General features: G+C 35.4%; 5 protein-coding genes across 6 annotated transcripts; 1 reads left to right on the top strand and 4 right to left on the bottom strand.

The window, feature by feature from the left end:
- Window positions 1-12,406: 12,406 nt before the first annotated feature.
- Window positions 12,407-15,201, bottom strand: LOC121728740 (lipopolysaccharide-induced tumor necrosis factor-alpha factor homolog). Of its 2 annotated transcripts, XM_042116979.1 has the most exons (4): window positions 15,140-15,201; window positions 13,860-14,106; window positions 12,565-12,667; window positions 12,407-12,472 (listed from the first exon to the last, which is right to left on the bottom strand). In XM_042116979.1, exons 2-3 carry the CDS (start codon window positions 14,102-14,104, stop codon window positions 12,565-12,567), a joined length of 348 nt encoding a protein of 115 aa, XP_041972913.1. In that variant the 5' UTR covers window positions 14,105-14,106; window positions 15,140-15,201; the 3' UTR covers window positions 12,407-12,472. The 2 variants fall into 2 exon arrangements, with proteins under 2 accessions (XP_041972913.1, XP_041972912.1); XM_042116978.1 differs by lacking the exon at window positions 12,407-12,472 and having other exon boundaries at window positions 12,479-12,667.
- A 2,685-nt stretch (window positions 15,202-17,886) lies between these two features.
- LOC121728841 (lipopolysaccharide-induced tumor necrosis factor-alpha factor homolog) lies at window positions 17,887-19,338 on the bottom strand. Its single transcript, XM_042117148.1, has 2 exons — window positions 18,899-19,338; window positions 17,887-18,011 (listed from the first exon to the last, which is right to left on the bottom strand). The coding sequence occupies exons 1-2, from the start codon at window positions 19,249-19,251 to the stop codon at window positions 17,909-17,911; spliced, it is 456 nt and encodes a 151-aa protein (XP_041973082.1). The 5' UTR covers window positions 19,252-19,338; the 3' UTR covers window positions 17,887-17,908.
- Window positions 19,339-24,374: 5,036 nt separating this feature from the next.
- LOC121729087 (lipopolysaccharide-induced tumor necrosis factor-alpha factor homolog) lies at window positions 24,375-25,297 on the bottom strand. The gene is made up of 2 exons (XM_042117474.1): window positions 25,062-25,297; window positions 24,375-24,477 (listed from the first exon to the last, which is right to left on the bottom strand). Exons 1-2 carry the CDS (start codon window positions 25,295-25,297, stop codon window positions 24,375-24,377), a joined length of 339 nt encoding a protein of 112 aa, XP_041973408.1.
- Window positions 25,298-34,749: 9,452 nt separating this feature from the next.
- Window positions 34,750-53,899, bottom strand: LOC121728842 (lipopolysaccharide-induced tumor necrosis factor-alpha factor homolog). The gene is made up of 3 exons (XM_042117149.1): window positions 53,819-53,899; window positions 38,419-38,782; window positions 34,750-35,248 (listed from the first exon to the last, which is right to left on the bottom strand). Exons 2-3 carry the CDS (start codon window positions 38,760-38,762, stop codon window positions 35,146-35,148), a joined length of 447 nt encoding a protein of 148 aa, XP_041973083.1. The 5' UTR covers window positions 38,763-38,782; window positions 53,819-53,899; the 3' UTR covers window positions 34,750-35,145.
- Window positions 53,413-58,622, top strand: LOC121728843 (lipopolysaccharide-induced tumor necrosis factor-alpha factor-like). The gene is made up of 3 exons (XM_042117150.1): window positions 53,413-53,500; window positions 56,903-57,041; window positions 58,351-58,622. Exons 2-3 carry the CDS (start codon window positions 56,905-56,907, stop codon window positions 58,451-58,453), a joined length of 240 nt encoding a protein of 79 aa, XP_041973084.1. The 5' UTR covers window positions 53,413-53,500; window positions 56,903-56,904; the 3' UTR covers window positions 58,454-58,622.
- Window positions 58,623-72,089: the final 13,467 nt, after the last annotated feature.

Genomic DNA, 72,089 nt, shown 5'->3' with positions numbered 1-72,089 from the left:
GACGTATAACAAAACTCTATACTTACTTTGGTTTTTTTTTTATAACTAGATAATGCCTGCAACTCTGAACCGTACATTTTTGAGAGATAAAAAGTATACTTCCTTTCCCGGGACTTAAAGTATTTCCATACCAAATTTCAGCAAAATCGATTCAGTTATTAAACCTTGTAAGAGACAGACAGTATAAACATTTCGTGACTTACCTCGTATTTTCGACCATACTATCAATTTTTTTTATGTTTCAGTGACCATGAACTCTCTAGCAGTGGGCCCCAAAGCTGCCAACATTAATTGTCCCTCCTGTGGGCAAAACATTGTCACCAAAGTGGACCTCGTATCGACGCGCAAGACACACATAGTAGCGATACTGTTATGCGTATTCTTGTAAGTTTGTTTTGTTATTTACGTAAAGAAATAAAATATATTATACTCATATTATAAATCGCTGCCCCGGGCAACAAAGCGGTAAACGACGGTTATGTCCTTTTTGATGTTATTTGATTTTTGGCTTCTCTGAGTATTAATAGTCTATCACACCTATTTATTTCATATTTTTAAAATAACATTTTGGGTATAATAAATGAGAGCAGGTTTATTGAATGGGAAATTCTCTTGCATTACTCTATGTAACATAACTAAAATAAATTATAAACAAAAAACTTTTTGAAAAAAAGCTTTTATTAAAATAGCCTAAAAAGAAGAAAATAAACTCCTTAAAATTTTTAACTATTAAGTTATAATCCTCAATATATTATTATACAATTTGCATGATAACAAAAGCTTGTCGCGAGACTTAACAATCTATCAGTTCTTACTTGATAAATTTATTAAAATAAAAATATAATATCAATTTACTCAGTTATCTATATATATAAACTCAAAGGTAACTGACTGATTGACATAGTGATCTATCAACGCACAGCCCAAACCACTGGACGGATCGGGCTGAAATTTGGCATGCAGGTAGATGTTACGACGTAGACATCCGCTAAGAAAGGATTTAGATCAATCCCACCTCCAAGGGGTTAAAATAGGGGATGAAAGTTTGTATATAATAATACTTCTAAACGCGAGCGAAGCCGCGGGCAAAAGCTCGTATTATATAAGTACATAAATTGGTACTAGTTTATTTACAAATCGCGCGACAACCTTTTATTATCATGCAAATTGTATAATAATATTATATTGAGGATTATAACTTTAAGGAGTGAGCACACTGAGACGGGCCGTGCCGGGGCTCATCACAAAAATCCGCCTCCATACAATTTGTATGGAAGCGGATTTTTGCGATGAGAAAAAAGATGGAATAAAATGTGAAAGAGCAAGTTAAATAAAAGCTTTTAAAAACCAGTGAAGATACGATACAGCTCAGCTTTCGCTGTAAGATTCCTCTGAAGAAGGGAGTAATCGGCTGATACGCTCGAAATCTAAAGCGAAAAATATGTCGTACCCAAACCGCTTAACCGATTATGATGAAAGGAGGACGGCACAGAATAATATACATATATTAGAGGACGGGCAGAATGTACCTGTGACTAATTATAATGCTGAGAGTTGAGACGTTGAGACGTATGTGGTTAGAAAGCTCTTTTTGTGATTAGCATTTGTTATTATGGGGTCCAGCCTCTTAGAACTGTGGAATAAAGTTATAGTAAAACAAATCACATTCGCTGTTTCACAAATAATTTCGGTAGATGGCGCTGCAGACGGTATGGAGGACTGTTCGGTCCACTATTTTTAGTATACTTTTTTAGTATTTAGTATTATTTTTAGTATACTATTTTTAGTGTACTTTTTATACGTGGGAGAGCCATGCTTCGGCACAAATGGGCCGGCTCGACCGGATAAATACCACGTTCTCACAGAAAACCGGCGTGAAACAGCGCTTGCGTTGTGTTTCGCCGAGTGAGTGAGTTTACCGGAGGCCCAATCCCCTTCCCTATTCCCTTCCCTACCCTACCATATTCCCTTCCCATCCCTACCCTCCCCTATTACCCTATTCCCTATTAAAAGGCCGGCAACCCACCTGTAGCTCTTCTGATGCTGCGAGTGTCCATGGGCGACGGAAGTTGCGTTCCATCAGGGGATCCGTTTGCTCGTTTGCCCCCTTATCACATAAAAAAAAAATCTTATAATAAATGGTATCACTTCTATTATTTTAAGATTTTTTTTCAGATGCTGGCCCTGCGTTTGCGTGCCGTATTGTACCAAGTCCTGCCGTAACTCCGACCACTACTGCCCCTCGTGTAACGCTTACATCGGGACATATAGGAGATGATTTTTGTAATAAACCTAGTCTAAGATCTAATTAATGTTTTATTTAAAGAAACGACTCTTTCTTAAGCGGCTATTGGCATATTATAGCTCAGAAACATGTACTATCAGAGAAGTTGATTCCTAGGCAGAAGAACCTACGTAGTTTAGTCGCGTTACGTCAAACCCAGCGGCCAGCCACAATAGACATAACCAGAGTAGACAGAATGATAGAGTATGCCGACTTAGAACTGATGTTGAAAATTTTAAATTTGACGTATTATGACGAAAATCGTCGCTAGGGTTGTTGTTACCTACGAATTTTAAAATATGACATATTCGATGGACGACATATTTTGAAAACTTTATTTTTAATATTTAAAAATTTATTATATCAGCCAGCGCGAGGCACAATCCGTTCATAATCCTAGTGAAACCCGACGAATTTGACAGATATTGAAACCTGTCCGTCTCTTTGCAGTCGAACTACTGGTCGCTATGTCTATTGTGACATAACTACGGCCAGCCGACAGATCACAATTAACATTGAATTGACAGATCGGCCCCGTATCACGTATCTTGCGAGAGCAAAGCTATAGCAATTATTGCGCGATAATTGCTCCAAAATCGCAATTTCCTATCACGTATCGGCCAAAACAATACGATTGCAATCGATCACTATACATGACACCATTGTTTGTGACATTCATGACACCCAGCAATCACTCGCGCGATTATTGCTAGTGGATTGTTGATCGCTATTTTTACGTGATAAGGTAGCCGAGTTCCGACCTTCCGACCAAATAACTTGGTCTGTCAACTGCCTAGGAATCAATATCCTCGATGGTCCGTTTACTCAGCGTCATCGTGCCGTTGATTTTAAAAATAATATGTATAAATTCAAATTGCTATTTGAAGCGTGTAGCTCTTAATTTAAAAGGAATTTTAATATGTTGTGCCTACATATTTTTAACCGATTTCCAAAAAGGAGGAGGTTATATGTTCGGCTGTGGATATTTTTTTATTTGTGTATGTTCAACGATTACTCCACCGTTTGTGAACCTATTTTCAAAATTTTTGTTTTGTTATATTAAAAACGTTCTAATTTTTTACTTAATTTTATTGCAAACGTTTTGTTAATATAATATTATAAGCCAAATTGATGAATTGAAACCAAAATTGGTTTTCACCTGTGTGAAAAATATGTGTACGTATACGCTTACATAAGCATGATTGAACATGAATTCTATGAGATTAAATTGTCAAGGTGCGGCACGTGCCGACTGGACGTCAAAAAAAGAGTGCTGCTGTCATTTACCACACGTCTCTTTTTACACGCAGTGTTACCGATAGTGACATCTCTCTTGCTCAGGCCTTTGTTTCTCTATTCCGTTAGGTATATTAACTTTATGGCACAAATACTAAAGATAAACATTCACATAATAATATGATCATAATTCATAATAGGCTACTTAACCTACTTTTTTTTCATGCTAATCGCTTCTTAACCCTAGAGTACTATTATAAAATTTCCACCGCTTAATACTGCTGATCGCCTGAGAGGCTACTTTTCTAATAAAACTTGTTTATAGCTTTATTAATTTATTACATTTTTACAAATACACCATAAATGAAAAGGCCAACCTCTTACTTTTTAAAAACTGAAACCCAAATTCTTCTTTAAAAATAACATTAGTCTTATAATAAGACTTAAAACTTAAGCTTACCGTTACTTTTTCTTGTAACGGTAGGTCATTTACAAGTCTTGTAGATTAAAAAGTACTCTTAAATTTTTACTTTTTTGGTATCAATATTACTATTAAATATACATCTCTAAATAGTATAAAACAAAGTCGCTTTCCGTTGTCTGTATGTATGTGTGTATGTATGCTTAGATCTTTAAAACTACTCAACGGATTTTGATGCGGTTTTTTTTAATAGATTGAGTGTTTCAAGAGGAAGGTTTATATGTATAACATATGCATAATATGGTAGAGAAACACTGATAATTTTAGAGGTTTCTAATGTTATGTCGTAAATAAATTCATTTTTTTGCGTTTATATTGCAAACGCTGGCTAAACCCTACGAGATAGATCAAAATAATATACTACAGTATTGGACACCTTAATAAGGTAAACAAAAAAGTCCGCGATGGTATATGTCTATTTCTTAGGGATAACTCACAATAGCCACTTTTGTTCTTTACTTTTTACGAAAAATAATGGCTTATTTACGAAGCGATTTTAACAATTTACAACATTAACCCTTATCCAAATAAACATGTTTGGAAGCTAAGACATTAAATGTAGATTATAATTGTCTTTTACACTATACAATTTCGATCAATACTTTAGAAGTTTTCAAACGTATAAACTTACGCGGAATCAAAAAATATGTCGCGCGGCGGCGGCCGAGGGACATAGCGGTTACGGCGGAACCGGCCGGGTGCTCTTAAGCTTCGGCTTATGTTATTGTAGTAGATAGTATATTTCGTCATTGTGTGGTTGTGCAGACGGTAATGCAGAGGAGCAACCATAGCGCTTTCTTTCAGATATTCATTGTTTCTGGTTCTTTGGTTTCTGAATTGTCGATAAAAATATATTTGACTTGGTTAGAAAAACGGACTTTTGTTTTTGCTTTGCGATTGGGTTATTTGTTGCTTTGTGGGTATTACTATACGATCATGCCTGGAAGACGTCGTCGTTCGAACATAGGTCGTAGTACAGTGAATGCCAAAAGAGCACGTTCAGCAAGAGATGAAGAATCGTCAACGGAACGTGAGACTCGCCTCAGCCAGAATAGTGATAGAAATCGGATACAGAGAGAAAGAGAATCGTCTGTAGAGCGTGAGGCTCGCCTCAGTCGGAAAAATGATAGAATTCGGATACAGAGAGAAAGAGAATCGTCTGTAGAGCGTGAGGCTCGCCTCAGTCGGAAAAATGATAGAATTCGGATACAGAGAGAAAGAGAATCGTCTGTAGAGCGTGAGGCTCGCCTCAGCCAGAATAGTGATAGAAATCGAATACAGAGAGAAAGAGAATCGTCTGTAGAGCGTGAGGCTCGCCTCAGCCAGAATAGTGATAGAAATCGAATACAGAGAGAAAGAGAATCATCTGTAGAGCGTGAGGCTCGCCTCAGCCAGGATAGGGATAGGCATCGAATACAGAGAGCAAGAAAATCATCCGCACAGACACATAGCAACACCGAACAAAACGAACAACCAAACAGCCACAGACCCGAGAGAGTAACTAATTCATGGGTAAATAAAAAAAATTCTGCCATTTTTTGCGAAACTTTTATCGTTTACGCAGCACAATAGGAAAAATCACCCGATTTTGAAACATTCTTCATTGGTGCTCCGCTTCTATTGGTCTTAGCGTGATAATATATTATAGGCTACATCCTACTAATATTATAAAGGCGAAAGTTTGTTTGGATGTATGGATGTGTGGATGTTTGTTACTCTTTCACGCAAAAACTACTGAACGGATTTTAATGAAACTTTACAATAATATAGCTTATACATCAGAATAACACATAGGCTACAATTTTAACCGACTTTCAAAATGGGGGAGGTGTTATGTTCGTTTTCTTATATTCAACGATTACTCCGCCGTATGTTACCCGATTTTTATATTCACAAAAGTGGTGATCTGATGAAGGATCTATAAGTAATCGAGGGAACTCCTCAAAACTTTTAAGGAAACGTGTGGTGACTTCGGTTTCGTGAAAAGTATTCTAAGCATATGCTACCAACAAGTAAGATTTTGCACCGAGATATACCTGGTATACCGTAGTTCGGAAGGTGCTGAGAGAACTCCTGATTCTTTATAGATACAAGTTTGGGAGTTTCGGCGTTGTTTTAAGAACAGGAACCATATGCTACTATGCAAATTACATTCATCATCATCATCATCACCATACCATATTATACCATTTCATAGTCTTTTAGATCGAGACTCGAGTTTGTCGAGCGATAATTAAAAAAAAATCTTTATTTTATTTCTAAAAATAGTTTGACGACCTCTGTGGCTCAGTGGTGAGCGCGTTGGTAGCTCAAGCCGGAGGTTGCGGGTTCAAATCCCGCCGACGGAACAAAAAGTTTTCAAAGTTCCTGGGTCATGGATGTGTATTAAATATGTGTATCATATAATAAAAATCTTAAATATATGTATAGTTTAAAAGTATTAAATATATTTCCATTGTCTGGTACCTGTAACACAAGTCCATCAGGTACTTACCACGGGGCCAGACTGACGTGGTGTGAAGCGTCCATAGATAAAAAAAATCTATACCTACCTAATATAATAACATTGAAGAGTATGTTTGCTTGAACGCGTCAATCTCAGGAACTACAGGTCCGATTTAAAAACTTATCTCAGTGTTAGATTGATCATTTATCGAGTAAGACTATAGGCTATATTATATAATATATTATCACGCTAAGACTAATACGACCGAAGAAACTCAGGAAAATGCGGGAAAAACAGGGAAAATATTTTTTATGGGAAAATGTACGGTTTCTGTAAAATTCCTAATTTACGCGGGCGAAGCCGCGCGGGACATCTAGTTCTTTATAAAACACAATATTTTACTTTAAGTAACATCATACTGTTGTTTACACACTAATTTGAAGATAGCCTTTCTATTCATACTATTTGGAGATCGATCGATGTGAACTAGTGAACCTGACTAATTACTTGTGGTTTGATGTGGTACTGTAATATTCGAGAGTTCAAGGTTCTACTACTTTATTTTGTAAGTCTTCTATCAGCCAGAATAGAACAGAAGAAGGATCTGCCGCGCTGCGGTCATAGTCATACAGATCAGCTCGAGGTGGTCCTTAGTTTCGCTGTCCGAATTTCCATGTAGTAAATACCGGTGATTTGGTGTTCATTGACAATTATGTAAAAATAAAATAACCATTTGGTAGATTATAACATGCTAAAAGCTGTTGAAAATCGCAAAACAAAACATGTTACGAACGAAAAAAATTAACGGTCAATACTAATGATCGCCTCCCAGGCGATCTAGTAGATTATATTTCGATAACGGAGAGTCTGCGCCGGACCCGGTTTGGTCTCAGGTCTGCAGCAAGATGTATACGGAGTTGGCGCGAAAGCACAAATTGACTCGCGAATGTGTTTTTGAAATAATTGAAAAAAACTGACCGCACGCGGCCTATCAGGCGATGATTTTCACCTACGAATAATAAAAACTATTATTATTCGTAGATTTTCACCAATAAAACTAATATTTTAAACAGTAGAAACCCATAAAAATGTTGATTGCAAAATATGCCTTTTAAATGGCGCTTTAAAAAAATATACTTTCTATATTGAAAAAAAATTGTGCTAAACGTACGAGTCTAAAATTGACAAAAAATTAGAAAATAATTAAATAGAAAATGAGAAATCATTTGTAATGTTGAAAACTTTTGAAGAAAAGTTCCATACAAATCGAAAGTACCGCAAAAGTGTTTTCGTCAGTACCAATTAAAAAATATAAAATCATATTTTTAAATTGACTTTATTTGTCAATCATGTGCATTTATTTGATAATAAGGGTGAAGTATGGTTTTCTGGGCCAAGTTCTACTATGCATTTGTTCAATGAAATTAAAAATAGGTCAAGTTGCCTATATTATATTAGAACTAGCTATTTGGCCGAGCTTTGCTCGGTATCCGATGTAAATGACATTTTCTAGAAATGATTCCTAGCTAGATCGATTTATCGCCCCCGAAACCCCCTATATACTAAATTTCATGAAAATCGTTGGAGCCGATTCCGAGATTCCAATTATATATATATATATATATATATATATATATATATATATATATATATATATATATATATATATATATATATATATATATATATATGTGCTTTTGTCATCAATAAAAAATTCTAAACTATATTTTATACAGAGGAAATACTCATCTAATTAATACAACAAAGAATAGAATAAAAACAAAGCGTTCATAGAAATATATTATATTACGTGACTTTAATGAATAGAGTTTTTGGTGCGGGCCCCGTGACCTACCATATTCAAGAAGAATGGAAGCGACAGGACCGGATTCTGAGGTAATATTTTAGAAAGAATTTGCAGTAGCTAAACAACTAAACAGGTTAATAAAATAAGGACATAAAACATTTACTTGAAATTATAAAATTAACTTTAGCAAATATGAAACTCCAGAGCCCAATCATGAGTCTAAATTATATTTCCATATGAAATAATTGATTAATGTGAGTGCTAGTTAGATTTGTCTGCAAAATACAGGGTGTAACAAAAATAAGTGATAATACTTTAGGGTGTGTACGTGTTCCTTGTAGAGAGTTCACTGTGAAAGTAGCAGCGCTGAAAGACCAAAAAATTTTTTCACTTTTGTATGGCGAAACTCGTCACGCTCGGGCCCTTGCCCATACAAAAGTGAAAAAAAAAATGTCTTTCAGAGCTGCTACATTCACAGTGAACTCTCTACAAGGAACACGTACACGCCCTAAAGTATTATCACTTATTTTTGTTACACACTGTATATCTAAGGTAATAATAAAAAATTTCAATAGCGATGTAGGCGTGCATAAGTAACAGACAGAAAATTATAGATACCTACCATAAAAAATGTTTTATTTCTGAATAAATTTGAATCAAATACTTTCAGAACGTCGACGTTACTACTGGTGCCTACCATCGGTTCTGGAACTAACCTGGCGATAAGAACCGGCGCGTAAGAAACTCACACGGGGCCGCTTTTTAGCAAAAAATTGGGAAACATTCATTCAGACATTTGTCTTTTCTAATAAAAGTTTTAGGTTTTGTGGTACATCTTTTGTTTGAATACGGTCCTGAACACCCTGTTACAACGTCCTTAAAATGTTTAACGGATGATGTCATTTTAGCATGTGTTCCATAAATTAGTTAATACGAATTTTGGGAACTCGGCGCCAAGGACAATTTACGACTTAGGCGCCTATTAGCTTTTAATTGGATTTGTAAAGTGGTATCAGCTATGTTATTTTCTTTTTTTAGTTTTTATGGAACAAATTGTTATACTGTACCAAATAAGAATCGTTTCCCACCTCCATTCACCTCATTTCATCTCATCTCATTTTCATCACTAATTTCTTTGTCGCCATTACATGCTGTATTTCACCTGTCATTGGAAGTAATTTAACCTTTAAGTTACTATTGTTTGTATTTTATTCAATGTGTGAGATGATATTCTGTTGGTGAATCGAAAAAAAATAATTAAGTAAATAGTTCACACAAACCGATGCGATGGTCGGTACAGTGTCGGTGGGAGTTGAAACCAAGCCTTGCAAACCGTCTTTTGTATGACCAAATGTGTGAACAATACGCGAGATTCTTTATCGATCGGATAGGATCATTTTAAAAGCTTTTATTTAGCTAGCTCTGTATGTATCCTCGATGGTACGTTCGGGTGTGGAACTCAATTTTTTTCTAAGAATTTTCTGACAAGGCTGTTTTGTCCTTAAAATCTTAATTACTAAGCTGTAAATTGTAAAGGTACCTACTATCACCAAGTCGAGCGTGCTATGCTCAAAGACTTCTATTTAAACTGATGGCTATGCTAGGTACCTACGTGCATATTGTGGCACACGGCACACCTATTACAAAAACGGTTTTGATTATCATAATATTTAAATATTAAATAAAATAAAAAATCCACGGCCGAACAAACAACCTCCTCCTTTTTTATGAAGTCGGTTAAATATTAAATATTATGTATGGATCACAATTATCGAAATGGTGCTGCAAATTGTATATCACACAAAAAATGCATAATATTTTGCCAGGGAAAAATCTATCCTCAGTGTCAGAGCTCAAATCACCCTTATTATTTCGTCTTAGTCTCTACAGCGGCTTAGCATGAAGGAATGATATTATATAAAGACAATAAACCACAATTTTTTTCATTCATTAGTATGGATAAGCGACAGCGTTGCCAGATTTTTTTTGTACCAAGTCGGGACTTTGGAACTTTTTGAGAAAAAAAAAGCGGGATTCTTTAGTCAAAAGCGGGACAATGTAAAAAAGGGTATAAAATCAAAAGTTTTTTTGAATTTTTTATCTTTTTATTTGCATTAGAATAACGTTTACGTGGCAAAAGATAGCTAAAGTAGTCAAAGAAAATCCACCCCTCTACCTCCCGTACTTTTATCTTCATTACGCACCTTTCTTTCTCAGCACGCTGGACGTACGTTCGGGCTTTTCCCGAAAAGCGGGACTGAGCCTGTCCCGCGCGGGACATTTAATTTTGATGAAAAAATCGGGACGTCTGGCAACGCTGATAAGCGACCTCAACATACAATATTGTATCAATCAGAATAACAATGTTCGCACTACAATAAGTGACCTTCAGCAGAGTAGAGGTCATGCAAAAAAGACGAGTTTTTGTTAAACGTAAAATCTATGTAACTAGAAAATGTTTAATGGGTTCCAGATAACTTTGTATGATGTTTGTTAAATCCCATCAGCTCTGTACTGATAGTCGTAGATATAATCTTAATTCCATGTTTTATGTGTCTTTCAGTATCGTTCATCTTTTAGTCTATGTTTATAAATTATATCAATTTTGTGCCGTATCAAAATCAGTCCAGCCCCCTTACCATGAGCTCTTATAGCAGTATTACTATAATATTACTTTCAGATTTGGCACAAACAAAATACATACTTATGTTTATATAAATAGAGATCATGTTTGCTTATACGAAATCCAAAAGTAATATTAAAGTAATACTGCTATAAGAGCTCATGGTAGGGGGGCTGGAGACACTTCCATGAAGAATTTAAATTCTATAGTTTATATTCGAAGTGTCTATTATTTCCCCTAGTATATTATAATTATACTTAGTATTAAAAAATAGATTCTCTTTCTGACCTTCTTGTACAACGTTTTATTAGTAAGAATTTTAAGTATCTAATATTGAATTAAAATACAAGATTAAAGACGTGAGTGGATGAAGCCGGTAACAAAAATTTTAGAACATGAGAACAATTATTAATTTTTGTCCTCTTAATTTGAACAAACCTTGTAACTTACCTAATTCATTATCTAGTTTATATTTCTGGCTATACAATATAGAATCCACATTTTTATTTCAAATAATTTTCCAGGTCCTAAAGCCTCCATTTTTTGCAAAAAAAACGTCAGTTTTCAATTTGTTACCTACCGACTTCATCCGCTCATGTCTTCAATTATGAGATATGGAGAAAAATAAAACAGTTTTATTAAAGTACAGTAATTTATTTTATAAGCTCATAAATTCAATAAAAAAATATATTAAACGGTATAAATTATAAAATTTCTACCGTTTCCTATTAAAATTTGGTTAGCAATAAGAGGTAAGTAGTAAGTACTGCTGTACCCTAAACGTATAAAAAATTACGATTCCTTGTTTTTTACATCACAAGTGAGTGACGACTTGACGAGGCGTGTCTCAAAACTGTCTAGAGTCTAGACCATTAAGTTAATATACCTAGCGGAATAGAGCAACAATCTCGAGCTGTCAAACGAAACCAAAATTAGTTTTCATCTGTGTGAAAAATAATATTATGTGTATACACTTACACAAGCATGACTGAACATGAATTCTATGAGACTAAAATTGTCAACGTGCGGCACATGCCGACTGGACTGGTCAAAAAAGTGCTGCTGTCTTTTTTCGAGGAGTAATCTTCACAAGATCATCCTGAGCTTTTAGGGATAAGAGCTAGGAGTATGTGAAGATCACCTGCATCCTCGGTGACAATTTTATCGTTCTTGGTTGTTCCAGGATCTCAAATGAGCACCGATGCTCCTTTTGATTCGTTTTAGCTTAGTTTGGCTATAGCTTAGCTAGTATTTATAAAGCTTAGCATAGCATGAGTTTCTTGGAGGGCAATTCAGCTAAATATAGCTAAGGATTAAAGACTAGCTTTCGAGCTAAATATAATATTCCAGTACTGGACGAGCTTTGTATCAATACGCACAAAACATTTCAATACAGTCCAGCGTATAATATTATCTAATATATAAAAATAAGTCGGGTTTTCCTTCCTGACGCTATAACTCCAGAACGCACGAACCGATTTCCACGGTTTTGCATTCGTTGGAAAGGTCTAGGGCTGGATGGCTTATGAGCCAGGAAATAACTTAATTTTATATATTAGCATAATTCATAACATAGCTTAACTTTCTAGCTTAGCCTAGCCTAGCTTTTTTTTAATCTTTATTTGAATAAAGGGCTTTTGCCATACATGGCATGCCAGCCCCTTAATCCTAGCCTAGCTTGTATAGCTTAGTCTTGATAGCGGCCGATGTAACCGTTGCAGTTGGGGCAGTAGTGGTCGGCGCTCTTGCACGAGTCCACACAATACGGGATGCATACGCACGGCCAGCAACTGGAAATTGAAAACTTACTTATATTCCTAATAAAGACAAAATATTTTTAATTTTTATTCATATAAGGTATCATGAATAAGCTTTGTCCACACTGTGCTTTTTTCTATTCGTCAAGGGCATGCGTTATAGCGCAGTCAACAGCGAACGTGAGGCATGCCCGCGACGCATCCAAAACTTTCGCTTTGTTATTAAAAATGACAGTTGGCGTTGCGTTCGTTGCCGCATTCAATTAATGAATGCGCCAAAACGAAAGTTGAATGAAAGAAGATGATGAAAATTGACGATGGAAGCGCATAGTGTGGACATAGCTCACTTTTTGAATACTACTTTACTAATATTGAATGCTCTACATAGAGTGAGGAATCTTTTCTTCAAGGCGGTCGTTTTTATCCACGGAGGTAAAACATAGTTTTTGCTTCGTGTTTTTATCTGATAGCACCTGCAATTGTTTTATTTAATATTTTTTAAGACAATATAAAAGAAAACAATTACATCGTTGACACAATTCTGGGACTTATAAAAGCTTATAAATATGTAGTATTCTTTTAATTTTTAAGAGTATGTATGACTTCGTAAAACGTTTATCTATCTATACATATTATAAAACAAAGTCGCTTTTTTCCCTCATGTCCCTTTGTTCCCTTTAATCTTGAAAACTACACAACGGATTTTGATGATTCTTTCAGTGTTAGATAGCACATTTATCGAGGAAGGCTATAGGCTATATTTTATCATGCTAAGACTATTAGGAGCGACGAAATAGAGGAAAATGTGGAAAAAACCGGGAAAATTATTTGCAAGGGCTAACTTGAACGCGTTAATCTCAGGAACTGGTTGGTAACTACTGGTCCGATTTGAAAAATTATTTCAGTGTTAGATAGCCCATTTATTGAGGAAGGCGATAGGCTATATTTTATCACGCTAAGACTAATAGGAGGAAAACGGGTGAAATTATTTGAAATGGCTTATCTCGCGAACTACTGCAGCAATTTTTATGCTATTTGGCACAGATAAGAAGTAGATCACGTGAAGGATCATAGGCTATCGATTTAAATCATTTTTTCGGTGGCTATATATTTTATACCCGTGCAACGCCGGGGCGGGTCGCTAGTAATGTTATAATGCGCCTTCAACGCCCCTCATATTGCCCGTGTATTTAAAAAAAAACATCACAAAGTCCTCAAAACTTACCCGAAAACGCAAAGCAGGAGCGCGAAGAGATGCGTCTTCATCACGTTCTTTCTCTCGATTCTGGTGACAATCTGCTGGTTGCAGGATCTGCAGGTGTATGGTGTGGGGTGAGCGCCCATAGGGGTTTCCACGATGATGGTGGGGAAGCCGTAGTAGCCCGGCTGGGGGGGAACACCCCCGGGGGGTCCAGGTGGTCCAGGGGGTCCATCGTCATACGCAGGCGGTGGGGGTCCTTTCATTTCCATTGCTAAAATAAAATGTTAAGAAGATTGTCGAGGGTTAGTGATCATTATTGAAAGAACGTTCTGAATTGAATTAAAATATGTTTTATTTCCAAATTTGCTATGGGCCGTTTATGATTATTATTCATCCCTGTTTGGGAGGGAGGTGAGTGGAAAAGTGGGCAGCGCAAGAACGTTTAGCTATGTTCACACTATGCGCTTTCGTCTTCAATTTTCGTCATTTTCTTTCATTCATCTTTTGTTTTGGCGCATTCAATAATCGAATGCGTCAACGAACGCAACGCCAACTGTCATTTTTAATAACAAAGCGAAAGTTTTGGATACGGTCAGAGGGCATGCGTCGCGGGCATGCCTCACGTTCGCTATTGGCTGCGCTATAATGCATGCCTTTGACGAACAGAAAAAGGCACAGTGTTGAGTGTGGACCATGAAGCTAATATACAGGGTGTAACAAAAATAAGTGATAATACTTTAGGGTGTGTACGTGTTCCTTGTAGAGAGTTCACTGTGAAAGTAGCAGCGCTGAAAGACCAAAATTTTTTGGGGAAACTCGTGACGCTCGGGCTCTTGCCCATATAAAAGTGAAAAAAAAATTCTCTCTCAGCGCTGCCACTTTCACAGTGAACTCTCTACAAGGAACACATACACACCCTAAAGTATTATCACTTATTTTTGTTACACACTGTAGAGGTGTGGACAAAGTATAACTATTAGTATAACTATTAGTCACTCGCGCTGCCACTCGTCATGACGCTGCCCGACGCGGCAAGTGTGTAGACTGTAGAGGGCTGAGTGTAAACGCTCACTCGCGTCGTTATACTGCCGCAGAAGTAAGTATACGCAGGGGCCAGGGCAATATGACAATGTGCCATTGCACTTAGATAGGGGCCGTTGGCCGTTGCCTTTAAGAAACCCCGTTGGGTCACTGATTTGAACACATTTTTATTTCTACATAATATTATTTTCGTAATGGCCACCTGACGTATAATCAAGGCAGTATCGTATTAAGTGACAATAAAATTATAATAATAAACTTACTTAATTTGTTAATTGCTCAACTTTATTTTCCGAAGTTCACATGGACATGAATCACCGACTAGTACGGAGCGACTGTATTGGACAATTATATTTATCGGATCTGAAATCCTCTTGGCTCTTTATCAGGCTATGAATAAACTTATCTGTTGTAAAGAGATAAAAAATCCACATCGCATATTGCTAGGAACGTGTAGCCTATGTTATATCAATTGTGTGTTAACTAACAATGTGGGCAATTTTATAAATCCTTTCTAATCCATACTAATATTATAAATAAAGTGTCTGTCTGTCTGTTACCTCTTCACGCTCACGGCTGAACTTATTTTGCTGAAATTTGCTATGGAGATACTTTGAATCCCGGGAAAGAACATAGGATACTTTTCATCGGTGAAAAATGTACGGTTCCCGCGCGATAAACGAATTTTGGCGCAACGGAGTTGCGGGCGTCATCTAGTATATCATATAAATGCGAAAGTGTCTGTGGCTGTCTGTCTGTTTGTCTGTTACTTCTTTACGCTTTGCCTTCCACATCGGCTTCGGTGACTACTTGGACAGTTTCAATGAAAATAACTGTAATTTAAAAAGATAAAACCGATTTCAAAATTGTAGGTAATTGAGAATTAAAACTCCCTATCTCCAAAAACTTGCACTGTTCCCTAACTAGTTGAACAATGTTGTACTAGTACTAGTTGTACTAAAAAAAATTCTTAAATCATAAAATCAGTTATAAACTAAATTTAAATATACATATTGTGGTATTTTTATATATGTTTCGTTAAATGTGCTCCATCTTTAACCGACTTCCATCATATAACCTCGTTGGTTATATTATGTTTTTCTGTTTACTTTTTTGTATGTCCAACGATCACTTCGCCGTTGTTGGATCGATTTCAAATTTTTTTCGCTGTTGTTTATTATATAATCCGAATTTGGTATCATATTCAGAAAAGTGGTGGTCTGATATAATAGAATCCATGAGGTATCGAGGGACTCCTTGAAATCCATACGGAAACATATTATGGTGATTTCGTTTTTTTATTAATTGTCAATAATGTATCTGAGTGCATCCGTAAGTTTAATTGAAGCAGCTGTAGATCATCATCTAATTTATTTTTTACACGAACACCTTAATACGAAATGGTTTATTACTTTTGTGGGTTTGAAGTTCAAAAAGAAAATGTTTTTTTTTTTAATGAAATAAGGGGGCAAACGAGCAAACGGGTCACCTGATGGAAAGCAACTTCCGTCGCCCATGGACACTCGCAGCATCAGAAGAGCTGCATGTGCGTTGCCGGCCTTTTAAGAGGGAATAGGGTAATAGGGGAGGGTAGAGAAGGGAAGGGAATAGGGGAGGGTAGGAAAGAGAATAGGGTAGGGGATTGGGCCTCCGGTAAACTCACTCACTCGGCGAAACACAGCGCAAGCGCTGTTTCACGCCGGTTTTCTGTGAGAACGTGGTATTTATCCGGTCGAGCCGGCCCATTCATGCCGAAGCATGGCTCTCCCACGTATAACGTACGTATAAAAAATGTGATGTTTTGAAAATATTTATTTACACAAAATATACTGTATACATTTATGTACGTGGATGAAGTGGGCATGGGCGTACTCTGAATGTTTCAGCAGTCGTAAATTTTTGTTTAAATACAAAAAAGAAGATAACCGAAGACATTTCTTCTTACAGACGAACGGCACTTGTCGACACGTGCCGTCGACGCGTGCCGTCGACAAGTACCGTTCGTTTGTAAGCGCTCTAACGTGTTTTCTTTTTAACTTTTGGATTGCTCATATTTTTAGTTACATGAGAATAACCAAACATAGCTTTAGGTAAAAAAATACAAAACAATATTAGCTAATAACAGCTCAATACAAGTATGATAAAAGTTCACATCTTAAAGTAAAAATGACAGCATTTAGATAAAAAAAATATCAATATATATATAACTTAAATATATAACTTAAATAAAATAATAATGCTCTTTTTAAGATGCAGAGTATAAAAAGATTCATTAAAAAAATGAAAAAAAAATTCATAAATCAATTACAGTACTAAGAAATAGCTAACATAAATTATTTCTATCACTTATCTATCATTATTCTATCACTATGGCTGTTTATTAATTTTATAAAGTACTACTTTGAAATGACGCCCGCAACTCTGTTGCGCCAAAATTATTTTATAGCGCAGGAAACGTACCTTTTTCCGGGATAAACAGTATCCTACGTCCTTTCCCAGGACTCCAAATATTTCCATACCAAATTTCAAGAAAATTGGTGCAGTGGTTTGGGCGTGAAGATGCAACAGATAGTCACAGACCTCTTCACGCCCAAACCGCTGAACCAATTTTGCTGAAATTTGATCAGACAGACACACTTTCGCATTTATAATAATATTAGTAAGTAAGTAAAAAAGGGCCACGATTAATGTAATCGTGGCCCTTTTTTAAGTCGGGTCATGTTCGATGACTTAGATGATTACGGGTGTGTCCTGCCCATCGATTCACAATCGTCGGAAAGTTCACACGCGGAAAGTTCTCATTTTCTGTCAAAAGGATGCAAATCGACGTCATTATGAACATTGCCCGTCTACAGGTTTTCTATATTTGTCTTTCATAGACTAACGTTTAAATGCGTTCCGCCTAAAAATTTAGTTTTTCCTGGACATTTTTTTTTAATTCTTCACCTAAGGGTTTAATCGCAAAGCCATTATAGCACCTACTTTTGTTGTTGGGTTATTGTTGCTCCGTTCTGATATTGACACTGTCTTTCCTATGGAACATAGGATCCAATGAAACTGTCGCAGTTTGGACAGTAGTGGTCCGCTTGCCGACATCCATCCATGCAGTACGGAATTATGGCGCAGGGGATCCAACTGAAAAATAGTAAAAAGTTTAAAATATGACGGTTTTGGTAAATCGGACGGTTGGTAAATCTAACACAAAATTGAAAACGCCATACAAGGTGACAATAATCCTAAGCTTTCCTTTGGATTTTGGATTCGAATACTCAAATCATCTTTAAACTTTAAATTATGTGGTACTAACGTGGTACTAACTCAACACATCTATAGTTGCCAAGTTTATTTATCGTAGGCTTAAGAGGATACACCAGGGGCGAGATAAATTGAAAATAGGTATTTGAAAATGTATTGCTGTCTCACCAATCTCAAGTCTCCCAACACAGAGCGCGATGGAGACAACACGACAAAAGTTCTAATAAAAGAACAGAAAATCTTCGATTCGTTGTCCCCTGATTCCTTCTCCAAAACTTAACCGATTAAAGTACTTTTTTCATTAAGAATTAAAGCAAGGCTTGAGCTGTGTTCCTATGTTTTTTTTTTTTGTATATTTTAGCCAGTTTTGTTTTCTGGGTGTTTGAACACAGAGGAAAATCTGGCCACTTTTTTGGGTTTTTGGACGTTCTCACCTTTTTTAATAATAAAATTATGAAAAAAAAGAAAACATAGGGACATGCTAATAGTGGCCATCGATATTCAGGAAAAAATCATAACTCTACCGGCATTATCCAGGGAGGAAACAGGGGACAACGTTTGTATGGAAAAACGGCGGTGTGGACTCCTCTTAAATCTATTTGTCGAAGGTTTAGATTCCAAGATCCTAGACCAAGACAATACCTATCATTGTTTGTAAATAGTCGACAAACGATCTATCTATTGTAATGAATTTAGAGCTACACATTGTCAATCCAAAATATTGCGAGAGAAATTGAAATTAAGTCGCTAATTTCGAAAACACTAACCACACCAAACAAAATCCCGCTGCGAAGAAGTGCGTTTTGAAAGTTGGCTTGCGCTTCACTTTCGTCACGATCTGCTGATGACAGCTTCTACATGTGTACGGTGTTGGCTGGTACACCATTTGATTGAGAACCACAAACCCTGGGGCCACCACTGACATGGTACCCGGTTGCCCTGTTACCATGCCAACTTGTCCCATACCTCCTGTATGGTCTACCATGCCAACGGATGCCATACCTCCTGTTTGGCCTACCATTCCAACAGACGTCACAACTCCGGGTTGGCCAGTGACCACTCCAACGGATCCAACGGATGTCATACCAGCACCGGACTGGTACATTTGCGGTTGGTTCATCACTGGTATGGTCGGTGGATTCGTGTATGGAGGTGGGTCAGTTGGGCGATCGAAATTCTCTTCGTCAATGTTTTGTTTGAATTCGGACATTTTTGATTCTGAAAATAAATTTTGCAGTTATATTATGGAGTCTGTAATAATTTAACTCTGAAATTACATGGACACGTAAAATTGAGGATAAATAGAAAAAAGAGAAGAGGTGGCTATAAAAATACGAGATCATAGGTGCAAATTGCTCATGAGTTATGTGTGTGAAAGAGAGCCTTTTCAATTATTAATATGTGCTGCATATTAATAATTGAAAAGGCTCTCTACGTTGGGCCAAGATGGAAATCCATGGAAGATTGCATGCAGTTTAATCGACGACAATATTATGTCCCTTACACAATAGCAAAATCACGTCTTGTATTGGTCCCTTATGGCCAACATAGAAGCTACCAATAAATTAAGGTCACATGATATCAAACATAAAGAGATCTCTTAAAATTACTTACTGTCAGAAATGAAACTATTGTTAGTAGTGCTTACTATTTACTATTTTCTTATTAAAAAAAACACTCGTTTAACTTTCGTTTCACCACCACTCGTACGACGTACTCACTATGAAACTCCAAAGTTACTCAATAAACACATATCCACACGAAATATAGCTTATCAGTATCACACTGGTCATATAAACGTTTGGTGGTCTTTTTATCGAATATCGCCAGAAATAGTGTATTATCTATGGTATTATCTGATAAGTTGTATCCAATCAATAGACAGAGATTAAATAACGTACTTTGACAATAATTATTTTCAAAACCAGCTAAAGTATGTTGCTAACATTCAAAATGTACCATCACCATCAAACCCAGCAGACAGATGATGATTTACATTAAGAGGGCGACTAACCCCAAAAATCAAACATCGTCCTTCTCTCTTCACACTCACGCCCGTCTTTCAAATGCCAGGTGAAAAAGGACGACGCGGATTCATCGCCAAATTAGTTTTTTCTCAATAACTCGATAAATATACAACATTTTAAAAATCCGCTAGATCGATCTCTCAATGATAGAATTTTATACAATGTGTTAAAATATTAACTTAGTTCAATGCATATACGTGGGAGAGCCATCCTTCGCCACGAATGGGCTGGCTCGACCGGAGAAATACCACTTTCTCACAGAAAACCGGCGTGAAACAGCGCTTGCGCTGTGTTTCGCCGAGTGAGTGAGTTTACCGGAGTCCCAATTCCCTTCCCTATCCTCCCCTTTTCCCTCCCCTTCCCATCCCTACCCTCCCCTATTATCCTATTCCCTCTTAAAAGGCCGGCAACGCACCTGCAGCTCTTCTGATGCTGCGAGTGTCCATGGGCGATGGAAGTTGCTTTCCATCAGGTGACCCGTTTTCGCGTTAGTCCCCTTATTTCATAAAAAAAATTTGCATGGTTATGGCAATAAATGAAAAATTCTTAAGAATTAGATGCATCTTTGTGATTTTTTTCTATTGAGAAAATTTTAAGATATCGTGTTTTTGCTCGGATCGAATTCTCGGAAATATAATGTAGTATCTAATTTTAGAAAATGAAACAATTCTAGGCCTATTTTCAAGTATAAAAATGAATTATAAAATCGACACTTTAGGGTTAGTCGCCCCCTTAAGTTGACATGAATCGACCAAATGAGCTCCGTCAACTAGGCTATTGGGCCAGGAGTTGCGGCGTCGCGTCGTATCGCAATTCGCACAGAAATGCGATGCGATGTCGGAGCGCAAAATTTCATTGGAAATAGTCACTGTCGCATCGGAAATTTTAACGATGCGTTCTGCGGCGTCGTAGATTTTTACGATGTGACGCCGCAACGCAGTGTTGTGGCCTGGCCCCATGAATCAATTTCTTCGCTGGTACTATCAGAGAAATAGATTCATAGCCAGATGGTGGATTTTTGCTTATTGGTTGCGTTAGGGTCAATTCAGACAGCAACGTGACGCGTAGATGCCGTGAGATGCATTTTTAAATTTGTATGGAATTCAGGGGAGTATGAGTACTCGACCTAGCAAATAGAACATGATCCTCGGCCTGTTGCTAGGCCGAACGCTCGCAACTGTACTCAGTAGGTTTAATCAGGCCACTCCACAACCCGGGCTTGAATCTGCGAATTCTCGTTGATTATTATGACACATGAATCTACCCACTGAGTCATGGGTTCTGATAACAAGATTTCTGATAGGTACACGTTGAGTCATCATAACATTATTATGTTATTATATTAATACTTATTATTGTGCAATCATTGTTTATCTTCATTTATTGAAACGAATTTCCTTATCGCGCGTTGCGGAAGGGGGCTAGACGGAAAAAGTTGTAACGACACTTTTGACCGACAGTAAACTTATTTTAGTACAGGACCTACGAAGTAGGTATTAAAATAAGTGTACTGTACTAAAATAAGGGCGTTGATGTGGCGATGACGTCAACTGGCGGGAAATTTAAGACTTCGTTCCATCCCGGTGTCCCTTGACAGTTGACACCTCTCAAGTTTTTTTTTTAATATTACCGTTTCGTAATAAAGTGATGTATATCACTTTGATACGAAACGGTAATATTCATTACTACGATGTTTACAGGATGTACCAAAACAAAGTGATTAACTTTAGGGTGTGTATGTGTCCCTTACATAGAGTTCACTGTGAAAGTAGCATAAAATGAAATATTTTTTTTTTGCTTCAATACATTTTTATTTAAATATTTTGTCAACCCTAGAGCGCGAGCGCAATGACCTCGATCAGGTGATCGAAACCGCTTCTAGTTAGGGGTCAGCAATGAAAGATACAAAGAGATCCAAAGCAATAATGTAAAAAAGAACATTTCAATAATAATATCATAATGCGTGGAGCTAGTAGCATTGAATGAAAAAAATTTCGACGCGTTGGTTTGTTCATGCGATTGCGCGATCTGCCTGCGTTAGACCAATCGATGCGTTCGAATCAGAGTCTATGAATCATAAAGTTAAAATACCTAGCGGAATTCCGCTAGGTATATTAACTTCATGCTATGAATGGAAGTCTACGTGGACTGTAGAGTAGTGTATAGTAGTGGACAGGGGTGAAACTCAAAAAAAAAATCAAAGATTTCAAATGCGTTTTTCTCCAAAATCGGTCCAAAATCTGAACTGAATTTGCTAAAGTATGGCGATAATTTGAGTCTCGGGAAAGGATATAGGATACAAAGAATATCCTGGAAAAATGTTCGGTTCACGCGCGATGAATGAATTTTGGCGCAACGGAATTGTGGGCGACACCTAGTAATTGTTATAATTATCATCTAGATTCTAGATTCAAAAGTGACAGAAGAACTAAACATAATCTTTTTATTACCATAAATTGTTTTATTATAACGTCACGAGTCACTGCTTCATTTCCAACTCATCTTGAGGGATCGACTAAAAATAATCGCGAACGCTTTTCAAGTATTAATAGATTAAATATTCCAACCATGCTTCTTGGCTGATATCAATATTTTTACGTGAGCATACCATAATATTATAATTATTAAGTATATCAAATTGTTGAGGCTACACTGATGGCTACATGGCGGTTATTGTGGCTTAATATATTTTTGCTGTTAATTATAGTTTAAGAAAATTTGCTGAAAATTTGGAAAAAAATAAAGTGCGACTTTTATCTACCAGGTTACAGAGTTACAGGTTACAGAGTAAAGTTAAATTTAATCTACCCTCCCCTCCCCTCCGGGATGTGCCGTGTGCGTCACCCTCCCGCGCCCTCGAATATGTCTAGAAACGTAGTATTTTCCATTTTAATATGAAACCGTACTCAATAAATAATCATTGATAAATTTACTATAAACCTCTCATACATACAAAAGCGATATTACTTGCAGTTTCAGCGCAATCTGCCACCAAATATGAAAGATTTTAATAATTTATCAATTTTAATTGCTAATCAGTTTTGTCAATAATTTCACACTTACCACCAAGATATTATGTATGACAAAAGTAAAGAATAGTATATTTTCTTTATAAAAAGGTATAATTTATTTTTAAACTCTTTTATTTACTGTTGCTATGCTATTTTTTAAATAGAGATCGCCCAATGGTCGAATTTCGACCTTAGTTTCAACGACATTAGGACTACTACCTATATTTTGTAAAAAAATAATAAATATTGACTTTATCATAATATTTTTTTTTTCACCTCTTGTCTCTGGGACTCAGCTGATCTGAGACTGGCCGTGTAAGCATTGTCTTAGTATCTAAGATTCAATAAAAAAAAACTAAAATCCATTTTCAATTTGTCACCTTGTTGTCAAATGTCAACAGACTTCAACCATAAATAAAAAGAGTATAATTCGTAGGTATGTATAGGCTTGTCACTCAAAAATCTGTCAATTTTCCTAGTGTGTGTGTTGTAGTGTGTGTAATGTCTTAAAAATGTATAATAAAAGCATAATTTCAAAATAATATTAGCTCGATGCACTCCTTCACCATATAAACTATAACTGTGCAAAATTTCATTCACCTAGGTACGTTTCCCCATTTTTCGTCAAAACGGATACAAAGTTTTTGGCTCACGTATTAATATATAGATATTTTAAGATAAAAAATATAATATTTTAAGATATCAAAACAGCAGACATGCTGTTTTAAGTAATATATTATGTAATAAAATATAATATAATATTATTGATTTGTGTTAAAAAATTTAATGGCAGACGTTTATTCTGGTTCCAACTATCTATTATACTTATGAAGCGGAATAGTTTTTCAGCTTGAACGCGCTAATCTCAGGAGTGAGTCACGAATGAACACTGGACGGGTTCTCATGTTTTATGTCACAGCCCACGAGGAGAGACATAAGCTTTTTTGCGGTAAAATTACCGAACGTTTTCCCGCAAAAAAAATTATTTCGGGAAATTATTTATTTGGGCGGGCGGAGTCGCGGTGGAACCCTCGTTGGTTCGCGAATGCCCATTGCATCAACGGCGGAACAAACAATATATCTGGCAGTTTGCTACTTTACTGTAAGTCTGTCGGACACTTGCTCTTAGACTATTAATTTAGTACAAAAATAAATAGTCAAAAAAACTTAAATAACTTAATATTATATTTCCAAATTTTCTATAATCAGCCTCTGTAGGAGCCGATATAAGAACCACAGTTGGAGCAGTAGTGGTCGGCATCGTTGCAGGCATTCACACAGTACGGCAGGCACACGCAGGGCCAGAATCTGGAAAAATAAATTTGAATTGGTCTCGGGCATCTGGTTAAAAATCTGCTTATTAACGATATATTTTAATTAAACGACTAAGCCGTTGATTGAATAAGCGTCACTCAACGTCCCACTACTCACTAGTTAGTGGATTGTAACATAGCCCTTTGAACTGCAGAGCGGGCATCAAATCAGTCAGGTGACTCAAATTCAGTTGATTGATCAAAACAAATATATCGTCAAATTAAGCTCGCACAGATAGCACTGTGGTGATTTATTTTAATTAAATATTACAAAGTCGTTTAAGTACTTTTTAAGGAGACATTTTGTGATTAATTTATTTTTTACCTTTTAAGTTGCGTTAAGTTGGTCACAATTCACATAGGGTAACAACTAACAGCTATGACGATCAAAGTTATATTCAACGACTTGACTAGCTTGTCCTTCAGTTATTTAATTAAACATCATCATTCAATGATATAAGAACTAAAAATCTTTAAATGCTAAAAACTTTCATAGATAATTCATATATATACTAAAAATATTATGTTTGTGTAAATACCCTTACTGAATCGTGAAATTCCTAATAATATTATATTTACCCAAAAAGACACAGAGCTCCTGCACACAAATGCGTCCTGCAAGCCGGTTTCCTCTCAACCCTGGTCGTCAGCCGCAGGTTGCAGGATTTGCAGGGGTATATGCACGGTTCGTAACCCATCGGGTTCTCCACAATCACGACCGTGGTTTGTCCAGGGTACACGACGAATGCTGGTTGTGTGGTTATCGGGTTTGCGGTTGCAGAGTACGGAGGTGGGTTTGGATGTGGTTCAGCCATCTCGTAGCTGAAATGAGTCGTTGATAATAATTAAATCGAAAGGACTCCTCTCCGTCTAAGGGTCAGCTTAGATAGACCGAGCGCAGCAGAGAAGATTTTATTAAAGCACTTGAAAATAAACTTAAAATATTGTTATTGAACTAAAGTGCATAAATCCTTGAAACTTGCAAAAAAAGTTAATAGAATCAGGCGTTACTTTGCGGAAATCCCTAGCTTAAAATTAAGTTTGTTATTATTTTTAGCAATATTCCGCGAAATAAACCTCAACCTTTAAGTGAATGAGTGAGTGTACGTCTAGGCATGCGTACAGCACCTCCCTCCTCTCCGCCTTATCGCACTTCAGTTTAATAATTTTAAAGTTGACTTTCAAGTGCGTTAATAAAATCGTCTCCGCTGCACTCCGTTTCGTCTGCGCTGACCCATAGGGTGCGTTCAGACGTGCGCATTATCTGCGCGTTAACTGCGCGCGAGAATTCAGCTCGCGTGTTTTTATAAACGCTAACAGCAGAAAAAGAGCACGCTGAAAGCACCCGGCTATCTAGAATAGACAAATTGTGACACTACTACTACACTAGTAATTAGTCTATCTTTTATCATAACAAAGCGAGACCAATGCATAGTCCATGATAAAATACCTACTTACATTCAATAATTCACGTAAATTTATTCCACTGACAGGACAAAACACCAACCTTTGAATACTAAAATTGTATTCCTTTCAAGTTTACACATCGAGTTTTGTCAATATTTTTCACAGAACTGTTACATTGGAAAATCCAGTATCGAAAATCGGTTGATAAAAATTACATATATACGATAAAGTATGATAATATTATACGTTTAATATTAATTGCATAAATGTGCGTATAAATAAATTAATCAGTTATAGATATATCGGATAATACTTTAAAATTTAAATAGACATTAGATAATATATATCAGATATTACTTTATTTAAAGACTAGCTGTTACCCGCGACTTCGTCCGCGTGGACTTCAGTTTATAGAGCACGATGTCAACAAAATTGGTGTCAAAAGCTTTTATAAAAAAAAAACCCCTGGTACCCCTGAAATCAAAACAGCTGTGCAGTGTGCACATAATATTTTTTTTTTATTAAAGTTTATATTTTATGAAAAATTTTAAAGCTTATTTAGCCCCCCAATTACACAACCTTACCCATAAACTATTTATCATTGATAGGTTTAAGGTTACGTCACTGTATATAATATAAAGTACTGACTTATTAAATAACGTAAATAGAAATAACAATCGAAAAAAATCGAAACTTATATGTATGATGATACCACCTCTCATAGAAAGATGTTGGGCAAGCGTTAGCGCGATGTAAGAGACGCACGGCGCCATCTAGTATGAATTTTTGGAACTAACTTAATTTGAACAAATTTTCGTATTTTCACCCCCTTACAACCCTTTTTTCCAGTAAAAAGTAGCCTATGTCCTTTCTCAGGCTTTAGACTATCTGTATACAAAATTTCATTACAGTCGGTTCGGTAGTTTTGGCGTGAAAGCGAGACAGACAGACAGATATACTTTCGCATTTATAATATTAGTATAGATTTCAAGTGCGTTTTTCTCCAAAATCGGGTGGCGTACAAAATATATTTAATACTGCTTTTTGGATACACCTTATACTTGAGATACTTGGCGTCAACATATCGAGCGAAGTCCAGTTCCGATATCATCTTGAGGGTAAGGCCAAATTAGCCTCGAAGAAGCTTGGCGTTCTTAACAGAGCGAGACAGTACTTCAGTCCGGACCAACGCCTACAACTCTACAAGGCGCAGGTTCGGCCTCATATGGAATATTGTTCTCATCTCTGGGCAGGGGCGCCAAAATACCAACTGCTCCCTCTGGATCGTATCCAACGAAGGGCTGCTCGAATTGTTGACTGCCATAGTGTTTCAAACAGCTTGGACCCCCTGGAATTACGCCGAGATGTAGCTTCACTCTGCATCCTCTATCGGTTGTATCACGGGTAGTGCTCTGAGGAATTGTTCGGAATCATACCACCTGCAACTTTTCGCCATCGCCCCACGCGAAAAACATACCATCCTCATCACCTTGATGAGTGGCAGTCTTCCACAGTGCGTTTTTCGCGTAACTTTCTGCCGCGCACTGTAAAACTCTGGAATGAACTGTCACCAGCAGTATTTCCGGACCGATACGACCTGCAAACCTTCAAGATAAGAGCGCACATTATTATTATATTGTGTTTTCTGTATGGGAGTGTTTTCTGTATAAATTTTTAAGGTAAACATTATATATGTTACGCTCAAAGACCGAAATCGCGAAAAAATATTGTGTAGTACGCGTGGTAATTCAAATATAATCTTCCATACCTATGGACGATTAATCAATCAAGAACAAATCAAGAAAAATGAATAGCATATCAGCCACGACACGAATTTCGCGTTATGGTCTTTTTGTGATCGCCAGAACGCGTCGTGGCTGTTTCACTGTGACCACAACGCGTTGTGAGCCATTTTTTTCGCTCATTGAGCGATTGCGGTCTTTGAGCGTAACATATATAATATAATAATTAAGGATTATGTTCAAAAATTCAAGCGCCTACGTGTTGCCATTATTGATATCGAGCAAAAAAGGCCATAAAAATCACGTTTGTTTTATGATAGCCCCCCTTAAATATTTATTTTATTTTTAGTATTTTTTGTTTTTTTTTTTATGAAATAAGGGGACAAACGAGCAAACGGGTCACCTGATGGAAAGCAACTTCCATCGCCCATGGACACTCGCAACATCAGAATTCAAAAGAGCTGCAGGTGCATTGCCGGACTTTTAAGAGGAAATAGGGGAGGGTAAGGAAGGGAATAGGGAAGGGTAGGGAAGGGAATAGGGTAGGGTATTGGGCCTCCGGTAAACTCACTCACTCGGCGAAACACAGCGCAAGCGCTGTTTCACACCGGTTTTCTGTGAGCCCGTGGTATTTCTCCGGTCGTGCCGGCCCATTCGTGCCAAAGCATGGCTCTACCACGTAAAACGTTTTAGCGGCAACAGAAATACTAATCTGTGAAGAAGTCTAGCTTTGGCGGTTCTTGAGATACAGCATGGAGACATTCAAACAGACGGTCAGAGTGTCGGACAGACATCGAAGTCTTGATAATAGGGTCCCGTTTCTATGTTATGTACCTACATACTATATTTAGGTCTTTTTATTCAAAGTTAAACAGGAAGTTACATTACACGTATATACTTACTAAAAATTCATCCCAAGAAGCACTACAAAGACTGCATACAATCATATTAATTTGTTGTTTATTTATAAGGTAGACTATAACTACTGAGTAGTCAACAGTGTAAATGAGTCACAAGGCGTCCGTGGCTCTTCAAAGGGCGCGGTGTGGCCTTGGCAGTTGGCACACCCGCGACCTCTTTTGGCCTCATAAAACAGATTGCACGGGTCAACAAGTTCAATATAACAAAAAAAAAATCAATACAACAGAAGTAATCGCGGAAAGTCACGGTAAAGCTATTACATATAATTTTTTATCAACTTGTGCAAATTTAATTTGTATACATTTAGTCGCACGCAAACAAACACCATGCCGAAGTCTGGCAAAGTCGCACCGAGCGGCACTGTGGTGTGCCGAGTGGGGGTGTTTTTTTTAGTTACGGAATTTCTTGATTCGGTCGCCGCGCTCAAAGCCCGCAATTTTTAAAAGCTTATCAGCATATTTAAAATAACGACCATGCACCATAGAAGGCCACGTTCCTTTGAAGGCCAACTGTTAAATACACGGAAGATCACCTGATCTTCCGTGAACACTGCACCGCGGTACCTACCGCGGTTCAGTGTTCTGCGCCGTGGTAATACACCTGAGTGGGTACTGCAGGGTATCCTTTTCGGCATTATGCAATGCACTGCCTTATGATGCCATTTTTTTTTGTTGTTTGTTTTATTTTAGTGCAGTTCTTTCCTTTTGATTTATTGTTTGTTTTTTTTGCTTTAGTGTGTGCCTTGTTTTTATGTGTGAATAAAGCATTTTATTATTATTATTATTAAATAGTAGTAGTTATCGTCATGGTAAGACATATTCTTTCTACTACACACTTAGATCCATCAAACTTAAGGCCACAAACGCGGCGGCGAGTCGATCGCGCCGCAATTATTGTGGCAATGAGATTTCACTGTATGTAGACTTTGGTCGTCGAGGCTACAATTGTAATTTCCGCACCCTGAAAAACTTTAGTTTTTAGTTACATAACCTATATCTATCTCAAATTTTATTGCAGGGCATTGTCGTATAGGGATATGTATTGTATGGTACTAATAAAAGAAAATTTACTTATGCCTCGATTTAAGTTAAAATATTGGTAATGTTCATAGGAAGGCTGGTGGATCCTTATAAGGCCCAACCTAAGATTTGATAGTTGGCCTTCCAAGGAACATGAACTTTACAAGGAACATCTCAAAATCATTAACATATTATAAAAAGTTATTTTTAGTTATAAATGCGTACCGTTACAATTAAAATAATGTTGTTTTTTATAACATCTTTACTTATTAGGATTTACTAAGGGTCGATCCACAACGGATGCTGGTATAGGACTCCTTTGCAGTATTTTTGAGGCTTGGGAGGAGTCGCAGGATGCCTTAGGTGTTTTTTGCGATCTCTCCAAAGCCTTCGATTGTGTTGAGCATGCTACATTGATCAGGAAATTGCGCCACTACGGAATTAAAGACTCTGCTCTCAGCCTTTTGACTTCTTACCTTAAAAATAGGACTCAAAGGGTTGAGGTTAATAGTAAAAGGTCCAAAGGAACCAAATTAGAATTAGGTGTCCCACAGGGATCTATATTAGGCCCATTTCTTTTTCTCATCTATATAAATGACTTACCTTATCTAGTTAAGGATAATAATAATGAGATAGTGCTTTTTGCTGATGACACTTCACTTATTTTTAAAGTGAAGCGACAACAGTCGAACTACGACGAGGTAAACAGTGCTCTCTCAAAAATAGTACATTGGTTTAATGTTAATAACTTACTTTTAAATTCTAGTAAAACAAAATGTATAAAGTTTACTTTGCCCAATGTTAGGCAAGTCCAAACCAATGTAGTATTAAATGATGAGAAGATGAATTTGGTAGACAACACTGTATTCTTAGGTATTACACTTGATAGTAAATTACAGTGGGGTCCTCACATTGTTAATCTTGCAGGTAGGCTCAGTTCTGCAGCATATGCAGTCAGAAAAATTAGGGAAATTTCTGACGAAGATACGGCACGATTAGTATATTTTAGTTATTTTCATAGTAGGATGTCATATGGAATCCTTTTATGGGGAAACGCTGCCGACATTAATACAATATTTGTGCTGCAGAAGCGAGCCATACGTTCTATTTATAAAATGTCTGCTTTAGAATCTCTGAGAGATAAATTTAAAGAAATTGGTATTCTAACTGTTGCTTCTCAATACATTTTGGATAATGTAATATATGTTAGAAAAAATATAAGTAAATTTAAAGTTAAAAGTGACATTCACTCTAGGAATACTAGAAATAAGCACAAGCTAGATATGCCGGTGATCAGACTTAGTAAAGTCAGTAAATCTTTTAAAGGTCAATGTATACGCCTTTACAACAAAATCCCAGAAAACGTTCAAAATCTTTCCATTAATAAATTTAAAAAAGTAGTTAAAGAACGTTTGTGTGCCAAAGCCTATTATAAGGTCAATGATTTCATAAACGATGGCACACCTTGGGAGTAGGATGGCTTCTTGCAAGGCTACTTCTTCATTATTATAGGACTTACAATTATGTATGTGGATATTGTATATAATATTTAGTTACAAAATTGTAAACTTTATTTTAAAAGATTAATTTTTTTCTCACTTTTTTTGGTAAAAAAGTGGGCCCCGTGCGAGTTTCTTACGCTGGTTCTTCTCGCCGGGTTAGTTCCCGAACCGGTGGTAGGCATCATGTAGGACTTTCTGAAAACATTTATTTTAAATTTATTCAGAAATAAAACAATTTTTGATTTTTTTGATTTTTGATTTTTGATTAAACTTATACACGCATATTGAATATTTTGGCCTTATAAAGAGTGGACCCATAAGAAGGCCATTTTAGATTAAAATTTTTTTTGATTGAATGCAATCAAAAAAAATTTTAATCTAAAACTAAGTTCCAATGCCTTTTATAATGATAAAAGGCATTGGAAATTAGTTATAAAATGTATGTGATACTCATTACTACTATTTTTAAAGAATTTCCATTAATATATTCTTAGTTATAAGATGATGTTCAAGCAATGTTCGTTATAGTTTTTTTTAATGATATAAATATATTGAGCATTTCATGTGTTGCTTAATTGAAAGAAATTGTAATGTCCTTTTAAGAAAGGCAAATAAAGAATAACTTGTAACTCTATTTTCAAGTTAAACGACTGATGTATATATTGTTTATTGGAGCTGTGTTCCTTGCAAGGCCATTTGGAAGAGCTTAACAAAATTTAAACTTGATCATTTGTTTTCTTATTTTATTTAGTTAATAAACGAATAACAAGCATTTTCCAGTTAAAGTGGCCTTACATGGTTCAGGGTCCTTAATATATTTTAAGCTAAAGGCATCAGCTAATAGCTAAAAATATAATATTTATTGTATGTATTCCTATTTTATTATTAAATTATGCAAAATAATAATAAAATAGGAATACAAATTTTTAGGGTGTAACAAAACACAGTGTTAATAATTTAGTTATATTATTATGTTATAAATGCCTCTCTTGTGTTGCGTCCAAAGTGGCTCTGACTCTTTTTTAGTGTAGTATGGGAAAATGTATGATGAGGTCCGTATTTCTCATAGAAACATTGAAATCAAAAGCACAGTCAAAAGTAACACTTTCAGTACACTTTCACAGTTAACCCTACACAAAAGACCACCAACTCAATACAAGGGACACCATAAAGTATTATTACTTTATTTTGTTACATCCTGTATAGTTATAGAATGACGGAAAATATCAGATTTCACTTGAAAATGAGTAAGATAATTGCAATTTAAGTTTATATTTATCTCTTATACGATAAACAAAATTTTATGTAGACTTTGTATGCAGTGTCTGACTAAGATCAGTTGATAAATCATGGATAAATCAAAATTTACATTGACTTTAAGTAACCCGACTACTATGAATCAATTTTTCTCAGTTGCTACAAAAAAACCTCCTGAAGGGTGCCAAGTACTCAAAAGTTGGTAATTTTGTATTTAAATTATTTTGTGTCTGTCTTTCTCGTCCTCCGCTGCTGAACTTAATTTAATGTTTTAATTTAAGCTTTTATTTCTTAATCTAAGGTTTATAAGCTATTCTTTTATTATGATAAAGCTAATTGTTTCCTTAGGACATTAAGGATGACTTGCACCAACTTACTTTAGCTATAACTGTGACTTTATAACTACAAAGCAAAATATCAAATCTTTGGTTAAAGTAAAAAAATGGACGCCATATTTAACCATAACCTTGAGCTCGACAAGGCTTTGAATGAACGTGGCGAAAAAAGGAACTAACGCTGTCATCATACAAAAACGCCATTTTTGACAGTTCTCCTTTACCAGCAGCGCCCCCGCCCACGTTCATTTCAAGCCTTGTCGGACTAGCTGTCATCTGTCAAATTCTGTGGTCAAAGTTAAAGTTAGCCTTAACTATAACCATAACTTTGACCATAACTTTAACTTTAACTACGCCTCTGGTGCAACCCACCCTAAATACACAGAACCATCGAATAGTAAATATATACTCTGAATTTTAGGCAGTCTGAAAATAAAATACGAATACAAATAAAATATCATTTTACTCTCACACTTATGTACTAATACTCTAATATATTTTAAAATTACATAAAAAGGAATAATAAATTAAGTAAGTAACATATTTTTAGTGAAATAGTCTTTTGTTCAAATTTTACAAACGACAAAAACAGTAAAATTGCATAGACATTAGCGTCCTATAATATTATTTTAAATACATTTTGGGCTTACACTCAACCTTCTCTTTTTAGTGTACCCCCATTTCTTATCCCGGTCATATAAAGGCTTTGGTGGCATAGACAGTAAGCCATGAGGCCATAGGAATCGTGTAATCAACGAGACTACTTCTCATCACACAACACATGTAGGTAACGCATTTACATTTCTCGTAGCAATTACAACGTAGCAAAACTTCTGTGATAAATAATGAGTTTTTCTCTTTTTAAACGCTTCGTTAAAACATGCTTTGAAACGCGCGTATCAAAAGGCAAGCTTGACACCGTCGTGCATACAGCTTTACATTATCGTCAATGTGAATACATCGTTTCTGAGCGTTGTGTGAAATGATTTTTCTCTGGTTATATTGAAGTTTATTGATATTGCCTATAGTTAAAGTCGAATAGGACGTGGTTGACAGTCTTGCAAGGATCTTTTGAGCTTTGGCCAAGGAATTATTTAAGCCGCGTTTCCACCTTCTTATTTCAAAATCTTTTGACACTTATAATACGACAGGAACATAGATATCGCATCCTAAGATAGGCTTTATGGTCTAGGATCCCTTCATAGAAGGACCTTCACCGAGCCGGTTAATGGATGAAAAGTATTTTATATTCAATTACGTATGTCAACAAATTTATTGCAAGGAGGTTGCCTAAAAAAATTCAGTCCAGAATAAAAAATAAAAAATAAATTTTGAACATTTCGCTGGTTTAGTTAATAGACAAATTCTATACCAATTATCGAAAGTATGGAGCCCGTAGAATATGAAAACGTTAGATTGTCTATTTTTTCCTGTCACAACTCACAAGTCACAACTCTTGGGTAGGCAGGTTAATCGATACTAGTACCGGTCTTTTTAATGCTTAATGCATATTCAGGGTCTAGATCACCTTACGCCGCCATTTGTGGTAGGCACCATGTGGACTTTCTGAAAACATGTGTTTCAAATTTATTCAGAAATAAATCAATTTTTATTTATTTATTAAATTTATTAAGAGGAGTCCACACCGCCGTTTTTCCATACAAACGTTGTCCCCTGTTTTCTCCCTGGATAATGCCGGTAGAGTTATGATTTTTTTCCTGAATATTAGCATGTCCCTATGTTTTCTTTTTTTTCATAATTTAATATTAAAAAAGATGAGAACGTCCAAAAATCCAAAAAAATTGCCAGATTTTCCTCTGTGTTCAAACACCCAGAAAACAAAACTGGCTAAAATATACAAAAAAAATAAAACATAGGAACACAGCTCAAGCCTTGCTTTAATTCTTAATGAAAAAAGTACTTAAATCTGTTAAGTTTTGGAGAAGGAATCAGGGGACAACGAATCGAAGATTTTCTGTTCTTTTATTAGAACTTTTGTCGTGTTGTCTCTATCGCGCTCTGTGTTGGGAGACTTGAGATTGGTGAGACAGCAATACATTTTCAAATACCTATTTTCAATTTATCTCGCCCCTGGTGTATCCTCTTAAAGTCTGCAAAAATGTTTTTACGAACCAATTATAGAACCGCTGCGTTTGCCGGACCTCGCGAAGCTCTAGCCTTAGGAGTTAGGGTGCGTTTCCACTGACGCGGAGTGGGACGGAGAGGAGCTTAGCGGTGCCGAATTGACCAATCACTATGCTCGAAATCTTCGCTCGGCTTCAATGGAACAGCACGATTGGTTGAAATTGAAACCCACTCTTACTCCGCCATTTCGTAAAGCGTAACTGAAGATGCGATACCTATGTTCCTATCATGTTAAAGTGTCAAAATATTCTTGTAAGGGATATAAAGGATCTATCCATTTACGCTTACAAAGCATCATTTGCTCGTTGTATATCACACTTGATTACTTAATCTAACTATCCAACGTAAGAACCGATGTAGGAATCGCAGTTGGGGCAGTAGTGGTCAGCGTTGTTGCAGGAGTCCATGCAGTACGGAAGACAGACGCACGGCCAGAATCTGGAAAATATAGATTTATCTTATATATATTATATTTCTCGTGTCACAATGTTAGGCCGCGTACTCCTTCGAAACGGCTTTACTGATTTTTACCAAATTTTATATGCATATTCGGTGGGTCTGAGGATCGGCTACTGAGTACTTATTTTATTGATAAGTGCATTTGTTGAATAAATAATAGTAAATTATTACAACTCGAGACTGACGGCGACCATAGTTTGTGGGACGGGATAGCGATGGACGTTGCCATGGTGACATACTTATTTAGTCACTTCAATAAAATAATACGGGTGAAATACTTTATAATATGGCAAAGAAACGTTTGCCGGGACAGCTAGTCTATACATCTATACATACATACATACATACATACATACATACATATACATATACATATAAATAAAATTGGAGTGTCTGTTTGTAATATTGAAAGAACCGTTTTTACTAGATGCATATGAATGTTTATAGGGTACATACACCAAAACAACATTTTTTAAAATTTTTGTCTGTATGTCTGACTGTCTGTCTGTCTGTTTGTTCCGGCTAATCTCTGAAATGGCTGGAGCGATTTTGAAGGGACTTTTTTTGGCACATAGCTGATATAGTAAGTCATAACTTAGGCTACTTTTTAACCGACTTCCGAAAAGGAGGAGGATATATTTCACTTTTTTTATGTTGGTTCGCGGACAACTCCGTCGTTTGTAGACTGATTTCCAAAATTATTTTGTTGTTGTATGAGATGTAGCCCGAATTTGGTAACATGATCACAAAAGTGGTGATCTGATGATGGAATCCATGAAAAATCGACAGGACTCCTTAAAATTTATATGGCAACATATAGTGATTTAACGTTTTTCTGAAGGATTTAAGCTTAAACTACCAAAAAATAATAATTTGCGCCGAAGTACACCCTGGTTCCAAAGGTGCTGTACAGAACTCTTGAAAAATAAATGTTCGGCAATTTTGGCGTTGTTTCAACAACTGATAGCATATTATTATGTCAATGTGTCAATAATAATCATCATCATCACTATAATTATGCCATGAATCATCACATTATTATCAAAAATCTTGCCTTTGATTATATTATTGTTCCACCGTTTGTTGACTGATATTCAAAACTCTTGTCTTGCTATTTAGTGTTCACAGTTTTTAGAGGTACAAATGTACAATAACCCGAATTTGGTACAATGCTTACAAAAGTGGTGATCTAATACTGAAATTCGAGAGATATAGAAGGAACTCCTGGATATTTTTTGGGATACACATAGACGCGTCAACTATTTCTGTATTCAATCTTCATAATTTTTTACTCTGTAGCAGCTAACTTTAGCGCAATTTCTATGTGCAATTTACCGCTTTTTTTTGTAGATATAGATTAAATTAACTAAAAAGTATTAAATAATTTATATTCTGTACCCAGTATTTCTGTTCTCAGTCTTCATTATTTTGAAGTCGGTACCAACTAACCTAATCGTCAGTTCTATGACAGAATATAACTGCAACTTATATGACTGGTACCGATTTCAAATTATGAAGATTTAGAACAGAAATACTGAGTACAGAATATGAATTATTAATGAATACTTTTTAAGTCCGTTTAAGGAAATTACTATTGTCTTTACCTTGGAAGTCGGTTTTAATTTTTGTTTGAAAAAATAATTTTGCTATGGCAAAAAACGGAGCCCTTATAGATTCGTCATGTCTGTCTGTCTGTCCGTATGTCACAAGCACTTTTCTCCGAAACTATAAGAGCTGTACTATCGAAACTTGGTAAGTAGATGTAGTCTGTGAACCGCATTAAGATTTTGATACAAAACTGGAAAAAATATTAAAAATTTCAGGGGACCCCTGAATTGTACCTATGTACAATTGAAACAATATTTTTTTTTCATCTGATCTATGCATGTGGGGTATCTATGGATAGGTCTTTAAAAATTATATTGAGGTTTCTAATCTCATTTTTTCTAACCTGAATATTTTGCGAGAGAGACTCTTCCAAAGTGGTAAAATGTGTGTCCCTCCCCTCTAACTTCTAAAGTGGAGGCACGACAATTCTAAAAAAAATATATGATGTACATACTATAAAAACTACCAACGAAAATTGGTTTGCACGAGATCTAGCCAGTAGTTTTTTTATACGTCATAAATGGTAAACCTTAATTTAACTTTCATTAACTCAATTGAAATATAAAAATTAATCAAAAACCTTTTAATTTCATTGAAATAAACCTTATTGCTGCTGCGGAACCCTTCATGGGCGAGACCAACTCGCACTTCGCCGGTTTTTTACTATTTGGGTAAGGAAGGGGAAAGTTTCTTTCTTTTTCATTTTCTTTCTTATCACATTTTGCTGACGCGGACGAAGTCGCGGGCAACAGCTAGTAATTAAATAAAATTCTAAGGGCCTGCTTCACCACTTCCTGATTAAAGGTTCGGGTAGGTTATCCACCACTTAACTTGACAGATAGAATATGGAGAATCGGTCAAATAAGTTGTGGATAGACTATCCGGCACTTTATGAGTAAGTGGTGTAACAGGCCCAAAATGATCTAAATGCAAAACTATAAGGGTAACTTGTAGTTAATATATAACCCTAAAAATAAGTGGAAAAACATAATCTGCTAGAATATACAAAAAAGTGCGAGTTGGACTCACGCACGAAGGGTTCTTTACCGTTTTAAATCGAAAGTTGGATTTTTTTTTGTATGGGAATCAGTATCCGTACTGTGATATTTTATTAGAGTGAAAGTAGGGAATAATAATGTTTTCTTTATGGGAGCCCCCCCCCCCCCTTAAATATTTATTTTATTTTAATTTTATTATGAAGTAGTACGTATTGTACACATACTCAGGATTTTGTGAAAATTTCAAGTGTCTACCTACATGTTGCCATTATGGATTACGAGCAAAAAGGCCAAAAATAATCACGTTTGTTGTATGGGATAGATATTAATTTTATTTTGTTTTTAGTACTTTACGTGTTGTTATAGCGGCAACTGGCAACAGATATACTTACACAATCTGTGAAAATTTCAGAAGTCTAGCTACAGCGGTTCTTGAGATACAGCCTGGAGACACACAGACGGACGGACGGACGGACAGACAACGAAGTCTTAGTAATAGGGTCCCATTTAACCCTTAGGGTACGGAACCCTAAAATAGCTTACCCTAAAACACATAGCAGCAAAGCGAACAGATGGGTCCTAACCGCTGGCCGCCTTTCGAGTCTGGTAATGACATGCTGGTTGCATGACCTACAGACGAAGTGGCTGGGATCCGTGCCCATGTGGTTGGAGACAACCACTGCTGGTATCACCCTGGCTCCCTGCACGAATGCTGTGTTTGCTGGGTACACCACGGTTACTGGTTGCTGTGGTTGCGGATGCGTATAATTTCCTGGTTGCGGATGCGGATAATTCCCTGGTTGCGGATAGCTTCCCGGTTGTGGATAGTTGGCTGGCGGTGGACCGGGGTATGGAGGAGGGTTTCCTTGTGGGTGTTGCGCAGCCATGTCGGGATCGCCTTGTTTCACTAGAAATAATTTAATCAGTTTAGAAACTTAGCGTTCTTAATATTACAGAGCTAGAAAAACCCCAAGGGTATCTTTTTTCAGAATAACTTGAGAATAACATTTTTTTCTAAATATTATTCTCAAGTTTTTTTTAAAAATGAAAAGATCATAGTAGTCATAACAAGCAGTCAGTATCGAATTAAAGTCTCAAGCATTTGGATTTTGGAAGCTACTAGGTTTTTTGATACCTACATAATTTAAAGTAAAATTGTGTGTATGTCGGTAATCATTGATCTCCATCCTTTAAGATTATAGTTTACACCATAAAGTTAATATACCTAGCGGAATAGAGAAACAAAGGCCTGAGCAAGAGAGATGTCACTATCAGTAACACTGCGTGGTAAAAAAGAGACGTGTGATACATGACAGCAGCACTCTTTTTTTGACGTCCAGTCGGCACGTGTCGCACGTTGACAATTTAATCTCATAGAAACTTATAGAAATCATGTTCAATCATGCTTGTGTAAGTGTATACGTAGTACGTAGGTACACATATTTTTACACACTGCAGCACTGATGAAACCAATTTCGGTTTCGTTTGACAGCTCGAGATTGTTGCTCTATTCCGCTAGGTAGGTATATTAACTTTATGGTTTACACAGATAGCAGCTAATGTCAATAATTTCAAGACTTGAATAGTAATTGTCCATATCTTGTGTTAACTATTTATCAGTCGTTGACGTAATAAGCAATAAAAATAGCTCCTATATTGAAATTGTACCGGTTTGATCAAGAATCGCTTGTGATTATCTGACTTTAGCGTCTACGCTGTATTCTACGCGAATCACGAAAATAATATCATTCTTATCATCAATGCCTTAATGGTTCAATGTCACAATGTATTGTGAAAGTAGGTGCATTCTGTAATATCATAATCTTATATCTTTAAACGAGCAATTCTTGTATACAATGTGTCCCGACACCGGTGTCCGATCCTTTAATGTCATGATCTATGGCATATTTTATCGACAAATTGGCCCTCAATTTTTTACTCTCTCTCACGGTTGTAAAATGGCAGCCATTTTAGCTTTTCTCATTACATTAAAGGATCGGACACCGGTGTCGGGACACATTGTACTTATATAATAATAATATTATATATAACTGGAATCTCGGAATCGGCTCCAATTACGATTTACATGAAATTTAGTATACAGGGGGTTTCGAGGGCGATAAATCGATCTAGCTAAGAATATTTTTTAGAAAATGTCGTTTTATTCGTGTTTTATCGATAATCGATAAACTGAAAAATATGACTCTTCCTGACATCTATTGGCGAATAATAATACTATTTTGTGAGCAACTAATTGCTTTAACGACACAACAACAGCTAAAGCTATTCCAGCAGATGGCGTTGTTAAATAACACGATGCAATGAGTGTTTGCTATACCGAGCAAAGCTCGGTCATCCAGGTACTATCTTATTATCACCCAAAACTCATATCGGACGTGACGTGTGTTTCTTTTCGTCTTTCATCTTGCGTGTTTTACGAGTACCTAGGGTGACATTACTGTACACAAAATGAAATTGAATATAGGATTGAAAATATAAAGTGAAATTTATTCGAGTGAATATTCACTTGAGTGAACCGTCTGCGTTAAGCGCCAGCATGACATGCATTTACGTGACATTATTAATTGTTGCATGACATGTCACATGCCAATCGCGAAACATTCGTGCGTGCATGTCATGTACATATTGAAGGACAAAAAAATTAATCAACTTGTCAATCAATGTACAGCACGTAGTTTGCCTGTCATTCGCATCAATCAATACAATAAACGATAATGCGTGCATGACAGCACCTAACGCATGTCATGCTGAATTACTGTCTAAGCACATAACGCGTATAGTTTTTGGCAATTAAAAGTGGCAGTTGAATTGATATTACAGCTCGACAAGGCTTTAAATGAACGTGGCGAAAAAAGGAACCTTGTCGCACTTTAATTTGTCGGTGACGACTTGGTCATTACCGAAATAGATAGAACAAACCAGTGGGCCGACTTCAAAGAAGCTAACGCGTTGTATCATGTAGTACCGCTGCTGCAAGCTTACTTTGAACGGTTCAGCAACAAATTAACAGGGCGCTCAAGAAAAAAATAGAAGTTTTCTAAAAAATGTATACGTTTGACGTAGTATGTCATATCGGCCGGTCAGCGCCCTGTTAATTCGTTGCTGAATAGACATGATGACAATTTTTTTTAACCGACTTCCAAAAAGGAGGAGGTTATATGTTCGACTACAGAGTTTTTTTTTGTATGTTCAACGATTACTCCGCCGTTTGTGAACCGATTTTCGAAATTTTTGTTTTGTTGTATTAGGTTTCACTCCAATTTGGTACCATGTTCACAAAAGTGGTGACCTGATGACGGTATCCATGAGTAATCGAGGGAACTCCTCGAAATTTATATGGAAACATATGGTGATTTTGATTTTATAAGAAGCATCCTAAGCATATGCTACCAAAACGCAAGATTTTGCACCGAGGTATACTATGGTTCCGAAGATACTAACAGAACTCCGGATTCCTTATATTTACAAGTTTGAAGGCTTAGGCGCTGTTTTAAGAACTGAAAGCATATGCTACTATGCAAAGTACATTCATCATCATCATCATCATCATCACTACCATGTCAGGGTCACCAATGTCACAACTCACATGGTTGTATATGGATACAATATACACACAATACCATAAAATATCATCAGTCATCACGTTATGTCCTTATTTATTTGGTACATTTTAAAGCGATTTTAATACAAAAAAATATACTTAATGTTGTTTCAAAACACATAATATTTCAAGTACCACAAAATTGAACATAAATAACAAATTCAACCTTTACTCCAGAGCGTAAGGCACACATTTGGGTTGGACTCAAGGAAACGGGGCACTATGGAAAAAAGACAAAAATTTTTCGTCAAAATTTTAACGTCTTATAGCCACCCTTTTTGAATATACCAATCGATAGGGGGCGCCAAGGGGAGCAAAAAAGCTCAGATAAACTTTTCTCAAAAATCAACCCCTGTCGAATGACAGGCCGAAATGTGACCCTTGTTAGTATGGCGAAAATACTTAGAAAAATTTGGCTAAGGTTTAGGAACCTACGTCAATTAAATGTTGGTGACATGGGTTAAGCAGGATTGTTTTTCTCAAAAAACTCCTACTTACCGTTTCCACCGCCAGTAAACTCTCCGTTTAGAAGAAATTCGCATTTGAGATTTTCGTAATCTTCAGATAAGATCATCTGTTTTCTGATGTTTACGAAATATTTTAAAGGCATCTCAAGGCTGTGATGAGTGGGTCTTACTTAACTACTCAGCCACGGATACCGAAGGGGGAGGGGGACGGGGGGGGGGGGGGGGCGGCCCGCTTAAAGGGGGCCAAAGCAAAAACAAGCACAATCCAGAAAGTCCAAAAGTAGGTTAGGTTAGGTTGGAACTCAGACCACAACACCCAGAAATAAGAGCCCCGCGTAGCGGGGCTCCGTCGACTTTCTTTTGTACTAGTTTGTCAAATAAATTGGGGTAGGTTTGTAAAAATTTACCAAGATTAAGATAATATTAAGGGGTTGAAGTATTTTCGCCATACTAACGAGGGTCACATTTCGGCCTGTCATTCGACAGGGGTTGATTTTTGAGAAAAGTTTATTTGAGATTTTTTGTTCCCCTTGGCACCCCCTATCGATTGGTATAATAAAAAGGGTGGTCATAGGGGGTTGCATTTTTGTCGTCAAATTTTTTCTGTCTTTTTCTCATAGTGCCCCGTTTCCTTCAGGCCAACCGAACAAAAAAATTACAATATTGGCGTTGCGTTCTTTGACGCATTAAATTATTGAATGCGCCAATACGAAAGTTGAATGAAAGAAGATGACGAAAATTGAAGATGAAAGTGCACAGTGTGGACATACATAGCTAATCTACATCGTAATAGGAATAAGAAACACAATCGCAATTAGTATAAAAAATACTTCGTTTATACGGTTTATATTCACACGATTTTGATACATATACAGATCGAATTCCTATGCAAGTTTATAGGTACAATAATTGCCTAGCGGCTAGCATGTGTTTACTGTTCACTTCGATTTTTTTAAATGTATTGTTTAAAATTATCTAAGTACCTGATATATTTTGTGAGCACGACGTCTGACTCTTAACAAATTGTAATAAGAATTAAGATACAATAGAAGATGGTTAGTAGGTAACTAAAAAGAGTGAAATTATTATTTTTAACAAAAAAATAAAACCGACTTCCAAGGTAAAAACAATAATAACATCCTTATATTATGAACTAAAAAGTATTAAATAATTTTTCCTATCTAATAGTGCCTTTTTCCGATTTCGGCTAAAACTCAACTAGGTAGGTATTTCTGTACTCAATCTTCATCATTTTGAAGTCGGTACCAGATATAGCTGAATCTTCAGTCTGCCAGAATATTTGAAACTTTTGTAACTGGCACCGATTTTTTGCCGAGTATCCAGTGGTTAATACTTTTTAGTTCATAATATAAGGATGTTATAATTGTTTTTACCTTGGAAGTCGGTTTTAATTTTTTGTTAAAAATAATAATTCTTATTGGTAATTGAAAGACCCTTAAAAAGTAGAAACATCGCTGGAAGAATGACTCTTCTGATAGCTTAAAAATTCACCAAGATATTATGACAATTCAAACATTTCATAAATAGACCTGCCCGAAACGCTCCATACAAAGTGCTACGAAAGTATGACGTCACTCTTTCGTAGTTTGTACGCATCGAGAGAGAACTTTGTTCGATAGGTATATTAAATATTGCGTTTATAAAAGTGGTTTCATAACAAAAGTTGCTTTTAATTGCATAAGTTATCGAATTGTATACAAATATTAAGAAAATTAATTGAAAAAAATTTTGACTTGAATATTCAACTTTGAAGGCGCATAGCAAAAAAAAATACAAAAGCTATCAAGTTGAAATTTTGGGAACACTTATTTTTTACCGTGATTTCTTTATTTTATTAACAAAATTTGCTAATCTTTGACTTTGTCATCATCCCTATTGTTCATAGTATGCTTACAGCTTGCTTACAGCGGTACCACCACGCTTTGTCAGCTTCTTTGAAGTCGGCCTACTGGTTTGTTTTGTATATTACACATATTTAGCACAGATGGTGTATTATAGCTATGTCCACACTGTGCACTTTCATCTTCAATTTTCGTCATCAACTTTCATATTGGCGCATTCAATAATTGAATGCGTTAACGAACGCAACGCCAGTATCGTCATTTTTTAAGTTTTGGATACGGTCAGAGGGCATGCGTCGCGGGCATGCCTCACGTTCGCTGTTGACTGCACTATAACGCATGCCCTTGGGCCTTGACGAACATAAAAAGGCACAGTGTGGACAAAGCTAATAAGCGACATTGATAATTAGGACTTCTACAATAACCCTAATAAAGATAATTATATTAGCGTGTTAATGTTCAACATTCGCCGTCATAGTCTGTATATGTACTCGTAGTAGCATTACTACTTAAATAAGTCGCGTTAAGTCCCGATTACAAAGTTTAATTATAATGCAACGCGAAAGCTTAAAATTATGTTTGTATATTAATTAGTAAATTTACTCAGTATGTAAAATATACTGAGTAAATAAATAAAACACTATACAAATACAGATAATGGGCGTTGTTCAATCTTGACACGACAATGTATGCACAGAGTCCACAGATAACTAAATTAGTACCAGTTTATAACTTACTCCGATCAATCGAAATTTAAAGTTGTATCAATGTTATCACGATGATAACAAATTATTTTTGTATATCTTTTATTATTCGTAGTCTTTGTATAATAAAATCTACTTTTATACATATAAATAATGTATAATTTACCACCTGTAATAATTTACAAAATAACACAAGAATAACAACACTGAACACTTATGACACTTTTTGTTTTATATAAAACACTTACTTTTAAAACCACTGTACCGTTCTGTGTAAGCAGCACACTGTGACTACGAATCAATATTTACACTCGACTCGGCTGATTTAGTGAAACTTGTTATCAGTCGTTCGGCCGATAAGAGAACACAGAATAAAAAAAAACAACTTATTTTGTTTATATTTTTCCTTGAGGATATGATGAGTCACAATATTATATTGAAATGTACGGTGTGCGTCATGAAAAGAAGCAAAAACTGAGTTTCATAAAAATAACGTCACTTTACACACGTGTACTTGAATCGTGTTATATATGAATAAAATAATCTTTAATGGCATTCATATTTAATAAAGGTGAAAGTTTTTTTTTAGATCTAAATACTGTTTATTTGAAATAACGAATCTTATTATGAAAAAATGCCAAGAAAGTTAGGTGTGTCATATTCGTTACTTCTTAACGCGAAAACTACAGAATGGATTCTGTTATTTGGTATGGTTATATTATGGTACTAGTTTAGATTGTAAATGAACATACTATTACAGTTATAAATTATAATAGTTGGGTAAACCGTAAAACGAATAACTGTAAAATGTGAATAAGATATTTAAATAGAGATCAAATATAACACTTTATTTTGAAGTACCTACCATCGAAGAGATTGATTCGCAGTTGACGGACCTACGTCAATTGGTCGGATTATGTCAATTCTATGCTGTGGCCTGTGATCTGTCGGATGGGTTTGACATAACGCGGCCAAATTAGCTAGGTCCGTCATGATTTGCTTCTGAATCAATTTCACTGATAGTGCATTCAATACATATACTTGACATTACATTGTGCGTGAACAACATTCGTGAATAGATTCTAATAAATTGGTTCTGTATAATATGATAAGTCACATCAAAGGCTTGTACCGATATGATCTGCCATCATGATCATTTCAATTGAAGGGTCTGCCACAAAGGCCTGTGTCCCAACCCTGTGCAAGCAATCTCCTAATTGAAGCGGACTTCTGGCGTTTGGCATATAATAGCTACATCGTATAATATGTAAGCCAATATACTATTGACGATATGTCATAAACATTATGCCATTCAGCGCCAATTACGAGGTATTAACCTCTTTTCTATCTGATACTGTATGCAGATTCCAATAAACTAATGTCGATTGAATATCTACTATTTAATGCATACTATACAATATATACATTTACAATATTGTAATTTTATTCCAAAGTGGTTGTATGTAACACAGTTACATTATTAATATAGTACAGTTATAATATCTCATTAATATGATCATTTGACCATAAGGAGATATTATATTTTTAGCTATGATATGTTTTTCCTGGATAAATAGTATCCTATGTCCTTTCCTAGAACTCAAATTATCTAAATACCATATTTCAGTAAAATTGGTTCAGCCGTTTGAGCGTGAAGAGATAAATTCAGACAGAAAGACAGACAGACATACAGACACACTTTTCCATTCATAATATTAGTATGAATATTTTTGGAGAAAAAACGTTTATTTGTATTTTATTTTATAACCAAGGGAAATCCCCGTGTTCGTGTAGAGTGACAACACGGACGTCCCTCGTGGGACTAACTAAGCGGTACAAACGGGATTATGTTTCCGCTTCATGAAAAGGGTTAATTCTGTGAGCCAACTAATTAATCTTTCCTAACGTTGAGGTGGACGAAAATAAAGGCTTCGGATCGGATATAAATTGAGAATTTTAAAGTAGCCACAGCTCACGATTTGTTACAGTTAAATTCTCAATGGTGTATAGAAAAATAAATTGTTCAACAAAGTATATTTATTGACTAGATGAATAATGTAACTGTGTTACATACAACCACTTTGGAATAAAATTACAATATTGTAAATGTATATATTGTATAGTATGCATTAAATAGTAGATATTCAATCGACATTAACTTATTGGAATCTGCATACAGTTTAGCGTATCACTGCCTTCCTAAAAACTTTTCCTGAACTCCCACGAATATTCAAAATTAAAATTAGTCAAATCGTTTCAGTCGTTTTCGAATTTAGCGAGATTAACTTCATTTATTTTCTAAACGAAGAGTCAACAGTAAAAGATCTGTAAAGTGCCTGATAGACGTACGAACTACGAACTTAAAGCACGCGAGTTTTAGGTTCGCGAACTTACTCGGTTCGCGTCGGTGACACACGAGAATCGCTCACACTGGATAGTGGATACTGGATAACCATGCCCCCAGCGGGGCTACAATGGTCGCTTTGAAGAATCATGATATAATAATAATAATATCTATGGACGCTTCACACCACGTCAGTCTGGCCCCGTGCTAAGTACCTAAAGGACTTGTGTTACAGGTACCAGACAACGGAAATATATTTAATACTTTTATACTATACATATATTTAAGATTTTTGTTATATCATACACATATTTAATACACATCCAGACCCGGGAACTTTGAAAACTCTTTGTTCCGTCGGCGGGATTCGAACCCGCGACCTCCGGCTTGAGCTACCGACGCGCTCACCACTGAGCCACAGAGGTCGTCAGTCGATATGAATCATAATATGATTAATTTTTCTAAAATCGCATATTGCAACTCTGCTTGCAATTCATTTCTGTATTTTTGTACTGATTTGACATTTGTCAGTTTCACAGTTTTGACAATTCATTTGCTGAATTGATTGAGAGGAATTGCTAAATGTGACCATTTTAGCCCCGCTGGCTTGCGGCTCGCGGCCCGTGGCTCGCGGCTCGCAGCACTTTGCTGACACACAGGCTCGATCGTCGAGCCATAAGTCCGCGTACTTACTCGCACGTCTATCACCCCTTAAAGCTTTCACGTCATTATTAGTACTAGTCTGCACTTTTTTAAAGTTTCAATAATAAAGAATAGTTCTTTCACAGAATATTGCCCGCAAAAAATACGTGTTACATATTTCACAATAAAATACAAATAAACACCCCTTCCCAACCATAAGCGGTTTATTCTGTAGTCGAGTTACCTGTGTACTAAGTTACTAACTGACCGTTTAGGTGTATTTTACCTCTAATAGGAACTTTATACTGACGATTTAAGGATCAGTTTCGTATAACGTCCAGCGTATAACGAATAGAAGGTATTCTTGGCTTAATTACGAGTGAGGTACTCAACTCTCTCTTGGCAGCTAATAATAAATTAAGAAAACCACAAGCCTTATTTATTGCATTTCATTTATTACGCTTAAATTAATCGTACAAAAAGTTAAAGTGGATTTATTTTTAAAGCAGATTTATTCTCCGATTTAGTCTGACAGGTTTTTTGAGAAAATATTCTGTTTATAGTAAATGTACTTAAGAGTATTTAAAACCTTATTATTTACCTTTAAGACCTTTTAAGATTTCATCGTAATCAAAAATTTAATTACGAAAATTAGGCTTAAAATGTAATAATTGTTTTTAACTTAATTCGAACTAATTGCTTGCACCTTACCTCTGAAAACAAAAATAATTCAGCTTGTAACATAGATTTTACACTAGAACCAAAAGCTGAAGCTTATTTAAAATTATCTCGAAATAGCTTAATACATTTCGCGATTCCTAATACTAACTTCTTGAAACACACACATTTATTTCATATACTTAGATCTTACAGAAGAAACAAAAGCGATGTAATTTCAGGAGGTATCTGAAGTCGGAAGTGACGTTGCAGCAAGATAATAACCGCGGTGGGCCCCGTTGTGCAGTTTCCGGAGGGCAGCCGGTAATCTTTGACGTAGCTACGTAATTTTCAAATTGGACAACAAAACTGTGGAGCTGTTCTGTTATTAAGTTTTTTTTTTATGAAATAAGGGGGCAAACGAGCAAACGGGTCATCTGATGGAAAGCAACTTCCGTCGCCCATGGACACTCGCAGCATCAGAAGAGCTGCAGGTGCGTTGCCGGCCTTTTCAGAGGGAATATGGTAATAGGGGAGGGTAGGGATGGGAAGGGAAGGGAAAAGGGGAGGATAGGGAAGGGAATTGGGCCTCCGGTAAACTCACTCACTCGGCGAAACACAGCGCAAGCGCTGTTTCACGCCGGTTTTCTGTGAGAACGTGGTATTTCTCCGGTCGAGGCGGCCCATTCGTGCCGAAGCATGGCTCTCCCACGTATGAAAGTATTGTAAGATAACGTAGGATTGTTCGATAAAAGCAGATGCAAGAATTTAATTTGCATGATTTATAATCTTACATATTATTATCTCTTTTAAATATCTTATACTCGTATATATCTGAGCACTAGCTAGAATAATTGCATTTTAGGTATATATTATATAATAGTAAGACATATAGTAGACGAAACTCCATTACACAGCTATTAAAAAGCCAAGATATAGGTATCTTCAAAAGACAAGAATTAAATCACACTATGGACTCCCGATTTTTATAGCTAAGTACTAATAATATAGACAACAACTTTTATTATTTCGAGACAAAAATTTAATGTCCATCATAATTCGTCCATGACCTACCTCTATTGCTTGTTATTTATGAAAATAAAACTATCATTGTAAATTTCTTTGAACTAAACGTATAGTCGAGGAAGAATATGTGGTCAAAGAAATGGTCCCATTTTGAGGTACAATGTTACATTATCACAAATGGTATGTTTTTTCTTGTAAGAAGATTTTTTCAAGCAATAACACTTGAACTCTTGCCTGATCCTGAGTTTTAAATTTTTTGACCTATCCGCTAAAATACTATAAATTAGCATAATTATTTCAATCTAAAACTGAGTTTTTTGCGAATATTATGATTTACTATTTTATCATTTGAACTTAAGATAAGACAGGCCAAATAATAAATATTTCTAGTGCGTGGGAGGATGCGTTGGTTCAAGGTTGAGCCGTGCTAAAAATTATCAATTTCAACCTACAATTTTACCTAATAGCTACGTAATTTACAAGCTTCACAAATTGTGTTTAACAAAAAAAATGTCTGGCACCCGAAGACTGCCGCGGTAAAGCTATTGCATAGCATTTTTATAAACTTATGCAATTATAATTCGCATACGTCTAGTCGCACGCACACAAACACCGTGTGGCAATGCCGCAACGACGATGGATAATGCCCCTCCCCCCCATTATCCATCGTCGTTGTTAGAGGTTTTTCTCGTTACGGAATTTCTTGATTCGCCGCGCGAAAATACACAAAATAATTTTATAATATTCTCCACAGTTGTTTCTGTTCTTGCACCCTTCACAATTCGGTGTAGTGACCCCAGCTCCCCCGATAGGTAAACAGCCGCCGAACAAGCCGAAACACCTGAGATCAACGCTTGCCATTAACTTTATAAGATCAACAGCATAGCCCTTACACAAGCTTCGGTAATTAAAGATAAATATTGAGACACTTGTAAGAACAGTTTACTTTTAATGGTACGTCCTAGTACCTACCTCTTTGATAGGGCACAAAAAATTCGAGATGGGACTTAAAAAAGTTATTATTATAAAAGTATTAAGATACTTAAATTACCTTTAAAAATTTAAAGTAACTTCATTTACTTACTAGATGATTCTTTATCGCTCGGGGACCGTAAATTTTTTTCGGAATATTTTCCACATCAAAAACTATCCTATATCCTTTCCCGTCTCTCAATGTATCTGGATACCGAATTTTATTAAATCGGTTCAATGATTAAGCGTGAAGAAGGTAACAGACAGACAGACATACCATCGCATTTATAATATTAGACGTTCTAAAAGTGTTAACTTTGTTAACCTATTTAGAAATAAATATTTTGATTTTGATTATTGACGGATGATCAAATTACCTAAGCTGCCACTCCTTACTGAGAGTTTGTCTACTGTAACGAAAAGTAGTGGCAACAAAAATAGTGAAACCCGAACGTATCGCTATACAAGTATTTGGGCAGGTAACGATCTGTTTAGTATTCCGGTCAGAAGGCACTTTAGTAAGCCATCACAGTAAAGCGGGTATCATAATAATATCCTGATTCCTGCAGAGGGGACCAAAATTTTGACTCATAAGTCATAACATAGAGCACCGCCGCCGCCTCATATTCGCCTTTGAAAATTGTGAAAATTAGCAACTTGCCATTATGATTGAATATTAGTTTTGGTTCTAGAGTCTATACTATCTTATTGTTAAGGATATGCAAATGTAACGACATACACGAAATAATAACAACAAATAATGAGAATGACCAGACACAATATCATTGAGACTTCGCGGTCATACACGTAGTCATCAGGAGAGCTCCTATTATCCGCTCCAATTAAAAAGACATCCAAATTATTACGCTGACCCACAACTCTGGGTCAAGCCCATTATTTTACATCAAGCGTTATGGCCTCACTGTCTACATACCAACAAATTTGGAACCAATCGAAATTATTGAAAGAGCCAACGATTTTTTCAGGTTTATAGATGAGCAAAAAAAAAAAATGTTGCAAATTAAGGATGTTATTGTAATAAAAACTTATATTAAAAAACGTAGACACATTAATTATTCTTGCCTTATTTTGTTGAAAAGTGTAATGATTTTTGTATTACTGAATTTCAAGATCCAGAAAATAAATTAAATTCGAGATAAAGATAAATAAATGTAAGATAACAACAATAACAATAATAAACAATTGGTAAAAATTTCATGGCCAAAACAAAAAACTTAAATGCACCAATTCGTATGCAAAAAGGTCTTTGCTAGGCACATCCCGACGTTTCCATTTCCAAATGCTAGTGGAATTTAAAAGTGTCTAAGCAAGTAATTGTTCTGCCAGTTACCAGGGCGCACTCGTTACTATGCCCGAGCTTCCTAAAAGTCCTGAAAAAAGTGTACCCGCTGTGGATTCTGTTGCCACATTTCACGTTAACTTTTGAACTTAGGTAAACTTTGGTAGATTAAGGTTGTTAAAATATTATGATTTATTATTATTGCACGCCTTAACGGCTAATTGTAGATAAGTACTGACATATATTTTGTAACATCTTATGTAAGCTACAATTGCAAAAATAAATGATTTGATTTGATTTAGTTTTTGCGCTTTTTCGAAATACGATGGAGATGATTTGCTAAAATGTTGAATAGTTTAGTGCTAATTACATTTTGCAATAAATTTATTTTAAAATAAATTCAAAATGTAAAAAGATTTGTAATTAAACTAACTTTTTGAACTGTCCTCTAATCGTTAATTTTATTTACTGCATGTTATCCTGAGTTAGGCAAGTTTATCAGGTTTGGGTTTATGCCCAATAAATAACTGACGCACCTGTTCTTTTATCCTTAGTCAGTGTGTATTAATCACCTAAATATAATTGTGAACATTGAACTGAAAATGTCATGATGATGAAAATTATGCTACACGCAAAGTTTTACACATGCAATATAATTAATTCGACTGTATTTTTTAATAATTAGTATTTTTTTTCTTTTTGCTGGGTGTTTTGCTTTTATTTCGTATTTTATACATTTAACACTTTTACAGTCCACCATAAAAAAACAAAATCTGGTCCCTCAAGTCCATTCCAATATTCATTGTAAAGTATTTATTTATAATGGGTTATAATGATTATTATTTTATTAAGTAATTTTTATATGCTTCTATGCCCTTATTTTATGCTTTTTTCAGTGCTAATGCATCTTTTTGGATACATGGACTCCACGGTAACCACGTTTTCGCATCCGTTTGGATACCGCGGACTGTAAAAGTATAAAAAACAGGAACACGAAACAGTTAAAGAAAATCACTCTAAAACAGAAATTGAAAGTGATAAAGAAAATGGTGAAGTAAATTAATTTTATCAATTCTTTAACGCACCGCCTATTATAAACCACTTTTGAACCAGTTGCTATATCGACTGCTATCAAACTTTTGCGGTAAAGGTTAAAAATTATCTAAATTAATATTATTATATAAATGCTAACGAGAAAGAGTAAGTATTCTACAAAATGACGTACACGGTACAACAAGTTGAAAGGTTAAAGTGTTGATTTGATGATTTCAAACAAGTTACAAGCATTTAAAGCGTACAAGAATAAAAGCAAACAAGCGAAATAGGAAAAAAAATTTGATCAAAGTGAGTATTTTTAATGGGTATGTGGCTTAACTGAGCAAAATAATAAATGCACAATTTAAGGACTAATCAGTTCCTGACCAGACTGATTTCGATTGTTTTTTTTCTAATGACCTTCATGTTTACTACCTGTTCTGACTGCGACGCTAAAATTTGTATTATGGCCTCAGATCCGACCATAGAACGACCTTCACCGAGCTGGTTAATATGGTGAAAAGATCCAGACACAGAGTAGAACCTTCTTAAAATATATTTATGAACAGCAGCATCTGCTGTATCTGCAGAAATTCTGCTGCATTCAGTTTAATACAAAAGTCCTGTTTGATTCATACGAGCGTAATTTTGTGAATCATGATTTGTATGAAAAGATATTTATACGACCGAAATTACGCTCGTTTCGCTTCACCCTAAAATTAAAAACCTAAATACCTCTAAAAAAACAAAGAAGATTCACGCGAATTCTAAATCACTTTCTAACGCGATGTGAGAAATGAAATTCGCGTCTGATTTAAATTAGCCAAGAGTGATAAACTATTTAAAATAGAAATACTTCACAGTAAACCGCGTATCGGGCGCCCTATGATACACGCCTAAGTAGTTTGGCCTATGAAAAACACATGCTAAATGTATTTTAGTCGCGTGTTACTCGGCAGACTCTTTGGTTGTTAGTCCGGTTCCAAATTTAAAGGTATTTTTATATATTTTTAGTAATATTTTTTTTTGTTATCATAAAATTGGTATTTTGTGCTTGCTGTATTTATCGTTATAATTTTTTGATACTTACATTTTTTTCTAAACTTTTGATGCTGGAATAAATTTGGCGTGCTAAATATTGATTTTTGACTTAATTAGTTTTCAAGGAACTAAATTGTAGCATAAATATTTTCATTAATTTAATTATTTATTACATGGACCGTGAGCTTGGGAATTAATAACTAACTTTTAATAACATCCATGTAATTTTTTAATACTATAAACAATAAAAAGTGAACAAAAAGTAACATACCTATGATTTTTTTGTGAATTTCCCCTTTTTTTTTAAATTTTGACTTTAATAATATGGCAAGCCGCCTTCCTCAGGTTCGTGCCATTTGCGACTAACAAACTTCTACCGCGACATCTTTGTTCTTTTTGTCGCTAGAGTATTAAAAAATATAATACTTATAATGCTATCTAATCTGGCTTACAAATAAATTAAAATGTAATTTAAAAAAGAAACTGTTACATAATTAGTAAATATAATTAAATTTAGTTATTTTTATATATACGTATATATATTTTTTTAATTTCTTGCTTTTACAATATTTTTCTGTGCCAGTCAATCCTGGTGAAACAGATTATTACTTGAATAGATCTATACCTAGTGAAATTGAGGGGGCGACCAAGTGACGGTGCTGTCAAAAAACATAATTATTAATTATTGGCCATCACCATTGCGCCAATGTCAATGGCACATTTTACACAGTTTTCTTATTGACATTGTGGAATATAATTAAATAGATTAAGTAATTAAATCAATAATTGTTTGAATATTCAGTTCAATAATAATTAATCATTGTTAAATACTAAAAGTATTTTTAAATTAATGTTTCTGTAAAAAAATAGTGAAGTGAGTATAATATTATTTATTTATTTATTTATTTAAACACTTCATGCAAATATTTACATAGGCGGGCTTAATGCCTAGTGGCATTCTCTACCAGCCAACCTTAGGGTGATGATGAGAATGTTGAATAGGCGCATTCTAAAACAATATTACTTAGTTAAAATATGACGTGATAAATAGTGTTATAAACATTAATGTCTGATAACTTTTATTTTAATACATTTTATTATAATAAACCTACTTATACCGTACTTACCTATTACATACTAGTACACACTATAATATTATGATAAAACCATACATAATTATTTAAAATAAATAATTAAAAAATATACCTACATAAAATATATGTTCATAATAAAATACTAAATTACCAAAAGAAAATATGGAAAAAATTGTTAAATATGAATTCCTGTGGAAACTAAATCTAATTACTTATTATCATTCAACTGATTTTGTAAATATTATATTAATTTATAAATTATAAGTTATAATTTATAACTTACTAGCTGTCCCGGTGAACTTCAGGTCACTTTAAAACCTAGTCCCTGGACTTCTACGAATATTTTAAGACTAAAAAATCCGTTCAGCCGTTTTCGAGTTTTAGAGTTACTAACACAATTGAAAATCCATTTTTATATACTATATACATAACTTTTTCAAATCTAGAGTGGTTTTTTTTTTGAGTTTCTTTTTGTTTTTTTTTTGGGTCAGTATGCATTAACAGAGACAACAATCACGAAGTAAAGTGACACCATCGTGGAAAATCAATATTTTATTTAGCTTCCGGTCGTTATGGGAAAGGTCACGCAATGTTTACTTTTATGGGATGGACCTACTTTGAAGCTCTCTATTGTTTTCTATGGCATACGTACAAGCAAAACTAGCCGCTAAATAGAAAAAAAAATACACGGTACTATAATAATATAATTCTATTAAACTAGCCGCTAAATGGTAATAAAAAAATACACGGCACTATAATATCAGTCTATTATTATAATTACTCAAAAATAATTTTATAAAACTAAAAAAACTAAAATCTTATAGGATAAAATAGCTACAATAATTATTGATTTATTTTAAAATCTGGTTCTCTCACTGTGCGTCAAATTAACTAATGAAACTAGAAAGCCGGCCAACCTAAATTTATGAAAAAAAAATTTGGTGATAATACCGTCCTTTTACGAAATCCTATTTCAAAGATAAGCAAAGCACAAGCATTAAAACAGAAAGTACACCATCAAATATCATAAAGAGAACAAAGGAAACATCTTTTAGGGTTCTGTAATCTGACATTATTGTGTAGTGAAAATCTGTGTAGACTCATCCCTACATATTTTTACAGTAGCAGTTGTATACAGTAGTTTTATTTTTTTAGTTAAATACTTGCTTTGAGTTAATTAATGTTCTTTTGTCGCAACTGACATTTGAGTTAATTAATGTTCTTTTGTCGCAACTGACATACTTACGAATAAGACTACTTTTAAAATAATTTGTCATAATCGTCAATTACTTCGATATTATTGAAAAAATGTGTGATTATTGCTTAAAAAATTAACGGTGAAATTAGAATTTTACAGTTAAATAGTTAAGTGTCTAGAATAAAATATTGTGATAGATATTTTGACGTGGGAGAGCCATGCTTCGGCACGAATGGGCCGGCTCGACCGGAGAGATACCACGTCCTCACAGAAAACCGGCGTGAAACAGCGCTTCCGCTGTGTTTCGCCGAGTCAGTGAGTTTACCGGAGGCCCAATCCCCTACCCTTTTCCTTTCCCTACCCTCCCCTATTTCCTTCCGTACCCTCCCCTATTCCCTTCCCTACCCTCCCCTATTACCGCTTAGAAGGCCGGCAACGCACCTGCGGCTCTTCTGATGCTGCGAGTGTCCATGGGCGACGGAAGTTGCTTTCCATCAGGTGACCCGTTTGCTCGTTTGCCCCTTTATTTCATAAAAAAAAAATACTTCCTTACATACTAAATTGTTAGGTATACGGAATCCGTCTACATATCCGTTTCGTACTTGACGGCTATTTTACTTTGTTTAATTAGTATGGTGAATGGCGATGGCGCCAAGTGTAGTGTGGGTTTTATCTGTTGCGTCGGCGTTCAAACAAAGCATCCTATTTTTGTATTTCTCCACCAATAACACGCGATTTTCCTTAACTTGATTTTGTTAAACTTTCATCAATTTCAGGTCTGAATTGAGCTTTTGGAAAATTTTGTCTCGATTGCTTTACCTATATTATTATGTTGAATTTTTTTTCAAAAGTGAATAATATTGAAACACTACCTCAAATGGGCTTTCTACAATACAGTGCACTTCTGCTACTCTTTATCAAGGTTCAGAATTTGAGTTAAGTTTCACCTAATTTAAGACGCGTTTCAGTGTTCCGTCATAATCAATTTTGTCAACTTCACAGGCATATCTCATAGCTCATGTTTGAGGTTTGCATACTATTTTTTTCTGCTTTTCTGTTACAGCAATGAGTTCCGTTCCCGTGGTCGGTCCCAAGCCTTCCCAGGTCACCTGCCCATCATGCAAATCCAGCATCATGAGCAAGGTCAAGCACAAGCCAACCACCAAGACTCATCTCATTGCCCTGCTGTTGTGCCTGTGTCTGTAAGTACTGTTTTAGTAGGTACTATTATTTTATGTCCTATATCGGAAAAACTAGATGAGTCGCCTGGTTATATTATTTTCGCCTATCAATGTTGAATTTTACAAGTTGCGCTGCAAAGTGGGGAAATGAAAAATCTGTCTTTATTTTATTTTGCTACACCATGCTATACGCTGATTTAGAGATGTAGCATTTCAAGCTGATCCATTTATGACGAAGTTTGGTTCTCTTGCGTCAAAAGGTTCTCTATCTATGAGTCTTTACTCTCTTATAGATCCTTTTGCCTCAATGTGTTGGGTGTCTGAGAATCGCCCTTGATATCTATTTACGAATGTGCTTCTTTCGACGTGCCCCACATCGAAGGCCGACGTCTATTAAGATATCTGAAATAATAGGTCAATGTTTGGGAACATGCAAAAAGATGGCGGAATCAATTATTTATTATGCTCGCCTAAAACTAGTTTTAATGTTCTTTAAAAAATACAATTTGATACAATGTGGTGGTTAATTGAAAACACCTCTTTTATCATAAGGCCATCAGTTGTCAATTGTTGGGAGATAGCGATCAGTTTGGGCTAGTCAGCTACCCGTACATCATTTTATATTATGCAGCTTTAAGTGAAGGTTATTTAGACGATTTTATTAGAATTAGGTTATTTTTTTATTTAGATTTAGGGCCTGTTTCACCACTTCCTGATAAGACTATCCACCAATTAACTTGACAGATCAAGTATGGAGTCAAGATCAAGTATTTATCAAAAAGTGGTGAACCAGCCCCTTAATATAATAATTGCTTAAACAATATAACTTATATGGTGTACTTAGATAGTGCCATAATATTATTACAGGCACTCACAAAATAATAATAATATTGTACGATAAATGATAGTGATGAGTAAATAGTAAACACTCATAAAGTAAATATTTATATAACAAGCTAACAAGGTTTTATCACCTAGATAGTAGTATAATTATTTAAAGTACTTTAAATCAGAATATTCCATTATTACTTTACCAAGCAAATGCTGCAAATTCAGTTTTTTCATGTTACTAATGCGAAAGTCCGTTCTTTAATAATTTTTCACAATAGGTCATAATATTTACTTTTATCTGCACACTAATATATTTATACTTTAATCTGCACATTAATATAAAGTCTGTCAAGAAAGTGAAGAAATTAAAAAGTGGCAACATCGTAGTATCATCCCTTTTTCTTAGATTGATTTGAAAGGGATTACACTACGATGTTGCCACTTTTTAATTTCTTCACTTTCTTGACAGACTATAAATTGTCACTTTCGTTTTCATCAGGTGCTGGCCATGTGTTTGCGTGCCATACTGCGTTGACTCCTGCAGGAACGCCGACCACTACTGCCCAAGCTGCAACGCCTACATCGGCACTTACCAATCTTAATACTCAGACATCTGTACCTGTATACCTCATTATAATAAGTATTATGTTAATGATTTTTTATAACCCATCGATGAGTCGTTTAAAGTTCACAAAAGTTTATGGCACGAGTGAAGAGTAACTGTATTAGTTTAAAAAATAATGTTTCCATGATTAGTCACTTAAATATAGTATTTACTATATATTTTTAAACTGATAATGCCTTGCATTTGATACTTCTTCACGATAGTGTATGGTAATACATCATTAATTTGTTATTCATACCTACGATTTTAATTTAAAAAAAAAACTAGTTATTTAGCATTTAACTTTGACCTGGCATTTACCTTGTTTTAGAGGATTATAATTTTACTTACGAGTAAATTTAAATTGTTACTTATTGTAATATAGCTTTTATATTTTTGAATCTCATTGCAGTCAGAAAACGTTATAAATTATGAAGTACGTCAACTAGTTACTATAATAATAATATAATACAGAATGGTTATTTTCAGGAAGTGGTTGATAAAGTTTCTAGATAAGTATTAGGTATATTTTAGAAGAAAATAAAAATATTTTTTATGATGTGTTTGAAACAATGTACCTACAGTTTTTGTTTATAAAGTATACTAATGATTAAAACTCTATATTTCATACGTTTTATTATTTTTCCCATATTTGATAGCAATATTTATTTTTATTGGGAAAACTTACAGCATATAATATAATTATTTTTGTTGTTTTGAAAGTATATATAATGTAACTACTAAATATTATATTAAATAACTCTACTCATGTACCTATTATAATATAATAATGAAGTGCTATCATAATATTTTACTTTCAGAAACGATAATAATGAGTCTTGCATTTGGCTTAGGATTTTCTAAGGCATTAACAGATGCGTCGTCGATATCATACAACGCGGGGCCTAGTATGTAACCTTGTGGCACACCGGTTTTCGCGGACGCCAAAAAATGGCAGACCAATGACCATGAGCATGACCGTGACTTTATGCTCGAACTGTGATAGATTTTTGGGACTTATAAAGCTAACAGAATAATTATCAAGTAGGTACTTACTACTTATATTAAGTAAAAATATGTTCTCTTTAAAATAGTTTAAAGATTAACTGCAGCCAGAGTAGACAGAATTATATCTATTGTGCTGCAGCTAAATACAAAAAAAAAAAAAAACAAAAAGTGTTCCTATAAAATGTGGGTTGTAAACATAATATTATTCCTATATTTTATTACATACACAATGTTGCAAAAATGTCTTTGCTATTTACTGCAAGCACAAAAATTTTATAAACTGCTTTATAAATGTAGGCACATCTACAAAAAATATACATGTCCAAATTATTGTGCATAGTGCATATAACAGAAGTGTTGATTCATGGGCAGATGGCGGATCAACGTAATTTGGTCACGATATGTCAAACCCAGCCCAGCCAGCCACGACTAATATTGAATTGACATAACACGGCCGAATGAAGTAGATCTGTCGACTACCTACGCATCAATTTCTTCCATGGTACATTGCACGATCTCCCTTACATAATATTTTATGTGTTCGTTGCAAGATTTGGATTATGGTGATTTTTGATGATAATGGTTAAGGTGATTTTTAATCAATCTTAATCCCAAAAGGTGACTGAGGCTTAACAGTTACAAAGCTAACTTTTTAAAACCAACGTTAAATCTAATCATAGTAGTTATGCGCGAGGCTGTAGCTGCAGTAGTAGATAAGACCCAGGTAGTGACGTGAGTCGTGACCCAACACTCAAGTGTCAATAGCAAAAAAATCTCAACACACTCCGCACTCGGGAGTCGCGTCGTTCTGACTGCTAGAAACAGACGCGTCCGCGCGCACTGTTTTGTTTATTTTAGCCGGCTTCTGCTTTCTATTAGATTTTGTGGGTTTATTTCTACATAATATAACCTAAGGTAAGTTTAATTTGAGTATTTCAAATGTCATATAATGTTTTATTAAAATAATACATCCTCAGTAACTTAAAACTAACCGAGAGACTGTTTACGCTATTCAAGGTCTTGTTCTTCGAATAACCACTTGCATATTATTACGAGTATGATTGTTGTTTGTTCAAAGAATTTTATAATTCTTTGAACTAATGAGTAAAAGTGTAGATAAGAAGTAATAACTTTTTAATTACTTTATTAAGTGGATTTTCATTATTGTATTTGAACGTTTGTTTGCACTGAACATATTTCAAAACTAATGACCTATGTTTGACTAAAGACACAAATGTTGATTTTACTTTATTTACAAAACCTGTAGTATGCAAAAACGCTGATGAAATACTTGTTATCATAGACGTTTAACCTTACTATCAGTGTTTCGCTAATACAATATTATTTTTTTCCTTTTCTGAAAGTATAATGTAATATATTAGTTATAATTATAGTTTTCTATTTAAATTATATTCATATTGATTGTCTGTATCTCACCTGCTGGAAGCTGTGTCACAGTTCCCAACGCTAACTACTGAATAAGTATTTAACCTAACTTAAACTTAAAATATTTTTAAGCATGTATTTGAAAATAAATAAATAATTATTTTTATTATCTGTAGGAGTAGCTGTCTATACTTCCTTTTGTTGATTTACAGCAATCATGAGTGCAGTGCCAGTCGGGCCGAAGCCCTGCAATGTCATATGCCCATCGTGCCATGCCAATGTCATCAGCAGAGTCGAAGCAACGTCGACGACGAAAACGCATCTCATCGCTTTAGCACTATGTTTATTTTTGTGAGTATCTAATTTAGAATTTTCCTCAAACGCTTCAACAAAGTTAGACCGAAATGACCCGGAAAGTCGGAGACTAAAGAAGTTTAGAAGTTGACTATTTATTAACATACATATTATGATATTGAATGTACTATCAGACAAGTTGATTCCTAGGCAGATAGGGGACCTACGTAGTTTGGTCGCGTTACGTCAAACCCAGCCGGCAGATCACAATTTACATTGAATTGACATGATTCGACCAAATGACGTTGGTCTGTCAACTGCCTAGGAATCGGTACTTACTTCACTTCAATAATTATACACTTTTCTTGCACTTAATCGACTTCATTATGTTAGATTTCTTACAAAGTTATTATTTATTAACAACCTAGGTGAGGCCCGCAACTTCGTTGTATTAAGATTTTTCCAAGACAAAAACTATCCTATTTCCTTTCCCGGGACTTAAGGTATCTCCACACCCAGCAAAATCTCAGCGGTTTGCGCTTGAAGAGGTAACAGACAGCCAGACAAACACACTTTCGCATTTATAACCCATCAAGTATCAACTCCCAAGCGGCACCCGGGTGCCGCATAACAATTGAATATCTATTATGTCTGCATATCCCACGATCGAGGTAATATATTAGTTAGGGAAGTAAAGATCATGCTCTAACATTATAATAATCTCTTTCTTCTAATGAAAGGTTGAGAAAACAAGATAGGTACTCGAAATTGTACTTCATACTTATCTCTATAACAACCTTATAAAACGTAGGTCGAGCTTGAAGACGATTATCATCAATAAAATTCCTTTATGCAGTCTGCGATATATTATAAATCTGATTTTAGGTCACCCAACATGCTTTGTATTAGTCATTTGCTAAAAATAGAACGGCACATCTGTAACCAAAATAATCGGTCTACATCGGCAATTGAGATGAAATAAAAACCAAATGCCAGAGAAATATGCAAGTAATGTTTTATGCAAGCTAAGGTTTTGCTGGTGACTTAAAATGCAAGGAATATTGCAGGATACATATTTATTATAATATTATAAACTCATTATAATATGAATTATTATAAATGAGAAACTTTGTCTGTTTGTCTGTATTTCCATGCCAATTTATGCGTGAAAAGATGACAGACACTAAAGACTTACGGTCTTACTACGAAAGACCTGTTAAACAGTTGATTAGAAAAAAAATCAATAATGACACAGAATATAATAATATTAGTTGTACCAAGTAATGGTCTCAAAACAAATGTTCAATAGATGTTTAAATCATTTGTGGTAAGACCATTGGGATTTATCTTCTAAATTCAGTTAGAGTATAGCCGTTTATATTTTAAGTGTAGACTGTGTACGCTATATAAATAAACAAACAATTCACTTTCACCTTCTTCATGTGTATTTGATGTGCGTTGTCTGTGACTAAAGGCTAATGTAATAGTATCATTTTACATTTACAGTTAATTTACAATATAACCGGTCTCCAAATGCCATGTAAGCTACACAAAAAGTTTTGTCTCTTTTATTTAACTACTTAAATGTTTTCATTTAGATTTATTTTACTCTAAATAGTGTAATTATGGCTACATCTACAGCATCCACTTTTAAAAACATTAATGACGTATTATATCCTCCTTTAATATTATAGTACCTAGTTTGACATTAAAATATAGTATGAATGTTTCTCATAATAATTAATAAGCATAATATTTTCGTTTCAGATGCTGGCCCTGTGTATGCGTCCCCTACTGCATGGATTCTTGTAAAAACACTGATCACTACTGTCCTAGTTGTAGCTCCTACTTGGGTTCCTATAAATCATAAAAAAAGCATAATATTAAAAAATATAAGTTACAAATCGTACAGTTACTTTAGTAGCATGTGCGGAAGTGTCGAGTTATGGTATAAATTATACGGTGTTTTACCGTTACATTCACAAAAATTATTTGTTATTTTGATTCAAAATACTTAGGTACTTATAAATAAAGGTATTGATAAATCATATTCATAATTTTACAAAATTGTTATAATACAAGTTTAATCAAAAGGAAAACACTTAATTTTTTTACGTACTTACTCAAAATTTTTGCAACGCATTTTAATGTTTATTCTTTGAGTCTCATCAGTCTGCGGAGCAATTTTTTTTAACTTTTACCTTAAAATTATTTACTTTTTTATCATTCTAAGTTAAAAAAAAACAAACCTAATATAAAGCCCCAAAAAGTAGCTCGTTCTGATGGAGATTTATATGTTTATAGACTAAGCATTTACAGTAATTTTAAGCACCTTACTTACTGTCGCACTTAGAAAGGAACATTAATTATTGCTTAAATGTACTTAATTAATTTAAAATTTTGACATAAGCCTCATACATTATCTATTAAACTCTTCATTAAATTAAAGGTTAATAATAATCATAATTAGGTAAATGTCTCTGAGTGCGGCAGTTAAATAGGTTTTGTTTTATAATATTTGTGAACATGGACGTACCGAGGGGGGGGGGGGCAGGGGGGGGGGGGGCAGCTGCCCCCCTGGATCATGTTGACGTTCCTACTAAGTATATTATCTAGTACTTTTATCTATAAAAATTAAGAACGAATTTTTGCCATTTGTTTGCAATACAATATTTTTACAACTAAAAATGATTAATTTTTTATTCTTTATAAACACCTAGCTTATGAAAAATCTGATTTGCCCCCCCCTGGCCCAGAACCTGGGTACGCCCATGATTGTGAAAACTAAGTAACTGCAGTAAATAAGATTTCGACTGTTATATTTTGTTCCTTTTGTGCCTATGCTAGGATTTAAATATAAAATTTTACATAAACATGTCTGCTGTAGTTATTATCGTCCTTCCGTTTTCAACAAACAGTAAAATCTAAACATAAAATTATTTCCATAAAAATAAATAATCATGACCGTCGAGTCAAAGCCAAAAATCTGTAGCCAAACACTTACTTTACTTCTTAATACCGAGCCAAAAATTTCTAGCAAACACATGATTGTTAGTATTGCTATTACATAAAACCAGGCACCTATTCAAAATGAAGAACGATGCCATGCGCACAAAATATACAGTGTAATGACTGAATGAAACCTGGGAACAGCTGTAGCCATTTACATATTATCCAAAGGCGATAATTTCTTTTTGAGGATTCCGTACCCGAGAGGTAATAACGGGAGTCTATTACAACGGCCCCGCTGTTTATTATCACTGTGCTCAAGAACCGCCATTGCTAGTCAGTTTAGACTCATTAGTGACGAACTTATATTTTTTATGAGAGTAGGCCAATTTAATTCCGCCGCCCAGAAGTATGCCAGAAGCATTTGCATTTGCATAATATTTAAAATTGCCTTTGTAAATTTACGTTAAGTTTTTAAATAAATGAAAGTACCTGGATGACCGAGCTTTGCTCGGTATAGCAAACACTCATTGACTTCGTGTTACTTAATAACGCCATCTGCTGGTCGTTAAAACAATTAGTTGCTGACAAAATAGTATTATTATTCGCCAATAGATGTCAGGAAGAGTCATATTTTTCAGTTTATCAATTATCGATAAAACACGAATAAAAACACATTTTCTGAAAATGATTCCCAGCTAGATCGATTTATCGCCCCCGAAACCCCCTATATACTAAATTTCGTGAAAATCGTTGTAGCCGATTCCGAGATTCCAATTATATATACTTATATACAAGAATTGCTCGTTTAAAGATATAAGATAACATCAAGGAAATGCTATGCTTAGTTATTTATCCTAGGTGGCTTTTACGTTGAAATGTCGACTTTAAGATAATAATATAACAACCCGAAATTAAATTAAAGCTAAATCATGATTCTTGTCATATATTTTATCATTATATTGTTTTTTTGCGACGCGGTTCATCCTATTTATTATTTTTCTGCTTCAAGCTCTTTTTGTACTAACCCTACTACTTAGTTGTTATTTGCCTTAGTATATCCTGAAAGTGCTCAGCGCCAAGCTGGACAGCCCCCTTCTGGAGCACTGGATCCATACACATGTGCATGTGCCCGGAGCACCAGAAGGTGGCAAATACTCAAATTAATTTATTTTTTTGTAACATAGTTTATAGGTCCTCTGTTTACTGACAGAATATGGGTTCAAACAGCCTGAAAAAACGTAATTGTTTTTTTTATATCTTACTAGTTTCCAAGACAAGCAAAATATGAAATTTTGATGTGCTATTTTATAAAATCAGGCGCCTAATAAAATAAAGGACGATGGGAGCGCGGCAACATAAATTTCATACTTACCTAACTTCACTCACAAATTTACATCAAAATAAGACTTTCTGAGATATCCTACATTCACATGAATGGATATTTGTGAGGCGTATAAGTGGGTTAGCGATAAACTTAGACCATTCAAGACGCCAAACTTGGGGCTGGATGCAAGTTCCAATTAAATTATAGACGGTCCAAAGGCAGAATGCATAACGTTCGACGTAAGCGAATGGTTATGGAAATTAATGAAGTTGTACTAAGCTTTATGGCACGGGAGGCCATAATAATCACTCTAATATCGCTTTTGTAAAGCGAGATAATGAGAGAAACTATAGAGATATTTTTATCACGATGGAAATTTGATGTCTGGATTAGCATACAGGCTTTCTACAAAAATACTATGTTCCTCAATAAAAAAGTTCATTCTGTAACAATTAAGCTTATAGGAAAGTATAATTTATAACTTATCAAGAATATGACATCAAAATATAACCCGAGAAAAATTTTGCTGAATTCTCAGCAAATTAAGAGGGCATGAAGGTATTTCTAATGAGTTACTTACCTTGACGTCCTTATTAGGTTTATTAGCGTGTTAATCAGCGCCGAGACGGGGTAAGAGGGAGACAGACAGGGTGGGAAAGAGAGGGAATCTGCCTGATTACATCGGCTACACACTCGAGAGACGAGGGTATCAAATATTTACCGTGCCATGTGATCCTTGATTGAGTGGCGACCGTTGACCTTGCTAGTAATCATCATCATCATCATCTATGCTTATATTATTTAATTGCTTTAAATTATTTACACTTAAATCATGTAGTTCGTTGAAGAGGATTCAAACTGTCAACTGGCTATGAAACGATTTCTTCGATGGTAGGTACATTTAATATTAAATTATGAGTAGCTCCGGGCAGGTCCGCCCGCGCAATTTAGAATCAATACTTAATCTCCTTAGTCCTTGTGTTGAAATTACGAAAAATCCTTTCATGCTGGATATGTTTCCATGACATTCTAAGGAACACGTGCACGAAATTTTAGCCCTAAGTGCATCATTTTTTATTTCGGCTTAAAAATATATATTAACTACCTACCGAATATAATTCTATTTCTTAGAAAAATACTTAAAAAATCGCAACTCAATAGAAACATAGTCATGCGAGTTATGGAAATTTTTGCGTAAGGACTGAGGCCCATATTTGGTACATCGTGCAACGGGTGTCTTCAAAAATATTATGTAATTCTTGTAGTTTATCCAAAAGTAAAGCATGCATTCTGACGCGGTTCAACATTTTCTAGGCATTCCTTACAATTTACCTTACAACAAGTAGTAAGTCTATAATACATCCAAAGTCTCATCACCACAAACTTGGTACTTCGGCAAGTAAATCGTATCCAGCCGAGTCACCACTATCTCCTGCATAGTCAGTAGGATAGTCATTATAGAAACGGTTTCTTTCTACGGAAGAATAGACAAAGTGACAGTTAGACACTGGAAATCCGCCATTTTTTTATAAAATAAGGGGGAAAAAGAGTCACCTGATGGTAAGCAACATCAGAAGAGCTGCAGGTGCGTTGCCGCCCTTTTAAGAGGGAATACGCTATCTTCTTGAAGGTTTGCAGGTCGTGTAGGTCCGGAAATACCGCTGGTGACAGTTCGTTCCAGAGTTTTACAGTGCGCGGCAGAAAGTTACGCGAAAAACGCGCGGGGGAAGACTGCCACTCATCAAGGTGATGAGGATGGTATATTTTTCGCGTGGGATGATCCCGAAAAGTTGCAGGTGGTATGATTCCGATTTTCGATTAAATCTGTCAGTATGTCGATTCTTTCCCATTTCTATTGTTGTTATGCTAGGCCAGCAAGAGTGCCTACTCCCTACCTTATTTCACATTACTTTCTTTGCTTGTACTGCCTCTAGCAGTATAATAATAATAGTAATAATATCTATGGACGCTTCACACCACGTCAGTCTGGCCCCGTGCTAAGTACCTAAAGGACTTGTGTTACAGGTGCCAGACAACGGAAATATATTTAATACTTTTATACTATACCGTACATATATTTAAGATTTTTATTATATTATACTCATATTTAATACACATCCAGACCCGGGAACATTGAAAACTTTTTGTTCCGTCGGCGGAATACGATCCCGCGACCCCCGGCTTGAGCTACCAACGCGCTCACCACTGAGCCACAGAGGTCGTCGAGTATGAAAACATTGCAGTGAAATAATATTCTATTAAAAAATGAATTTATGATGCACTGGATTTTCTTGCCTATTGCATCAACACATCTAGTGTGCGCTCGGCCTTAGAGTATTAAGGGATAATTGCTTGATACTTGGCGAGTGCCCGGACAAAGCAAACGCATTAGTGAATCAGCCTGTGCGTTTGACCTGTGGATTTGCCAGATGAATAGATCACGCATATGTCCGTGCATATGCAGATATGATTACTGCTTAGTTGCTTACTTGATTTGAACACACCTTGTACAATTAATATGCCTTATGTGCATTTGTACAATAATATTATGCCTTATAGTGCCTCCTTAACCCGGCGACAATGACGCCGGGTTATATTGTCCTGAGGCGTGTTTACTTCGTCATATTTTGTCCTTGCGCCAATTGAATGTTTTCAACTTTAGTATAGCTGGAGATAAAATCTCCTTACAACCCGCCTAGCTACAAAGTTCGGGTCAAAATGACCCGACGTCATAGTCCATGTAATTATTTTCACGTCATTGACTCCGGGTTAACGCCAATATTTTTTAAGTTACCATGAGATAATAATATTTTGATCAATAGGAAACTGAACCAGTTATTTGGTCGGGTAATCTGTATGTCAAGTAATCTGTAGGCGGATAATACCAAGATGAAATTGCGTAAATCCGCCAACTGCCTATAATTAATCAATCTAATATATAAAAAAGGCGGGTTTTCCTTCCTGACGCTATAACTCCAGAAAGCACAAACCGATTTCCACGGTTTTGCATTCGTTGGAAAGGTCTCGGACTCCGTGAGGTCTATAAAAAAAATTAGAAAAAACTTCAAGAGAAAAGCAGGAAAACAGGGAAAATCATTTTATGGCAAAACAGGGTTTTGCCGGGACAGCTAGTTTCAGTATAAAATAGTAAACTATTGATCCAACTAGATTTTCAATTATTATGAAACTGGAAACTGTGTGTGTTGAAAACCTTAAAAAAATCCTGCAAACTGACAAGAACCCCGAACTTGGTGCAAACTTATAAAGTTGATAAACGATAAGTTACAACTGTAACGGAACTTCAATATTCGCGTTTATACCTTGAATACTTCCAACTAACTTTGTCCTTTATAGTTGGGGAGCGGAAGAGGGGATTTCGGGAGTAGCTTCAGCGTGTCAGATCAAGCTTGTATAAGCTTCCGACATGTGTCTAGTTATCATGGTATAGCAATCAGATTTCTCATGTGGTGGGTTATTTTTTTTTTTTTTACATTGAAATGTCATCGGATCTGTCAGATTAAGATACTGGATGTTTAGTATACTCCAAAGAAGTATCCATATAAAGCACTGACGATTCAAAGGTTTGGTAAGCCTGTATATAAAAAAGTAAAGCTTCATATTTTTCTAACTAAGCTTCGCAGATATTTTATTTTGCACTAAACTAAATGATTTAGTCCTTGCTGTCTAAAATATATTTATAACTGACTTAAATAAGCAATTTTCTGAATATATTTTCTTTTTCAAAACTTTAAAATGGCTGCAGTTTCTGAAACCACCACTAAAATAAAAAACGCTCTTATTATTTTTTAACCAGTTTTATCTAATGTACAAAACCTACTAAGTCTCCATGACGCTCGAGTGACTACAAAAATAGCACCCTCCCGTCCTCTACTATTAGAATAACTCGATAAAATTTTAAGGTGGGTTGCACTAACTTTTTTTTTTAAATTTATCCTTTCATCTGTCAAACGCCAAAAATGGGAGTCGTAATACGACCTAATTTAAATTAACAATATAAGCTAACTTATAAGTTTCTCTCCTTGTTACACTTCTTACAACGTAAACAATAAAACATTTTAGATAGACATAAGACAGGACACCGAGACAACATTTCGTATTAATTATTATTAGACTTTTTTTTTCGAAATAAAGGTTATCCTATTTCCTTTTTTGGAACCACAATGAATAAAATCGGTTAAGCATATTATTTCCGTCTATAGGTTTCACAGATTTAACGTGAAGTGGTTACGTCTGAAAATGCCATCAGAGTATCAGAACTAAAACGAAGCTGAAACAACTAGACACCTTCAAATAGCTTTGATCACCCAACAATATCTAGTAATACAATCAATGGCCTAGCCCCAACAATCGGGAGAAACTAATCAATTAGGCGCCATATTGACTTTACAATATTGTGCATATAATGAGGAGGATGTACAACATTAATTGCTCTGCAAATCCAATTAGGTTGGCTCCGGTACGCATTAAGCACGTACAACTCATTATTGATTACGACTGGGCCAGTCGTTTAATGTTTGAACCGCTAAAGAACATGGAAATGGGCCTGACTATTTCACCCTACTATTTTAATCTAACTGAGGATATTTAGTCCAGATCCTATCAAACTGCAAATAAACAGTATTTTCCACGCCTAAAACAAACGTCAAACGATTTACTTAACGACATGTGAACACCATTTTTTTTAAGTAAGGGGGCAAACGAGCTAACGGGTCACCTGATGGAAAGCAACTACCGTCGCCGATGGACACTCGCAAAATTAGAAGAGCTGCAGGTGCGTTGCCGGCGAGGGAATACGCTCTCTTCTTGAAGGTTTGCAGGTAACCGAAATAACCGAAATACATGCCGTAAAGAAAATTCGCGGAAACTCTAAATTTTACGGCGCTGGTTAATGCCAGCGCCGTAAAATTTAGAGTCAGCCGGAAAAATATTGTATATTTTACATTTTGCAATGTCATCCACAAAATTAGTAAGATTTGTTCTTATTTATTTTGTATTAGAAGTCTATAATAATATATTTATTAACTGTCTACTTTTATTAACAAAAACACTATCACAGATAAAGTCGTCACTATTCGAACTGTAAGTTTGACAATATTTTTCCCCCATCCTATTTTGTTTCATTTTATATTGGACATATTGGACTCTATAATATTATTTTAGGGTCTAATTTCATCCTTTATTTATTCTTCTTATCGCTGTTTCGCCGAGGACGTGTAACAATTTCACATGAAAGTTCACGTATGTTTAAAAATTAATTAAAACTTTATATTTGGAATTTAATTAATTTCATACAACAATAACGGACGAGATTAAAGAACGCCGAATATTAATTTTTGGCAACGCAAATGTTTTTCGTCTTGGTGGTTTTGTATACTTTGTGAGTTAATATTTCCCCCGCTGTTACAGATTGGAAGTTACTTGTACCAGACACAACCTTTGAGAAAATTCATCTTACTCACAATGTTAACAAAATTACGTAACATATTTTGTTATTCTGTTTATCTGTTAAATATGATAATATTATTTTTCATATTAAGTATAAGAGTAAAGAATTTCAGCCTTCTCTTTTTCTGGTCGGCCATTTATTATTATCTTTGAGGGTTATTTTGTTTTGTCTTGGCTTTTCTAAATTAAAATTGGGGAAATCGCAGACGGCACACTTTTTGTGTGATCGAGTCTGCGGCGCACATACAGCCTGCATGGCGCGGCCATGCAAACTGTACGTGCTGCGCCACAGACTCGATCACACAAAAAGTGTGCCGTCTCCGATCTCCCTTAGTTAGTACTAGTTGGTACTACTAATATATATTCTGTGGTACTAGTCATTACTAAATCTCACAGTTGCTATTTGTAACGGCTTGTGAGAAAACTCGAGTGGAGATCGCAAAGGAAGATCTTTTGGCAAAAAGAGTCAGTCAGTCAGTACTTGTTTGAGCTGAAGCACATTCGAGACCCAGGAACATTGAAGTTTTTCGACTCTTCGTGTGGATTCGAACTTACGATCTTTGCTGGAGCTTCGACGCGCTAACCAACAAACCTTAAAGATTTGGAGTTAGGATTCATTAGCTTAAATTTTGGAAAGGAATGTTAACCATGATTAAACTGATACATAGTTTGAATAAGGTTCGAATAACCCAAATAGTTCATTTGAATTCACATTAGGAATATCTCGAATAGTCCAGTTTGGGTTTGGGCGAAATCGATAAAACCTGTCTGTCATTCGGTACGGTGGACGAATGTTTGCGCAAAGAATTTTCATTAGGCACCAAGGGACACACGTCTTCCCCCTTTACAGAATTCAACTCTTTACAGGACGAGTAGAGGTTGCCCGAAAAACCGTAATAGACTTTTTGACGAAGGTATACTTTCTAGTGAAGTAAGCCCTATGTAGATTGTTAGGTACAGTTGCTGTGATTGTTGATTTGCGGGTTACTTACGCTGTTTATTTTGCCGGGTTAGTTGCGATATGGTAGACAACACGTTGGACGTTCTGAAAGTATCTGATTAAAAAAATACAATAATTCTCATTTTATATTTAAATTTTTAATTCTTTGTACTATCAGATAATTTGAATCCTAGGCTGATGGGAGACCTACGTAATTTGGTCGCGTTACGTCAAACCCAGCCGACAGATCATAATTATTGACAT

This window comes from Aricia agestis, chromosome 7 (genome assembly GCF_905147365.1).
Source record: "Aricia agestis chromosome 7, ilAriAges1.1, whole genome shotgun sequence".
NCBI lineage: Eukaryota > Metazoa > Arthropoda > Insecta > Lepidoptera > Lycaenidae > Aricia > Aricia agestis.
The sequence above is the reverse complement of the archived record's forward strand: the minus strand, read 5'-3'. Positions and strand labels throughout refer to the sequence as shown.

What these genes read in the sequence shown, in the direction of transcription:
- LOC121728740 (XM_042116979.1), bottom strand. Translation starts at nt 14,104, where the DNA reads ATGGAAATGAAAGGACCCCCACCGCCTGCGTATGACGATGGACCCCCT. An exon ending in CTCCTGCTTTGCGTTTTCGG is followed by an intron (nt 12,668 to 13,859) that starts GTAAGTTTTGAG and finishes TTCAATTTCCAG; the next exon opens with TTGCTGGCCGTGCGTATGCA.
- LOC121728841 (XM_042117148.1), bottom strand. Translation starts at nt 19,251, where the DNA reads ATGAACCAACCGCAAATGTACCAGTCCGGTGCTGGTATGACATCCGTT. An exon ending in GCGGGATTTTGTTTGGTGTG is followed by an intron (nt 18,012 to 18,898) that starts GTTAGTGTTTTC and finishes ACTATTTTTCAG; the next exon opens with TTGGATCCCCTGCGCCATAA.
- LOC121729087 (XM_042117474.1), bottom strand. Translation starts at nt 25,297, where the DNA reads ATGGCTGAACCACATCCAAACCCACCTCCGTACTCTGCAACCGCAAAC. An exon ending in GGAGCTCTGTGTCTTTTTGG is followed by an intron (nt 24,478 to 25,061) that starts GTAAATATAATA and finishes TTATTTTTCCAG; the next exon opens with ATTCTGGCCCTGCGTGTGCC.
- LOC121728842 (XM_042117149.1), bottom strand. Translation starts at nt 38,762, where the DNA reads ATGGCTGCGCAACACCCACAAGGAAACCCTCCTCCATACCCCGGTCCA. An exon ending in TTGCTGCTATGTGTTTTAGG is followed by an intron (nt 35,249 to 38,418) that starts GTAAGCTATTTT and finishes TATATTTTCCAG; the next exon opens with ATTCTGGCCGTGCGTCTGTC.
- LOC121728843 (XM_042117150.1), top strand. Translation starts at nt 56,905, where the DNA reads ATGAGTTCCGTTCCCGTGGTCGGTCCCAAGCCTTCCCAGGTCACCTGC. An exon ending in CTGCTGTTGTGCCTGTGTCT is followed by an intron (nt 57,042 to 58,350) that starts GTAAGTACTGTT and finishes CGTTTTCATCAG; the next exon opens with GTGCTGGCCATGTGTTTGCG.